Below are 72,089 nucleotides of genomic sequence, written 5' to 3' on the forward strand. Positions count from 1 at the left end.
TGTACCTACATACTAACTTTTTATGTTTCATGCACAAGGATCCTAGATTCCTCTGTACTGCAGCACTTTGCAATTGCTCTCCATTTAAATTATAATTTGCTTTTCTATTTTTTCTGCCAAACTTCACATTTTCCCACATAATACTCCATCTGCTAAATTTTTGCCCACTCACTTAGCCTGTCTATATCCCTTTGCAGATTTTTTGTGTCCTCCTCACAATTTGCTTTCCCACCCATCTTTGTATCATCAGCAAACTTGATTACATTACACTCGGTCCCTTCATCCAAGTCATTAATATAGATTGTAAATAGTTGAGGACCCAGCACTAATCCCTGCGGCACCCCACTAGTTACCGTTTGCCAACCGGAAAATGACCCATTTATCCCGACTCTCTGTTTTCTGTTAGCTAGCCAATTCTCTATCCATGGCTAATATATTACCCCCAACCCCGTGAACTTTTATCTTGTGCAGTAACCTTTTATGTGGCACCTTATTGAATGCCTTCTGGAAATCCAAATACACCACATCCACTGGTTCCTCCTTATTCTCCCTGCTTGTTACATCCTCAAAGACCTCCAACAAATTTGTCAAACATGTTTTCCCTTTCATAAAACCATGCTGACTCTGCTTGATTGAATTATGCTTTTCCAAATATCCTGCTACTGCTTCCTTAATAATGGACTCTAGCATTTTCCCAACCACTGATGTTAGGCTAACTGGTCTATAGTTTCCTGCTTTCTGTCTGCCTCCTTTTTTAAATAGGGGTGTTACATTTGCGGTTTTCCAATCCGCTGGGACCTCCCCAGAATCCAGGGAATTTTGGTAGATTAAAACCAATGCATCCACTATCTCTGCAGCCACATCTTTTAAGACCCTAGGATGTAAGCCATCAGGTCCATGGGACATGTCCTCCTTTAGTCCTGTGATTTTACCAAGTACTACTTCGTTAGGGATAGCGATTGTATTAAGTTCCTTCCTCCATATTGCCCCTTGATTATCCACTATTGGGATTTCAATACAAATTTCCCTGTTCCCCATTATTAATTCCCCAGTCTCATCCTCTAGGGGACCAACATTTATTTTAGCCACTCTTTTCCTTTTTATATACCTGTAGAAACTCTTACTATCTGTTTTTATATTTCGTGCTAGTTTACTTTCACAATCTATCTTCCCGCTCTGTTCAAGAAAACCTTGTAAAGCAAGCAAAAGTTCCTTCAAAACGAAAGAACAATATCGTGTCAAATGAAAATCGTTCCAAATAAAAAGCTGAAATCAGCAAAGTCAATCCCGACAAAGATAGAGCTTGAAGGCTTCGCTCAGCAAAATTGTCGTCTTTCATCTTGTCCTTTTAAAGACACTGTTTCGATGTTCTATTAAATGTTGTGAGGGGAAATTTAACAAGCGGCAGACTGTGTGTAAATGTTGCCCAGGGACACCTGTTTTTCCTTCTGTGGGGGAGTTTGATGGCGGATTTCTCCAGTATCATTAACTGTTGAAGCCCCAGGAGCTGAGAAACTTTCCCTGGAATGTGTGGCCCTCGCTATCTGTGCCTGAATCACTTTCTGTAGCTGCACCGCGAGTGGCTTATCCCTAATATCCATCACTGTGTTTGCAGTGAACTGCTGTCAGGGCATGAATTGAGGAACAAAGGAAAAATCGCAGTTGTATAGGTCGGGGAGATGTTAACAAAGAAAATTCAAACTGCACAAAACGGTGAAATAAAGCGAAGAATCTCCAATCACGATCTGTAGTTATTATAATTTCTTTGCATTGATTCAACAAAATTCAATTCAGTCAAATGATGTATTTATAACGGCACACATGTGAAAGCGACACTACATTTACAAACTGCAGGCTTGCTTTTTTATTTCATTACTTTAAACACCAGATTATGCACACAGTTGTAACAACAACAACTTGTATTTATATAGCGCCTTTAATGTAGTAAAACATCTCAAGGCGCTTCACAGCACTGTTATAAGACAAAGCAAATACATTTGACACCGAGCCACATAAGAAAAAATTACAACAGCTGACCAAAAGCTTGGTCAAAGAGGTCGGTTTTAAGGAGTGCCTTAAAGGAGGAAAGAGGTGGAGAGGTTTAGGCAGGGAGTTCCAGAGCTTGGGGCCCAGGCAACAGAAGGCCCGGCCACCGATGGTGGAGCGATTATAATCGGGGATACTCAAGAGGGCAGAATTAGAGGAGCGCAAACATCTCAGGGGGTTGTGGGGCTGGAGGAGATTACAGAGATAGGGAAGGGCGAGGCCAACAAAGATGAGAATTTTGAAATCGAAGGCGTTGCTTGATGGGAGCCAATGTAGGTGAGCGAGCACAGGGGGTGATGTGTGAGCAGGACTCGGTGTGAGTTAGGACACGGGGCAGCGAGCACAGGGGGTGATGGGTGAGCGGGACTTGGCGTGAGTTAGGACATGGGGCAGCGAGCACAGGGGGTGATGTATGAGTGGAACTCGGTGTGAGTTAGGACACGGGCAGCGAGCACAGGGGGTGATGGGTGAGCTGGACTTGTTGCGAGTTAGGACACGGGGCACAGGGGATGATGGGTGAGCGGGGCTCGGTGCAAGTTAGGACATGGTCACCTCTAGCTTACGTAGGGTAGAATGTGGGAGGCCGGCCAGGAGTGCTTTGGAATTGTCAAGTCTAGAGGTAACAAAGGCACGGATGAGGATTTCAGCAGCAGATGAACTGAGGCAAGGGCAGAGACGGGCGATGTTATGGAGGTGGAAATAGGCGGTTTTAGTCATACCGCGTTATGTGGCCGGAAGCTCATTTCGGGGTGAAATATTACACCAAGTAATGCAAGTTCAGTCTTTATTGAGACCTCATGCAATCCACAATCGGTATGGGCTCTGTGAGACATTACACTTCATGAATCCAGTATAAACTGTTAAACAGCGGTGCACTCACATCTCTTATACCAAATATCTTTGATCATGGCATTGCATGCATATCACCAATAAGTCACAGTACATCAAATGCCAACAGAATAACAGTATGAACTAAACCAACATGCACTTCTATAAACACAAGTGACCTGATTGCCCGAATAAACTCTTCCCATTAGTACCATAAACACAAGTGACCTGATTGCCAACCTGATAGGCATGCAGGCCAGTTTTCTGCTCTGTGGAGATACATTTAAGAACGTAAGAAACGGGAGCAGGAGTCGACCTTATGGCCCCTCGAGCCTGCTCCGCCATTTAATGAGATCTTAGACCTCAACTCCATTTTCCCGCCTGATCTCTATATCCCTTGTTTCCCCGAGAGTCCAAAAATCTATCGATCTCAGCCTTGAACATACTCAGAGACTCAGCATCCACAGCTCTCTGGGGCAGAGAATTCCAAAGATTCACCACCCTCTGAGTGAACAAATTCCTCCTCATCTCAGTCCTAAATGGCCGACCCCTTATCCTGAGACTGTGACCCCTGGTTCTAGACTCTCCAGCCCGGGGGAAACATCCTCCCTGCATCTACCCTGTCAATCCCCCTCAGGATTTTGTATGTTTCAATGAGACTAAACTCCAGAGATTATAGGCCCATTCTACACAATTTCTCCTCATAGGACAATCCCTCATCCCAGGAATCAGTCTGGTGAACTTTCGTTGCACTGCCTCCAAGGCAAGTATATCCTTCCTTAGATAAGGAGACCAAATCTATGCACTGTACTCCAGGTGTGGTCTCACGAAGACCCTGTATAATCCTTACTCTTATACTCCAAACTCCTTGCAATAAAGGCCAACATGCCATTTGCCTCCCTTATTGCTTGCTGTACCTGTTCTGTGTTTCTTGCATGAGGGCACCCATTTGATTTGTTTTAAATCTCATGCTAAGCAGAAAGCTGATTTAACTCATCGATTGGCTCAGCGTTGTACGAGGATTCACGGCGCAAACCGTGAGTTTCAGCAACTGAGATGAGGAGAAATTTCTTCTCTCAGAGGGTCATGAATCTGTGGAATTCGCTGCCTCAGAGAGCTGTGGAAGCTGGGATATTGAATAAATTTAAGACAGAAATAGACAGTTTCTTAATCGATAAGGGAATAAAGGGTTATGGGGAGCAGGCGGGGAAATGGAGTTGAGTCCATGATAGGATCAGCCATGATCGTATTAAATGGCGGAGCAGGCTCGAGGGGCCGTATGGCCGACTCCTGCTCCTATTTCTTATGTTCTTATGTTCTTAGTCCGAGGCTGGTAGCACTGCGAGTGAGGCCTTTGGGGGGGGGAAACAAAACAAAAACATTCACAAAACATTCAAAAAAAACTTACCCAATAAATCGCTGCAAAATAATTTTAAAATAAAAACTTGAACTGACCTTTTTTGAAGGTTTTCACACTTCTCGCTGCTGGCAGGGCTGCACCAACAGGTTTGACTTGTCGCTATTCTGGGTGCAGCGTACGGGCCGGGAGAGAGACAAAAGTGTGACATAAACGCAATCGGCGTCATTGCCCGTTGGCGCTCCTCTCCCCGGTGGTACGTTCCATCGCCGCCGCAAACAGGTGCCCGAGGATCCCGCCGACCAGGTTTTCCTCGCGGAGGGTCAAATCGTGGCATAAACCCAGGTACAAGGTCGGCTAAAATCTAGCCGATTGTGTGCTGAACCCACAGAATGCCCAGAGAGAACTATCCAGATAATGTGAACCTTCGTTCCCACATTACACAAACCCTAATATTCGAAAAATTGAAAAATGACTTGACGAGTAAAAAATCTATTTCATTATTATTTTTATTTATTGGCACAACAGAGTCTGGAACTTTCTATATATTAAGTCCTTCAAAAAAATAGTTCCTGTAACAATCAACAACATTTCGAGTATAGATTTATATAGTTTCTGCACTGAGCAGGTTGCAGTGCAGGAGAATGTAATTGTTAAGGCCTCCACCGCCCCCAGCACAAAGGGGACGGTCATGTCCCACAATGGAGGTGGGCACTAGGCCCATTTTACCTGCCGATCAGGAAGCACGATGTACATATGACCCCGATGGCCAGTGTCAGCGTGTCCTGGGCTGAGCATGTCCCACACACACGCCACCCAGGAACAGCTGCCAGTCCTGGCCACGAGGAGCCCACGGGTCAGCTTGTGGTTGTTTTTGTAGGGCTGAGGGGAGGAAAAACAGATCTATTACTTTCCCTCCAACACTGTCCCAATGATGCTCATCGTGATCTCAAGGAATAGCATCTCATCTTTCAATGAGGCATTTTACAGCCTTCCAGACTCAACACTGAGTTCAACAATTTCAGACCATAGACCTCTGCCCTCCATTTCTTCGGGCGGCAGCTGTTGCTGATTCTGCCATTCCCATTTACACCCCCTCTAGCCCCATCTTTTGTTTCTGTACCTGTCCCATTACCATCTCCTTTTGCCTCGCACCATCATCCCTTTGTCTCTCTAATCTCTCCTGCCTCCCACCCTATCACAGACCTCCCCTTTTGTTCTTCTCCCCCCTCTCCCCTTCCCCTGCCCCCACACCTGGTTAAAACTTGTTCCATCTCCAACTTTTTCCAGTTCTATTGAAAGTTCATTGACCTGAAACGTTAATCCTGTTTCTCTCTCCACAGATGCTGCCTGACCCATTGAGTATTTCCAGCATTTTCTGTTTTTTTATTCGTCTCAATTCCCATTCTCAAACTTGGAATTAACTTTTGTTCGGCTGCTTCACATTATTTATTAACTTTAAAAACAAGTAGTGTTTGTGGCATGAGAAAAGCCTGTCTCGGCAAAAAGCTTTGAAACTTGTTTTTCGTAACGTCAATGATGTTCTTATGTTAACTAGCTGAACGTGCATTTATTTTTACGAAGGAGGAAATCTTGCATAAACCCATTCAAAGTGTAAACTCGCTATTCCTATCGACAAAGGAACACATTTAATGTTCCAAGAATAAACCATGCAAAGGTTAATTGGAAGTTGTTTAGTGGAGGCAAATAACAGGAGCACTGTACAGGTCTTCCATCTCTGTCTGATCGGGAACACTGGGATGGTGATGTTGCATCAACCTGGGCCATTTGTATTGGACGCCTGCACAGGACATGGTTCGAGCAGAGGTGCTGGTGAGAAGGAGAGACGTGGATTTAAACCACAGACAGCTCCTGTGCAGTGACAGATATATTATGCAGGAAGAAGTAGACTAACATAAAATATAATTAAATTAAATTAAAAACCTTGCCCACTAAGGTAAGTTTATTGTTAACCCTAATTACAAAACTTTTTTTTTAAATCGGAAACATTTTTTTTTCCTAAAGCATTTATTAACTTTAATTTCAATTAATTTTAATTATGTGAGGTGTGTTTTTTATTTTTTATTATGTTTAGTGTTATGTATGCATGCCAATGATGTAATGATGTACTGTAACACGAGACCTGAATGTACTTTCACTCTGTATATACCATACCTGTACACCAGAGGGTGCTGCTGCTGGAGACCCAAGGGTCACCTGTACACTGCAGGTAACCCAGTATAAAAGGGAGCTCACCTCTTGGTGTCCTCACTCTCGGAGCTGCAATAAAGGACTACAGTCTGTACAGTTCAAGTGCCATACTTCTGCCTCGTGGAGTCATTAACAGAGTGCCTACATACACACTATTTAGTGTGTTTGTTTTTTTTTCCCATTAATAGTAATGAGAATTCATAGACACCCTTGTGCAATGTCAGCACCAGTGCAGTGCCTGCATCGTCACCCAATACAATAAATATCTGATTACTGTTTCAAAAGACATAGGGACAGATATATTACGCAGGAAAAAGTAGAGTAACATAATCTTAGACCCGGATAGTTCTGGCTGGATCACTAGGCTTGCACAGTAATGGTTAAATTACAAACCTGACTGCACTTCAAAAGTACTTCCTCGTCTGTAAAGTTTTGGGACATTCTGAGGTCATCAAAGATGCTACAGCAATGCAAGATTTTTAATTTTTTTTAAAATCCGTCTGAAGCATGAATCCACTGATGGTGGAACACATTTTGACAAAATGGCACATTCTTCTTTCTTTCATTGTTTTATAGAAATTTAGAAATGTATTTACAGCGCAGAAGGAGGCCATTTCGCGCCAGCCGAGGTCAGCTGCCCTGAAGGTTACATATAAATCTATAAACAATGAACAATTGCGGAAAGGTAAAACACCCGGTCCAACCAGTCCGCCCCATACAACTGCGATACCCCTTGCACCGAAACATTCTACACTCCACCCCAACCGCAGCCAGGTGGGAAGTGCCTCATTATCAGTAAATCAGTAAATGAATCATTTTACCATTGACCATACAAAACACAACGGGGAGTCTGAAAAAATATTATCCCGAGAACAGCAAGTGATCATCATCATCATCATAGGCGGTCCCTCGAAACGAGGATGACTTGCTTCCACGCCAAAAAAAAAGGATGAGTTCACAGGTGTTTCAATGAAGAACCCAAACTGCATCCTGAAGGATGGAAGATGCCAGTGGGTGGATTTTTTTAACGTGGGGTGACCGTTGCACACCAGTCACCACACGGGCTTGACAGAGCGAGGTCCTGGTCCAGTGGCAAGGATTACCCAAGACGACTGGAGAGCAGCTCTGCTGCACGGACCTAGTGCACACACATATCACAGTGTGGGCTGGCCCGTGCTGCCCCTGGGCCCCTGGCCCCGGATCACATCCCTCCAGTCTCTCCCCGCTCCTGCTGCCTCCGCCCACGCTCCAATCACCGACTTGGACCTTGCTGATATCACTCTTTGTTGCCGTCGTCCTCCTACACCAGCTCGCGCTGGACCTTATAGTGGCATAACTCTACGCTGCTCCCTGCTCCTTATGCAGGTACAGCAAGTAATCAAGAAAGCAAGTGATAATTCTCTGTGCTCAACCTGACAACGTTCATACGGAAAAAGCGATGGAGATTATGTAAGTACATAGAAAAGGAGAGTCCCCTGTATTTACTGCTCCCCGGGGGTTGGTACCATTGTCTGCATGGCCCTGACTCGGGCAAGTTTAAACAATGTTCACTCACTAACTTGGGTCAATGTACAGTATAATGCTCCCTCAGTATTGCCCCTCCAACAGTGCAGCGCTCCCTCAGTACGGCCCCTCCGCCAGTACAACACTCCCTCAGTACTGCCCCTCCAACAGTGCAACGCTCCCTCAGTACTGCCCCTCCAACAGTGCAATGCTCCCTCAGTACTGCCCCTCCAACAGTGCAACCCTCCCTCAGTACTGCCCCTCCGACAATGCGGTGCTCCCTCAGTACCGCCCCTCCAACAGTGCGGCGCTCCCTCAGTACCGCCCCTCCAACAGTGCAACGCTCCCTCAGTACTGCCCCTCCGACAGTGCAGTGCTCCCTCAGTACTGCCTCTCCAACAGTGCAGTGCTCCCTCAGTACCGCCCCTCCAACAGTGCAGTGCTCCCTCAGTACTGCCCCTCCAACAGTGCGGCGCTCCCTCAGTACTGCCCCTCCAACAGTGCGGCGCTCCCTCAGTACCGCCCCTCCAACAGTGCAACGCTCCCTCAGTACTGCCCCTCCGACAGTGCAGTGCTCCCTCAGTACTGCCCCTCCGACAGTGCAGCGCTCCCTCAGTACTGCCCCTCCAACAGTGCAGCGCTCCCTCAGTACTGCCCCTCCAACAGTGCAGCACTCTCTCAGTACTGCCCCTCCAACAGTGCAGTGCTCCCTCAGTACTGCCCCTCCAACAGTGCAACGCTCCCTCAGTACTGCCCCTCCAACAGTGCAGTGCTCCCTCAGTACTGCCCCTCCAACAGTGCAGCGCTCCCTCAGTACTGCCCCTCCAACAGTGCAGCGCTCCCTCAGTACTGCCCCTCCAACAGTGCAGTGCTCCCTCAGTACTGCCCCTCCAACAGTGCAGCGCTCCCTCAGTACTGCCCCTCCAACAGTGCAGCGCTCCCTCAGTACTGCCCCTCCAACAGTGCAGCACTCCCTCAGTACTGCACTGGAGTGTTAACCTGGATTTTTATGCTCAAGTCTCTGGAGTGGGATTGTGAACCCAGAACCTTCTGACTCCAAGGCAAGAGTGCTGCCCACTGAGCCACGGCAGAAAGGCGATTATATATGGTGTGAATATAGCTTAGGTAGCAATCTGCCTGAAAGAGTTTAAATGAAAACTTTATTTCACTTCTTCCCCTCCACAAAAAAACACAGCCTGGAAGCTGCACCATCTGTGACGGTTATCCTGGGGCAAAGATACACGATTTAACTTGTGTAATGAGTGTAACACATGGTGGAATTTCCATTCATGCATATAATATATCACACTCATATCATTCATGAATCATTCATGGCTCTGCATTTTGCAAATCTCTCCACACCTATAGCACAGCCACAAATGATGATGCACCTGTATACAATGCATGTCGCAGAAACTGCTCTGAACTCCAGCGTCTCACAGGTTGCCGACGGGCTGTTGTACTGAAAGTGGCAGTGCCAAGCATGCCTGAGGAGCTCTGTGATAGGCAGCACTTCATTAGGAAGCTAATAGTTACCTCATTGAAAGTCAGCCAATTGCTTCCCAAGTGTCCTACTTTAGATTGTCAAGTATGAAGCAACTCCAGGCAGTTTGCTGAAATGAATTTGGTTCAAGCGAATGACTTTGATTGCTGGACTTCCAGATGACACATCAGTGAGGGTTCTGACAAAGGCCATCAGCCTGAAGCATTATCCTGACCTTCCTCTCTCCACAATTACAACATTACAACAGCGACTACCCTTTTAAAAAGTACTTCATTGGCTGTAAAACACCTTGGGACGTCTGGTGGTCGTGAAAGGCACTGTAGAAATGCAAACGTTTAATTTCTTTCAAAACAAATGTATCGGAAATCAACGCAGTCCTGAATTTCTCTAAGAATGAGGAGTTTCTGAGACTGAGGGATCGTGACTCTGCACATTTTGTTCAGTTCTGTTTTGAAGCCATTTTTCTTTCTTTGATGCTCCGTGACCTGCTGAGCATTTTTATTTGCAGCATCAATGAAGCTGGCGAAACAGCCAGGATATCATATGAACTTCATGGGCTTGGACAAAATTCCTCTCTAAAATATCTTAACGGGGTTAACATTTGCATTAAATTAGCAGTGAGAAGAGTTTTAGGGCCTGAAATTGTCCCTTTGCACAGGGCCCATTAGCACTACGGGCCGGCGATAACAGAGCACTAATGAGTTAGCGCACGGGCCCTTTCCCTGTATCCATATATTGGATCACTCTTTGAAAGAGCCTGCGCAGACTCAATGGCCCGAATGGCTTCTCTCTGTGCCGTACTGTAATATTCTATGACATGAGTACATTAGACATTCATATAATAACATTGGTGAGATCACACGTGCAGTATTGTGTACAGTTTTGGTCTCCTTACCTAGGGAAGGATATACTTGCCATAGAGGGAGTGCAACGAAGGTTCACCAGACTGATTCCTGGGATGGGGGGATTGTCCTATGAGGAGAGATTGAGTAGACTAGGCCTATATTCTCTAGAGTTTAGAAGAATTAGAGGTGATCTCATTGAAATATACAAATTATTACAGGGCTTGACAGGGTAGATGCAGGGAGGATATTTTCCCCAGGCTGGGGAGTCTAGAACCAGGGGTCACAGTCTCAGGATAAGGAGTTGGCCATTTAGGACTGAGATGAGGAAGAATTTCTTCACTCAGAGGGTGGTGAATCTTTGGCATTCTCTTCCCAGAGGGCTCAGTCGTTGTGTATATTCAACACTGAGATCGATAGATCTTTGGATATTAAGGGAATCAAGGGATATGGGGATAGTGCAGGAAAGTGGAGTTGAGGTCAAAGATCAGCCATGATCTTATTGAATGGCGGAGCAGGCTCGAGGGGCCGAATGGCCGACTCCTGCTCTTATTTCTTATGTTGTAAGGAGGGTAAATGTTGGGGTAGATGACCAGCCATGACCTACTTAAATTGCAGGGCAGGCTCGAGGGGCTGAAGAACCTCCTCCTATTGAGATATTCCTATTGCTGACTGTAATTTCTATGCTGTGTCTTAGGAAGAGGTGTCTGCTCCTTGCTGCTGTCCCTGGTGCTGAAGCTCGAGGAACCAGCCATGTGACCGTGGGTTTTCTGACAACCATGCATTTACAGGCAGGTGGAAATAAAATACTAAATGGTGAAAGCTGAACTCCTTATTCGTATAATGCTGGAAAATAGATTGCATGGGGGAGTTAACAGCAACTTTCAATTACAGTGCGTCAATGGAGATACTGATACTGGGAAGAAAATGTAGCTTTGTTATGCCACTGAAGGTTTTTGATTTTCTGGCACATTAAATCTGAAGTGCCCCATAAAAGAAGTTATATTTTGACAGTATCTCTTCGAATTTCTCCAGGTCAGATCAAAACCTCTAATGTGTGAAGATTTTAACAATTGTATGCTCTTCCAGTGGACATCCAGCACTGCAAAATGATGTTACTCGAGTATGTAAACATGACTAAAGGAATCATATCTCGCTCTCTCCTCCGTATTCCTTCAGCAGCAGTAAATCCACTCACCACAGGCTTTCACTCAAACGTGAATCAAGAGCACTGGAATATCTTCTTTTACCATTAACTTTAAATTATGGCTCAAACTGGAGCCTGCCATGGGAGCAACTGCGACTAGTTTGATCATGTTTATAAGTGGAACACTACGCGGTGTGAATCCAAGTTACACCTCCACACACATCTGCTGATGCCAGTATTTCTGGTGGGATCTCCATTTACAGATTCGATCAAGAAGTCATGACCGAATGGCCGACCGATACTTCTGGTGCCTGTGCGTTAACACAGATTTACTCTTTTATGAATGATTACCATTATGCGGCTTTTTAGATCCTGCATCGCCTGGGCGTTCTCATCAAACCAGTCCTGGTGTTACCTGGTTGAGTGACCGAGCGTCTCTTAAATAGCTTCACCGAGGCATACGAAAGCATGGGCCTTACGCTAAACATCCGTAAGACAAAGGTCCTCCACCAACCTGACCCCGCCTCACAGCACTGCCCCCCACCCCCCACCCCCGTTCATCAAAATCCATGGCGCAGCCTTGGACAACGTGAACCATTTTCCATACCTCGGGAGCCTACTATCAGCAAGGGCACACATCGGCGACGAGGTCCAATATCGCCTTCAGTGTTCCAGCACAGCCTTCGGTCGCATGAGGAAGAGAGCGTTCGAGGATCAAGCCTTCAAATCTGGCACCAAGCTCATGGGCTACAGAGCAGTAGTGATACCCGCCCTCCTGTATGGCTCAAAGTTGTGAATTATATACAGCAGACATCTCAAAGCGCTGGAAAAATACCACCAGTGCTGCCTCCGCAAGATCCTGCAAACCCTCTGGGAGGACAGACACACCAACGTCAGTGTTCTCGATCAGGCCAACATCCGCAGAATCGAAGCACTGACCATGATGATGATGATGATGACACTCGACCAGCTCCGTTGGGCGGGTCACATTGTTCGCATGCTGGACACGAGACTCCCAAAGCAAGCGCTCTACTCGGAACTCTACCTGGTTATTGACCTCTCTGCTGAGGGAGGGTGAGTGCTTAGTTTAGGTACAGTACAGCCATGTCATTTCTTTTTGTGGGCACCCATTAAATGTTCCCTACCGTGGCACCCTTCTTCAAACCAGAGAACTTTTTCTCCTTTACTCCCATGATCTAGTGTGGAGGCAACATTCTCACGATTAGCCGTCCCATGCTGTGCTTTCTATACACTGCTTCATAGGAATATAGGAACAGGAGGAGGCCATTCCGCCCCTCAAGCCTGTTCCGCCATTCAACCAGACATTGGCTGATCTGTATCCTAACTCCATCTGCCCACCTTGGTTCTGTAACCCTTAATACCCTTGCCTCAAAAAAACCCATCAATCTCAGTTTTGACATTTTTAACTGACTCCCCAGCCTCAACAGCTTTTTGGGGAAGAGTTCCAGATTCCCACTACCTTTTGTGTGAAGACGTGTTTCCTGACATCACCCCTGAACAGCCTGGCTCTAATTTAAAGGTTTATCCCCTCCCCACCCCACCCCCTCCACCAGAGGGAATCGTTTCTCTCAATCTAACCGATCGAATCCTTTAGTCACCTCGATTAGATCACCCTTTAATCTTCTGCACTCCAGGGAATACAAGCATAGTCTGTGCACCGATCTTACGCCAAAAAAACAAACAGGCTGTTTGACTGTGATGGTAACACAGGAGAGCTTACTTTTTATTATTCATTCATGGAATGTGGGTGCTGCTGGAACGGCCAGTATTTATTGCTGTAATGTACTCACTGTGAGTATGCTCACAGGTTTGTACAGCTGTTGAGCTCCTGATCTTTGGGCACCTTGTGTGGAGGGGAGCGGGCAGGTCCGAGGGCCTCCTCGTGGGACTGCTCCTGGGCATGGCCAAGGGGGCCATCAGCCGGTCCAGGCAGCGGGCGGTCGAGGGGGTCATTCAGCCTGACTGCCTGCCTCTCTTCCGCGGTTACATCCGAGCCAGGGTGTCCCTGGAGATGGAGCACGCAGTGTCTACCGGTACGCTCACGGCCTTCCGCGAGAGGTGGGCACCGGAGAGACTGGAGTGCATAGAAACATAGAAACATAGAAACATAGAAAATAGGTGCAGGAGTAGGCCATTCGGCCCTTCTAGCCTGCACCGCCATTCAATGAGTTCATGGCTGAACATGCAACTTCAGTACCCCATTCCTGCTTTCTCGCCATACCCCTTGATGACCCTAGAAGTGAGGACTTCATCTAACTCCTTTTTGAATATATTTAGTGAATTGGCCTCAACAACTTTCTGTGGTAGAGAATTCCACAGGTTCACCACTCTCTGGGTGAAGAAGTTTCTCCTCATCTCGGTCCTAAATGGCTTACCCCTTATCCTTAGACTGTGACCCCTGGTTCTGGACATCCGCAACATTGGGAACATTCTTCCTGCATCTAACCTGTCTAAACCCATCAGAATTTTAAATGTTTCTATGAGGTCCCCTCTCATTCTTCTGAACTCCAGTGAATACAAGCCCAGTTGATCCAGTCTTTCTTGATAGGTCAGTCCTGCCATCCCGGGAATCAGTCTGGTGAACCTTCGCTGCAAGCCCTCAATAGCAAGAATGTCCTTCCTCAGGTTAGGAGACCAAAACTGTACACAATACTCCAGGTGTGGCCTCACCAAGGCCCTGTACAACTGTAGCAACACCTCCCTGCCCCTGTACTCAAATCCCCTTGCTATGAAGGCCAACATGCCATTTGCTTTCTTAACCGCCTGCTGTACCTGCATGCCAACATTCAATGACTGATGTACCATGACACCTAGGTCTTGTTGCACTTCCCCTTTTCCTAATCTGTCACCATTCAGATAATAGTCTGTCTCTCTGTTTTTACCACCAAAGTGGATAACCTCACATTTATCCACATTATACTTCATCTGCCATGCATTTGCCCACTCACCTAACCTATCCAAGTCGCTCTGCAGCCTCATAGCATCCTCCTCGCAGCTCACACTGCCACCCAACTTAGTGTCATCCGCAAATTTGGAGATACTACATTTAATCCCCTCGTCTAAATCATTAATGTACAGTGTAAACAGCTGGGGCCCCAGCACAGAACCTTGCCTGCCATTCTGAAAAGTACCAATTTACTCCTACTCTTTGCTTCCTGTCTGACAACCAGTTCTCAATCCATGTCAGCACACTACCCCCAATCCCATGTGCTTTAACTTTGCACATTAATCTCTTGTGTGGGACCTTGTCGAAAGCCTTCTGAAAGTCCAAATATACCACATCAACTGGTTCTCCCTTGTCCACTCTACTGGAAACATCCTCAAAAAATTCCAGAAGATTTGTCAAGCATGATTTCCCTTTCACAAATCCATGCTGACTTGGACCTATCATGTCACCTATTTGCAAATGTGTTGCGATGATATCCTTAATAATTGATTCCATCGATGTCAGGCTGACCGGTCTATAATTCCCTGTTTTCTCTCTTCCTCCTTTTTTAAAAAGTGGGGTTACATTGGCTACCCTCCACTTGATAGGAACTGATCCAGAGTCAATGGAATGTTGGAAAATGACTGTCAATGCATCCGCTATTTCCAAGGCCACCTCCTTAAGTACTCTGGGGTGCAGTCCATCAGGCCCTGGGGATTTATCGGCCTTTCAATCCCATCAATTTCCCCAACACAATTTCCCGACTAATAAGGATTTCCCTCAGTTCCTCCTCCTTACTAGACCCTCTGACCCCTTTTATATCCGGAAGGTTGTTTGTGTCCTCCTTAGTGAATACCGAACCAAAGTACTTGTTCAATTGGTCCGCCATTTCTTTGTTCCCAGTTATGACTTCCCCTGATTCTGACTGCAGGGGACCTACGTTTGTCTTTACTAACCTTTTTCTCTTTACATATCTATAGAAACTTTTGCAATTCGTCTTAATGTTCCCTGCAAGCTTCTTCTCGTACTCCATTTTCCCTGCCCTAATCAAACCCTTTGTCCTCCTCTGCTGAGTTCTAAATTTCTCCCAGTCCCCGGGTTCACTGCTATTTCTGGCCAATTTGTATGCCACTTCCTTGGCTTTAATACTATCCCTGATTTCCCTTGATAGCCACGGTTGAGCCACCTTCCCTTTTTTATTTTTAAGCCAGACAGGAATGTACAATTGTTGTAGTTCATCCATGCGGTCTCTAAATGTCTGCCATTGCCCATCCACAGTCAACCCCTTCGCCAATCTATCCTAGCCAATTCACGCCTCATACCTTCAAAGTTACCCTTCTTTAAGTTCTGGACCATGGTCTCTGAATTAACTGTTTCATTCTCCATCCTAATGCAGAATTCCACCATATTATGGTCACTCTTCCCCAAGGGGCCTCGCACAACGAGATTGCTAATTAATCCTCTCTCATTACACAACACCCAGTCTAAGATGGCCTCCCCCCTAGTTGGTTCCTCGACATATTGGTCTAGAAAACCATCCCTTATGCACTCCAGGAAATCCTCCTCCATTGCCTAATCTATGTACATATTAAAGTAACCCATTATAACTGCTGCACCCTTATTGCATGCATGCCTAATTTCCTGTTTGATGCCCTCCCCAACATCACTACTACTGTTTGGAGGTCTGTACACAACTCCCACTAACGTTTTTTGCCCTTTGGTGTTCTGCAGCTCTACCCATATAGATTCCACATCATCCAAGCTAATGTCCTTCCTAACTATTGCATTAATCTCCTCTTTAACCAGCAATGCTACCCCACCTCCTTTTCCTTTTATTCTATCCTTCCTGAATGTTGAATACCCCTGGATGTTGAGTTCCCAGCCCTGATCATCCTGGAGCCACGTCTCTGTAATCCCAATCACATCATATCTGTTAACATCTATTTGCACAGTTAATTCATCCACCTTATTACGGATACTCCTTGCATTAAGACACAAAGCCTTCAGGCTTGTTTTTTTAACACCCTTTGTCCTTTTAGAATTTTGCTGTACAGTGGCCCTTTTTGTTCTTTGCCTTGGGTTTCTCTGCCCTCCACTTTTCCTCATCTCCTTTCTGTCTTTTGTTGTTGTCTCCTTATTGTTTCCCTCTGTCTCCCTGCATTGGTTCCCATCCCCCTGCCATATTAGTTTAAATCCTCCCCAACAGCACTAGCAAACATTCCCCCTCGGATATTGGTTCCGGTCCTGCCCAGGTGCAGACCGTCCGGTTTGTACTGGTCCCACCTCCCCCAGAACCGGTTCCAATGCCCCAGGAATTTGAATCCCTCCCTGCTGCACCACTGCTCAAGCCACGTATTCATCTGCACTATCCTGCGATTCCTACTCTGACTATCACGTGGTACTGGTAGCAATCCCAAGATTACTATTTTTGAGGTCCTACTTTTTAATTTAGCTCCTAGCTCCTTAAATTCGTTTCGTAGGACCTCATCCCTTTTTTTACCTATGTCGTTGGTACCAATGTGCACCACGACAACTGGCTGTTCTCCCTCCCTTTTTAGAATGTCTTGCACCCGCTCTGAGACATCCTTGACCCTTGCACCAGGGAGGCAACATACCATCCTGGAGTCTCAGTTGCGGCCGCAGAAACGCCTATCAATTCCCCTTACAATTGAATCCCCTATCACTATCGCTCTCCCACTCTTTTTTCTGCCCTCCTGTGCAGCAGAGCCAGCCATGGTGCCATGAACTTGGCTGCTGCTGCCCTCCCCTGATGAGTCATCCCCCTCAACAGTACTCAAAGCAGTGTATCTGTTTTGCAGGGGGATGACCACAGGGGACCCCTGCATTACCTTCCTTGCACTGCTCTTCCTGCTGGTCTTCCATTCCCTATCTGGCTGTGGACCCTTTACCTGCTGTAAGACCAACTCGCTACACGTGCTACTCACGTCATTCTCAGCATCGTGGATGCTCCAAAGTGAATCCACCCTCAGCTCCAACTCCGCAACGCAGTCCGTCAGGAGCTGGAGGTGGATACACTTTCTGCACACGTAGTCGTCAGGAACACTGGAGTCATCCCTGAGTTCCCACATGGTACAGGAGGAGCATAACACGTGACCGAGCTCTCCTGCCAAGACTTAACCCTTAGATCGGCAACAACAATGCATCATCAACCCCGGCAACCAAATTTTAATTTGAACCATTTTTGTTAAAAAGTACATTTATTTAATTTGTCAAGTTTTAGTTCCCCTTTAATAAGGGGGCAGTTTATCTTTTGTTTTCCAAAATAGTTGTAGAGCTGTTGCATTGTGAGTGGCTTAGCCAGTCACGTGATGTTTACAAGATTCAATAAAACCCCAGCCAGTTGGGTTCGGGGGGATCCACGATGGGGCAGGTGGTTGTGAGCCTGGTGGATGAACTGGTAATGTGTATTGTAATTATTAAACCTTTGCTAATAACCAACTAGTTCTTAATAGCAATGTGTTGCTATGAATTCTTAAGCAAAGAACCCATGAAGCAAATAGATTACAATTGCCCGTCCCAAATTGCTCTGGAGAGGTTTGGGCCATTCCTGTCCGCACTCCGTGTCCACACACACAAGCAGTTTCCAGCAGGGACACCGAGACCCACGTTAGTGCCATGCTCGTTAACCCTGAATTAAGCCAGCTCAGGCAGACCCGGGACTCAGCTCGTCAGGTAAGAGTCAGCATATTGCCTCATTCCCTGAGCCACTGACAGACTTCAATAACATTCCTTGAATCAGTCACAACTCTGCCAGAATCAGAAAGCATTACAGCACTGGAGCAAACCCAGCAAGTGTACCATTGTATTAATAAAGTCTTTTGCATGTAGCAGAATGTTTTTCCGTGCAGGCCAGAAATGCTAATCCTTAACAGGATTGCATCCACTCACTAACAACTGGCTATGTTGGGGCATTTTTTGCGAGTGTGTGGACAATAACTGAAACAATTATATAACGTTAGCTACAGTTTATTGATGAGAAGCAATAGCCAGCATATATTTATAAGATAATTGTTAGGTTTAGCCGCAAGAAGAAAAATCAGTACGTTGATTAAAATAATTCCTGGGTAATAAGAACATAAGAATTAGGAGCAGGAGTCTGCCATTCGGCCCCTTGAGCCTGCTCCGCCATTCAATAAGATCACGGCTGATCTTCGACCTCAAGTCCACTTTCCCACCCGATCCACATATCCCTCGATTTCCTTAATATCCAAAAATCTATCGATCTCAGCCTTGAATATACTCAACGACTGAGCCTCCACAGTCCTCTGGGGCAGAGAATTCCAAAGATTCACTACCCTCTGAGTGAAGAAATTCCTCCTCATCTCAGTCCTAAATGGCCGACCCCTTATCCTGAGACTGTGACCCCTGGTTCTAGACTCCCCAGCCCGGGGGAAACATCCTCCCTGCATCTACCCTGTCAATCCCCCTCAGAATCTTATCTGTTTCAATGAGATCATCTCTCATTCTTCTAAACTCCAGAGAGTATCGGCCCAATCTGCTCATTCTATAACCATAGTTCATCGTAAATAATAGAAAACGACAATGCTTGTGACGAAGCAACATTTACGAATGGAGCAGTAACGAGATTTTGCTCTGCAGATGGTGTTCTCATGTTACTGTCATATAAAGAAAGGATGGCCTGGATCAGGGCAGAGAGGAGGAATCAAAGCAGAGTGGTGAACCTGTGGAATTCTCTACCACAGAAAATTGTTGAGGCCAATTCACTAAATATATTCAAAAAGGAGTTAGATGTAGTCCTTACTACTAGGGGGATCAAGGGGTATGGCAAAAAAGCAGGAATGGGGTACTGAAGTTGCATGTTCAGCCATGAACTCATTGAATGGCGGTGCAGGCTCGAAGGGCCGAATGGCCTACTCCTGCACCTATTTTCTATGTTTCTATGTTTCTATGTTTCTATGTTAAAGAAGCATTCTTTCACCTACCATCCGTTTTAAGGTACATGTTGGTGAACATTCATTGCCTTGATCGTTACAATCTGCAGTTATTGATTTAATGGTGGAATTTACTGGGCAAGGAATATGTACAGCCATGGCTGTTAGGATGCTAATGCACCATGTACATCATTTAATTATAATTTAAATACTGTACACAGGGCCCAATATTGCCAGCTCTTGCGATTTTGTTTGTGGTTTAGTGATGTCTTATTTTAAAGTGTGCAATTCACAGGGATGGAAGGAAACAATAATGTTCTCTGTGCCTGTGAATTGTGTGCAGTAATCTAATATTGTAACATCTCATAAATCGTTAACAAAATAGTGAGTCTTAGCAATGCTGGTCATCTGCAACATTGCAGATAGGAATAAAGTGAGGCACAACCTTTGTAGATTGTGTTTCATTTTGCTGCAAAATCAGCCGCACACAGACAGCACCAATCGCAGAGCAATCATAGAAGAAAGACTTGCATTTCTATAGCGCCTTTCATCACCACCAGACGTCTCAAAGCGCTTTACAACCAATGAAATACTTTTGGAGTGTAGTCACTTGTAATGCAGGAAACGCAGCAGCCAATTTGCGCACAGCAAGCTCCCACAAACAGCAATGTGATAATGACTAGATAATTTGTTTTTTGTTATGTTGACTGAGGGATAAATATTGGCCAAGACAGCAGGGATAATTCCCCTGCTCTTCTTTGAAATAGTGCCATGGGATCTTTTATGTCCACCTGAGAGAGCAGACGGGGCCTCGGTTTAACATCTTATCCAAAAGACGGCACCTCCGACAGTGCAGCGCTCCCTCAGCACTGCACTGGGAGTGTCAATCTAAATTTATGTGCTCAATCCCTGAACCCACGAACTTCTGATTCAGAAATAAAATTGCTACCAACTTGATCAAGTGGATATTTGAGAGAAAGAATAACAGCTACTGTAAAATGATGGCCCCAGTTCGAGGTACTGTAGGATACCCTATCTGTGTAAACATGTATATGTAGGATTTGGTTTAATCTCGTATGATTTAAGGCTTCTGCTTTATTTTTACTTTGTGGATGGCTTGTGGATTTGTACTATAGCTAGAAATAATGAAATGGCTTAAATTGTTCATTTCAAGGATGCTTAGGGTTTGGTGTGTCAGTGGATCATTTAGCTGATGTGTTGTTGAAATGCAGGATGTGAGAGTGTCTGACTAGGACTTTGTCAATACATTTTGGAACAATGGGCCCTAGAAGGTAAACACATTGGCCACTGGTGTTTTGACAGGAATTCCTTCATTTCTGGGGGGTCTTGTTTGCAATAACACTTGTCAGGACATAATGAATCATCAAGATCAGAGCGCGTGGCTAGAGACCTATAAAGCTCTTGAGCTGTCCATCATAATTTGTTGAGAGCGAGAGACGGGAACAAAAGGTTCGATGAAGGTTACGTCTCTACCCAGGGGGAAAATGGGGTAATTGTGTTTATTTCTCTGTATGATTACTGTGTCAAGATTTGGTTGAACACAATAAAAGGTTTAAATTGCAACCATATTTGGTCTCATTTGAAATGTTCTTACAGTAATGTTAAAGCTCCCAGGAAAGTACAGTCATAAGTAGAACAATGACACTGTTGTTATGTTTGGTGTTTAGTGTGTACCCATATATAACTGTTATTAATATTATTAACCATTTCAGTTGGATTACACTCTTGCCTCTGAGTCAGAAGGTTGCGGGTTCAAGTCCCACTCCGAGGACTTGAGCACATACATCTAGGCTGACACTCCAGTACAGTGCTAAGGGAGCACTGCACTATCGGAGGTGCCATCTTTCGGATGAGACGTTAAACCGAGGCCCTCTCTGCCCCCTCAGGTGGATGTAAAAGATCCCATTGCACTATTTAGAAGAGCAGGGGCATTTTCCCCGGTGTCCTGGGCCAATATTTATCCCTCAATTAACATAACAAAAAAAAAGATGATCTGGTCATTATCACATTGCTGTTTGTGGGAGCTTGCTGTGCGCAAATTACCTGCTGTGTTTCCCACATTCCAACGGTGACTACACTCCACAAATATTTCATTGGCTGTAAAGCGTTTTGAGATGTCTGGTGGCTGTGAAAGGCGCTATATAAATGTGAGTCTTTCTTTTTATATAACCAAGGATGGAATTGGTAGTCATCATCATTTCTTACTGCTCCTGTAGACACTCTGAACGCTTTTGTTGCCGTTCTCCCATGGTCACATACTGCTTGCCGTGATGAAATGTCTCTCCCAGCACTGTGTAAAACTGACCGCATTTTTCTAGTTATCTTAATTATTTGATGCACACCCACTAGCACATATAACACATTCTAATTTCAGTCCTAAAGCTTTCCAGTGCTTATTTGCTCTCATTTCTGATGTCTCTGGAGGATTCATTAGGACTCACAGCTCCAGGCTAACACAAAAAACATTATTAGTGCTTTTGGAGGAAGAATAATTTTCCTTTCATCAGCCTAATTGAGCCAGTTATTAAACCACAAGAGCATCTTTAATGAGTGGATCAGCACTTGTGCTGGTGTGTGGGCACGGGCAGGAAATCAAGAATAAATGTCATTAGATACAGTAACAGCAAAGTGTCTGGAGAAATTTTTAACAATCTACCCTCATTAATTTCTGTGCTTTTATGGAAGACAATCCTTAAGATACTCAACAAAACAAATTATAGGGAGAAAAAAAGAAAATAAATTATGACTATTTTAAAAAAAACAATCTGTAGAAAATGTTTCAGTAAATTCTCTCATTTTGAACCGGTACATAAACCTTTCCTAGTGCAGCCACACAGCAATGGTGTGTTAGTGTGTGGTGTATTCTGAGGTGTTCCTGAAGCGGATTTCACAACATATCTTTCAACAGAGACATGCTTGAAATCTGGATCGGCATGTCCATCAGTGTGGAGCTTCCATATCGTCCTCATGCACAAAATAACAGATAATAATTAAGCTTTCAGCTTTCTACCAAGTGGAGGAGACAGCCTGCACAAACACCAGAATGCTATCTGCTTATTCTGGTACCTCAGGGAGTTTGCACAACTCCCAGTGAACTGAACGAGGCTGGGCTTTCTGTGCTCTGCCCCTGACAGCACTGCACTCCTTCCTGCATTCTCTTTCTTCTGTCTGCCTTCTTTGTGCAGACAGCCACAATCAACATTTACTGAGCAGGCAGCACATCTTTCCTTGTCCTTCTTCATCCTCACTTTAGGCTCACTGTTTTTGATCAATTTTAATAGCAAACATTCCAACAGATCAATGCTGCAATTGCCTGGGCAGAATCTATGGGGGAAAAAAAATCACAATATAAAGAAGAGAACCTGATCACCACAAACAATGCTATCTGGCTAATTTATTTTCCAGTTTCTTTTCTTCACCACTTCTTTCTTAAAATTGCTGAATTATTCAGGGCAATAGCGACCTTCACCACACCCAAGTGACCGTTCTGTACGTGTGATCCCAGATAGCGAGGAGACACTCAACTCTTGGAGCTCGGAGGTAAAGCTGCCTCTTCTCAGGGCAGCCCCTCGGAGTCGAGGAAGACTTGCTTCCACACTAACACTGAGTTCTCAGGTGACTGAAGAGCCCGATGTGGGACCTACAGTCTCTGTCACAGGTGGGGCAGACGGTGGTTGGAGGGACGGGTGGGTGGGGGGCTTGGGTTGTCGTGCGCTCCGTCCGCTGTTTGCGCTTGGCTTCAGCTTGCTCCCGGCGAAGTGACTCGAGGTGTTTGGCGCCTTCCCGGATACTCTTCCTCCACTTTGAGCCCAGGGACTCCCAGGTGCCGGTGGGGATGTTGCACGTTTTCAAGGAGGCTTTGAGGGTGTTCTTGAAGCGTTTCCTCTGCCCACTTGGGGCTCGCTTGCCGTGTCGGAGCTTCGAGTAGAGCGCTTGCTTTGAGAGTCTAGTATCGGGCATGCGGACGATGTGGCCCGTCCAGCGGAGCTGATCGAGCGTGGGCAATGCTTCGATGCTGGGGATGTTGGCCTGGGCAAGGACGCTAATGTTAGTGCGCCTATCCTGCCAGGGGATTTGCAGGATCTTGAGGAGGCAGCGTTTGTGGTACTTCTCCAGTGCTTTGAGGTGCCTGCTGTACATAGTCCATATCTCTGAGCCATACAGGAGGGTGGGTACTGCGTGGGAAATGTGAAAGAGGAAAATCGGGCAGGGAGTATTGCAGGTGCGTAATGCAGCCCGCCTAATCTGTAGTCCATTTAAAATAATGCACAGAAAGTGAGGGTGTGCTGTGTAGTGCACGTGTAGTCCTTGCTGCTGATGTTTCACTGCATTCTGCCCAGGCAATGTTCCATGGCCCAGTGCTAAAGGACAAAATCTGACCTTGAATGCCAGCAGACTACTTATCCACGAGTTCATCACAACCGAGCCTTTCCACACTTGATGTCCACTCACATACTTTTCTACAGAAGTGGCAAGATAGCAGTCAGGAACAGGAGCCCTTGTTTTCTCCTTAACCCAGAGCCAATGAAGCCAATGACAGTGCTACACTGAGATGAAGAGGATGACTTATGAAGAAAGGTTGAGCAGGTTGGGCCTATACACATTGGAGTTTAGAAGAATGAGAGGTGATCTTATTGAAACATATAAGCTTCTGAGGGGGCTGGACAGGGTTGATGCAGAGAGGATGTTTCCCCTCGTAGGGGAATCTAGAACTAGGGGACATAGTTTCAGAATAAGGGGTCGCCCATTTAGAACTGAGATGAGGAGGAATTTCTTCTCTCAGAGGGTCGTGAATCTTTGGAATTCTCTGCCCCAGAGAACTTTGCAGGCTGGGTCATTGAATATATTTAAGGCGGAGATAGACAGATTTTTGAGCGATAAGGGAGTGAAGGGTTATGGGGAGCGGGCAGGGAAGTGGAGCTGAGCCCATGATCAGATCAGCCATGATCTTATTGAATGGCAGAGCAGGCTCGAGGGGCGAAATGGACTACTCCTGCTCCTATTTCTTATGTTCTTATGTTCTTATTACTGAGATCAGTGAACTTGGGATGGATTGTGAATCAAAACTGGGGCTCTTGTGGTCAAGAACCAGAATTATGGCCGCAATTTCGCCAATTAGGGTGGCCAAGGTCGGGAGTGAGGTGTCGGACCCCTCCTGGCTGCATCCAGCTCTCTCCAAGTGATTGGAGCTTGTTATGCCCACCCAGTGAGGTTCCCGACCAATTAAAAGGAAGACGATCTGATGACGTCATTTAATGATGCGTCATCAGCTGGTTTCCTTAAAGGGCCCATGCGCACGTTGATTTTGACAGTTGTGCTGTCAGTGCTCTGCAGCATTGAGGTGCTGTAACACTTGGGTGTTTTTGCCACTGTTGATGTAAAGTTTCTGTTAATGTGTTGTTAAACATAAAACTTAGTTTCAACACTTGGACAGATATGTGTACACCTATGGAAGTGGCTTTGTGAGTTGCGGTGAATGGTGAGACATAACGGTATCTCCCTCCACCACCTCACCATCCCGCAATGGTGATTGGTGTGAAAGGAATGGGTTGGACGTTGTAGGGATGCTTTATGGTGTTGGTGTGGGGTGGTGACAACCTGGCGCATCATGTGACAGTCAGGGTGTACAGCATCAGCATCCCTGGCCTCCCGGGCAGCAATATGGTCGGGTGCTGATGCCCTGTGTCCTGTGCAGCATCAGATGATTGCGCAGAAGGTTGGTATTGTTGGTGCTGCTGGTGTGCCTGGTGCTGCTGGTATTGGGGTTGATCGTGATGGGATTCTGAGGACTAAGGTGAGATAGTTTTCAAGGGCACCGATGCTGATGGAATAGATGACAGGTGAGGTTGAGATGACAGAAGCGATCTGTCAATGGTGAGAGAGGTTATTCCAAGGACAGTAGATAGAGAGTTCACAGCAAACACTTCCAACCTGCATAAAGTTTCCAAATCCTGAAGGCTCCAGCTTCTGAGATTGGAAAGTGAACAGCTGTGAAATAGTAACTTTTATACCACTTTTGCAGCTGTCGACTATTCAGAAAAATAGAGTCATTGAAAACTCGACCGACTGACATGATCCTCGAATGCCGTGAACCTCGTCAAAAAGCTGGAAGACTGGTAAGTAGGTGGTAAAATGGTCTTTAATTGGCTTTTAATTATCTCTTAATGATGTAAATTGCCTCCCCCGCTATTTGGTGTTGGGTCTGTCAGCGCTGACAGATCCGGCACATGGGAGACTCACGTGGAGGCCGGTTTACAGTGGGCTCCCGACCCATGACCCGCCTCCGATCCCGTCCTCTCAGCGCCTGTAAGATTCCGGCCTATGAGTTTAGCACAACTACATTGGATATACAGAGGATTACTTGGGATATATGGCACAGAAACAGGCCATTCGGCCCAACCAGTCCATGCCGACGTTTATGCTCCACTCGAGCCTCCTCCCGTCTTTCCCCATCTAAATCTATCAGCATAACCCTCTATTCCCTTCTCCCCCATTGGCTTGTCCAGCCTCCCCTTAAATACATCGATACTATTCGCCTCAACCCCTCCCTGTGGCAGCGAGTTCCACATTCTCACCGCTCTCTGGGTAAAGAAGTTTCTCCTGAATTCCCCATTGGATTTCTTGGTGACGATCTTATATTGATGGTCTCTAGTTATGCTCTTCCCCGCAAGTGGAAACATTCTCTCTGTATCCACTCTATCAAAACCTTTCATCATTTTAAAGACCTCTATTAGGTCACCCCTCAGCCTTCTCTTTTCAAGAGAAAAGAGACCCAGCCTGTTCATCCTTTCCTGATATGTATACCCTCGCATTTCTGGTATCATCCACAAAAAGGGCCACTGAATATAAAGGGGCTGCAGGAGGGGTCAAAACTAGAAATCATGGTTTAAAAACTAGGATTAAAACACTCTACCTAAACGCACGCAGCATTCGAAATAAAGTAAATGAGTTGGCGGCACAAATCATTACAAATGGGTATGATTTGGTGGCCATTACAGAAACATGGTTGCAGGGTGGCCAAGACTGGGAATTAAACATACAGGGGTATCTGACGATTCAGAAAGATAGACAAGAAGGGAAAGGAGGTGGGGTAGCTCTGTTAATGAAGGATGATATCAGGGCAGTTGTGAGAGACGATATTGGCTCTAATGAACAAAATGTTGAATCATTGTGGGTGGAGATTAGAGATAGTAAGGGGAAAAAGTCACTGGTGGGCGTAGTTTATAGGCCCCCAAATAATAACTTCACGGTGGGGCGGGCAATAATCAAGGGAATAATGGAGGCATGTGAAAAAGGAACGGCAGTAGTCATGGGGGATTTTAACCTACATATCGATTGGTCAACTCAAATTGCACAGGTTAGCCTGGAGGAGGAATTCATAGAATGCATACGGAATTGTTTCTTAGAACAGTATGTTACAGAACCTACAAGGGAGCAAGCTATCTTAGATCTGGTCCTGTGTAATGAGACAGGAAAAATAAATGATCTCCTAGTAAAACATCTTCTCGGAATGAGTGATCACAGTATGGTTGAATTTGTAATACAGATTGAGGGTGAGGAAGTTGTGTCAGAAACGAGTGTACTATGCTTAAACAAAGGGGACTACAGTGGGATGAGGGCAGAGTTGGCTAAAGTAGACTGGAAACACAGACTAAACGGTGGCACAATTGAGGAACAGTGGAGGACTTTTAAGGAGCTCTTTCATAGTGCGCAACAAAAATATATTCCAGTGAAAAAGAAGGGTGGGAAGAGAAGGGATAACCAGCCGTGGATAACCAAGGAAATAAAGGAGAGTATCAAATCAAAGACCAATGCGTATAAGGTGGCCAAGGTTAGTGGGAAACTAGAAGATTGGGAAAATTTTAAACAACAGCAAAGAATGACTAAAAAAGCAATAAAGAAAGGAAAGATAGATTACGAAAGTAAACTTGCGCAAAACATAAAAACAGATAATAAAAGCTTTTACAGATATATAAAACGGAAAAGAGTGACTAAAGTAACTGTTGGTCCCTTAGAAGATGAGAAGGGGGATTTCATAATGGGAAATATGGAAATGGCTGAGACCATAAACAATTATTTTGCTTCGGTCTTCACAGTGCAAGACACAAAAACCATGCCAAAAATTGCTGGTCACAGGAATGTGGGAAGGGAGGACCTTGAGACAAAATTCTATCACTAGGGGGGGGTAGTGCTGGACAGGCTAATGGGACTCAAGGTAGACAAGTCCCCTGGTCCTGATGAAATGCATCCCAGGGTATTAAAAGAGATGGCAGAAGTTATAACAGATGCATTCGTTATAATCTACCAAAATTCTCTGGACTCTGGGGAGGTACCAGCGGATTGGAAAGCAGCTAATGTAACGCCTCTGTTTAAAAAAGGGGGCAGACAAAAGGCAGGTAACTATAGGCCGGTTAGTTTAACATCTGTAGTGGGGAAATGCTTGAAACTATCATTAAGGAAGAAATAGCGGGACATCTAGATAGGAATAGTGCAATCAAGCAGACGCAGCATGGATTCATGAAGGGGAAATCATGTTTAACTAATTTACTGGAATTCCTTGAGGATATAACGAGCATGGTGGATAGAGGTGTACCGATGGATGTGGTGTATTTAGATTTCCAAAAGGCATTCGATAAGGTGCCACACAAAAGGTTACTGCAGAAGATAGAGGTACGCGGAATCAGAGGAAATGTATTAGCATGGATAGAGAATTGGCTGGCGAACAGAAAGCGGAGAGTCGGGATAAATGGGTCCTTTTTGGGTTGGAAATCAGTGGTTAGTGGTGTGCCACAGGGATCAGTGCTGGAACCACAACTGTTTACAATATACATAGATGACCTGGAAGAGGGGACAGAGTGCAGTGTAACAAAATTTGCAGATGACACAAAGATTAGTGGGAAAGCGGGTTGTGTAGAGGACACAGAGAGGCTGCAAAGAGATTTGGATAGGTTAAGCGAATGGGCTAAGGTTTGGCAGATGGAATACAATGTCGGAAAGTGTGAGGTCATCCACCTTGGGAAAAAAAACAGTAAAAGGGAATATTATTTGAATGGGGAGAAATTACAACATGCTGCGGTGCAGAGGGACCTGGGGGTCCTTATGCATGAATCCCAAAAAGTTAGTTTGCAGGTGCAGCAGGTAATCAGGAAGGCGAATGGAATGTTGGCCTTCATTGCGAGAGGGATGGAGTACAAAAGCAGGGAGGTCCTGCTGCAACTGTATAGGGTATTGGTAAGGCCGCACCTGGAGTACTGCGTGCAGTTTTGATCACCTTACTTAAGGAAGGATATACTGGCTTTGGAAGGGGTACAGAGACGATTCACTAGGCTGATTCCGGAGATGAGGGGGTTACCTTATGATGATAGATTGAGTAGACTGGGTCTTTACTCGTTGGAGTTCAGAAGGATGAGGGGTGATCTTATAGAAACATTTAAAATAATGAAAGGGATAGACAAGATAGAGGCGGAGAGGTTGTTTCCACTGGTCGGGGAGACTAGAACTAGGGGGCACAGCCTCAAAATACGGGGGAGCCAATTTAAAACCGAGTTGAGAAGGAATTTCTTCTTCCAGAGGGTTGTGAATCTGTGGAATTCTCTGCCCAAGGAAGCAGTTGAGGCTAGCTCATTGAATGTATTCAAGTCACAGATAGATAGATTTTCAACCAATAAGGGAATTAAGGGTTACGGGGAGCGGGCGGGTAAGTGGAGCTGAGTCCACGGCCAGATCAGCCATGATCTTATTGAATGTCGGAGCAGGCTCGAGGGGCTACATGGCCTACTCCTGTTCCTAATTCTTATGTTCTTATGTTCTTGTAAATCTTCTCTCCAGTGCCTCGATATTCTTTTTATAATATGGTGACCAGAACTGTACGCAGTACTCTAAGTGCGGTATAACCAAGGTTTGATACAGGTTTAGCATAACTTCCCTACTTTTCAATTCTATACCTCTAGAAATAAACCCTAGTGCTTGGTTTTCTTTTTTTATGGCCTTGCTAACCTGTGTCGCAAAGTTTAGTGATTTGTGTATTTGTATCCGAGATCCCTTTGTTCCTCTACCCCACCCAGACTCACACCCTCCAAGTAATAAGTGACCTTCCTATTCTTCCTACAAAATGTAATGCCTCACATTTATCTGTGTTGAATTTCATTTGCCAATTATTTACCCATTCTGCAAGTTTATTAATGTCCCCCTGTAATTTGTTGCAGTCCTCCTCAGTATTGACTATCCCCCAATTTAGTGTCATCCGCAAACTTCGAAAAACTGAATGCGAACTCAGTCAAAGTTAAACAAACTCATCATTCTTGTTCTGATCCATGCTGCTAAGAAATGAACGTCTTCAAAGGAATAATTTGCCGGTAGATTGCTTCAGTTATTATCTATCCATAAATAATGAATTGTGGTCCATTGCAGCTTGAGGTCGTTATGAGCGAAAATGTGGAACGGGATTGCGTACGTTCCACTGAGCTTTGAAGTGATGGGCGGACCTTTCTCCAGAAGCACTGACTGTTTGTCTGACAACTATGCATTGGCATATGTGCATGCATAATTCTTCATTTTTATTTCCATTTTAAGTATCAAGTGGCAAATTGCATTTTCACCAGATTATTATTTGTACACTAAAAGTCACAACTGAATCACAGATAACTTTTCTTGCAGTAATAAAAAAAGGCACAAATCTCCCTTGGATTGCTGCCTGTATTAGCATTACCAGCACCACATGACTTTATCCTCTATTTAAACGTCGTTTCCCATTGAGTACAAATACCAAGTAATCTCCCTTACCCTTGTGTCTGATTGCCTTCTCATCTCAATACCAGCTGTGGGATTGCATAAGCCTCCATTCAAAGAACAATTCTTTAAGCTTTGTGATTCCACTATTGAACTTGTTAACATTTAAATGTATTCCACTGCAAATCCATTCGAAGTTTCACTAGGCTGGCAGAGCTAAATTAATATAAATCTAATTAATCAGTCTTTCCTTTCCTTCATTATCTACTGCAGACATGTTCCATTTTGGTTCACATATGTAACAACAACAACGTGTATTTATATAGCACCTTTAATGCAGTGAAACGTCCCCAGGCGCTTCACAGGAGTATTATGAGATAAAAATTTGACACCGAGCCACATAAGTAGAAATTAGGGCAGGTCAAAGAGGTAGGTTTTAAACAGCGTCTTGAAGGAGGAAAGAGAGGTAGAGAGGTGGAGAGGTTTAGGGAGGGAGTTCCAGAGCTTGGGGTCCAGGCCACAGAAGGCACGACCAACAATGGTGGAGCGATTATAATCAGGGATGCTCAGGAGGGCAGAATTAGAGGAGCGCAGACATCTCGGGGGGGGCAGGGTGTGGGGCTGGAGGAGATTACAGAGATAGGGAGGGGCGAGGCCATGGAGGGATTTGAAAACAGGGATGAGAATTTTGAAATCGAGGCGTTGCTTAACCGGGAGCCAATGTAGGTCAGCGAGCACAGCGGGTGATGGGTGAGCGGGACTTGGTGCGAGTTAGGACACAGGGCAGTGAGCACAGGGGGTGATGGGTTAGCGGGTCTTGGTGTGAGTTAGGACACGGGGCAGCGAGCACAGGGGGTGATGGGTGAGCGGGGCTTGGTGTGAGTTAGGACACGGGGCAGCGAGCACAGGGGGTGATGGGTGAACGGGTCTTGGTGTGAGTTAGGACAAGGGCAGCCGAATTTTGGATCGCCTCTAGTTTTACATAGTGTAGAATGTGGGAGGCCAGCCAGGAGTGCGTTGGAATAATCAAGTCTAGAGGTAACAAAGGCATGGATGAGGGCTTCAGCAGCGGATGAGCTGAGGCAAGGGTGGAGACATAAGTAATATGTAAGTAGAAGAAATAAAATCTGAGGGATCCATTTTGTTTGTGCAAGTGCCTGTTGCTGCCTGTGTGAATATATGGCCATGGGAGGGGATTGATCTCCATGATCTCGCACATTGGAGCCACCGCTTCCCTATCCTTTCCTGCCAGCCACATGCAAATAGCAGGGCGGGGGTGGGGCACGGGGGAAGGAGTGGGTCCCTGTCACATCTTCCTCTTTCTGTCTGAATTGTGATTGGCTCCCTGGAGCGACAGTGGTGGTGGACCTCACGAAGTGCCGGTAACAAAGTGCTGGCTGTGGCTCAGTGGGCAGCACTCTCTCTCGCTTCTGAGTCAGAAGGTTGTGGGTTCAAGTCCCACTCCAGGGACTTGAGCACAAAAATCTAGGCTGACACTCCAGTGCAGTGCTGAGGGAGTGCTGCACTGTCGGAGGTGCCGTTTTTCGGATGAAATGCTAAACCGAGGCCCTGTCTGCTCTCTCAGGTGGATGTAAAAGATCCCATGGCACTATGTTGAAGGTGTCCTGGTCAATATTTATTCCTCAATCAACATCACAAAAAACAGATTATCTGCTCATTATCACATTGCTGTGTGTGGGAGCTTGCTGTGCGCAAATTGGCTGCCGCGTTTCTCACATTACAACAGTGACTACACTCTAAAAGTACTTCATTGGCTGTAAAGCACTTTGAGATGTTCAGTGGTCGTGAAAGGCACTATATAAATGCAAGTCTTTGTTTCTTTAACTGCTGTGTGGCTCCCACATTGCGAGGGGGCCTGGTGGCAGCCCCCTCTCCCTCCATTCCACCCCTTCGACCTACCCGCCAATGATCTGAGACCATCAGAGGGACATGGATTCTAATCTTCGGGGCACTCCTGCCTCCTGTAAGGTCCCTCGACCGACCTTGTGACACGGCGGTAGAATCCTCACAACCCCACTCCTGGGATGCTCTTCCTCTGCGCGGGTGAGGACCCTGGTGAGTGCGGGCACCTCGCTGGGCGCTGTGTGAAGATAATGAGCCCCCGCCCAGGCAAATGGTACTGGACTGGATACAGAGGGGAAAGCAGAAGGCCCACCTCACCCAAACTTTCCCTCCCCATAGTTAAAATATGAACTGCTCCGTGAGTTAACCAGAACTGTTGTGTGTCATTACACACAGGGCTTTGGTACCACAAGTGGACCTACCATGGTATTGTGCTCAGTGAATTGGGGGATATGCTTGTTTGGACCAAGGCACACAGCGTATAAACTCATCTTCGGCTCCTCGAGCCTGCTCCGCCATTCAATAAGATCATGGAAAATCTTCTACCTCAACTCCACTTTCCCGCCCAATCCCCATATCCCTTGATTCCCCTAGAGTCCAAAAATCTATCGATCTCAGCCTTGACTATACTGAACGACTGAGCCTCCACAGCCCTCTGGGGCAGAGAGTTCCAGGGATTCACCACCCTCTGAGTGAAGAGATCTCAGTGCGAAAAGTCCAACCCCTTATTCTGTGACCCTTGGTTCTAGACTCCCCAGCCAGGGGGAAACATCCTCCTTGTATCTACCCTGCCAAGCCCTGCAAGAATTTTACATGTTTCAATGAGATCACCTCTCATTCTTCTAAACACGAGAGACTATAGGCCCATTCTACACTCTCTCTTCTCATAGGACAATCCCCCCATCCCAGGAATCAGTCGAGTGAACCTTCGTTGCACTCCCTCGAAGGTAAGTATATCCTTCCTTAGGTAAGGAGACCAAAACTGTGCACACTACTCCAGGTGCGGTCTCACCAGGGCCCTGTACAGTTGCAGAGGGACAGATTTGCTGGTGGGTGAATGCACAAAATCAGGAGATTGAATAAAGGAACTCTGGTCTCTGGTCACACAGACACTTTCATACAGATTTCAATAGCTATTTATTATATTTCCATTATCTGATAGATATTAAAATTGCTTTGTGCAGTAATTCTGAAATCTTCTCAATATTTTACAGTAATATAACTGATTTCTTCAAGAAATTATTACATTGAGTAATGAGTATAATTATCCCTAACAGCCACTAACAAAAGCATCTATCACCAATTAAGCTAAACAGCAGGAGTCCTCAGAGTGCTCGAACATTCTAAAGTATAAACTATGCTTAACATTCCTTCACTAAATGCCATCGCTCTTAAGACCTTGGAAGCTTATTCAATTTTGTTGAATGCACGTATTACATTAACTTGTACTTCTTGCAATGTAGTATACTGTATTGGCTGCTCATGGTGTGGTCTCCTCTACATTGGGGAGACCAAGTGTAGATTGGGTGACTGCTTTGTGGAACACCTCCATTCAGTCCGTAAGTGTGACCCCGAGCTTCCGGTCACCTGTCACTTTAATTCCCCGCTCCCACCCCCACTCTGACCTCTCCGTCCTCGGTCTCCTACTGTTCCAAAGAAGCTCAACACAAGCTCGAGGAACAGCACCTCATCTTTTGTTTAGGCACTTTACAGCCTTCTGGACCCAACATCGAGTTCAACAATTTCAGACCATAACCTCTGGCCATCTTTGGCTCCCCTCCCTCCCCCGATCTTATGTTTTTTTCTCTCTGTCTCCAATAGCAGCTGGTCATTACTCTGCCATTTACACCTGATCTAGACTAACCCTTTTCTAACCTCTATCATTACCATTTCAATTCGGCCCATCATCCCTTTTGTCTCTCTAATCTCTCCCGCCTTCCACCCCATCACAGACCTTCCCTTTTGTTCATTCTTCCCCTCCCCCTCTCAGTGCTACTTAAGAATCTGCTCTTTTCGAACATTCACCAGTTCTGACGAAGGGTCATGGACCTGAAACTTTAACTCTGTTTCTCTCCACAGATGCTGCCAGACCCGCTGAGATTTCCAGCATTCTCTGTTTTTATTTAAGGTTCCAGCATCCGCAGTGTTTTGCTTTTGTGTTACATTTCTTTATCGGCCAGTTGGGATTGAGAGGCTGAAATACAAACAGAAATTGCTTGAAACTCTCAGCGGGTCAGTGAGCCTCTGTGGAGAGAGAAACAGAGTTAATGTTTCGGGTCGATGACCTTCCTTCAGAACTGGAAACAGTTCGAGATGTAACAGGTTTTAAGTGAGTGCCGGGGCGGGGAAAGTGGGGAGGGGAGCGGAGAACAAACAGGAAGGTCTGTGATAGGGTGGGAGGCAGGGATGATTTCAATAACCAAAACGGATGATGGCGCACAGTGAAAGGAGATGGTAATGAGACAAGTGAAGAAACGGGTGAAAGAGGCTTTTGTGAATGGGCCCTGAAATTCCAATTGTGTGGTTGTGTGTAAACCCAATGGATCTATCGGGCGGAATTTGAAAGAAAGACTTGAATTTCAATAGCGCCTTTCACAACTACCGGACGTCCTAAAGCGCTTTACGACCAATGAAATACTTTTGCTGTGTAGTCACTGTTGTAATGTGGGAAACAAGCAGCCAACTTGCGCACAGCAAGCTCCCACACACAGCAATGTGACAATGCCCAGATAAGCAGTTTTTTTGTTATGTTGTTTGAGGGATAAATATTGGCCAGGACACCAGGAATAACTCCCTTGCTCATCTTCAAAATAGTGCCATGGGATCTTTTACATCCACCTGAGAGAGCAGACAGGGCCTCGGTTTAACATCTCATCCAAAAGTTGGCACCTCCGACAGTGCAGCAGTCCCTCAGCACTGCACTGGGAGCACCAGCCTAGATTTTTGTGCTCAAGTCCCTGGAGTGGGACTTGAACCCACAACCTTCTGACTCACAGGCGAGAGAGAGAGTGCTGCCCACTGAGGCATGACTGAAACTTGATCATTTGAGACTTAGAAAGAATGTGCCAGTTTTACATCCGAATTAAGCTACAAATGCGGGAGGGTGTAAGATATCGCCCCCCCCCCCCAATACCCCTCCCCCCCACCTCCACCAGCTATGATGCAACAGTACAAATAATAATGACATAATTAATTAATTGGTTATGCCCGAGGATCCAGCATCGAATGAATGCCACGAGAAACAAGGCTCACTGGAGCAGCAGCTGAGGGAGGCTGACACTGGCATCTTGTGCAGTGAGAGGCTTGTACCTTGGCTTTACATTGGCCTCCCGGCAATTTCGTATGGTTGCATGTTTCCTGAAGCGCGGAGCTTCGTGTGGAAGGCTCCCCCGAGAAAGCTTCCTGTTTTGGGAATTAGTCTAAAATGAAAAGGAAACGACAGAATGTCTTTCCCTCGGGGGATTCTCCCAATAATGATTTATTTATTGGAAGAAGCAGAGAAGGGAGAGCTGCAGGCAACGCGGGAAGCCAGTCTCATAAGGCAGCACGGCAGGAGATCCGGGCTCGCCAAGCACCGCGTGGTGTACCCCCAGTAGATCATTCCTCAATATATCCCTGGAGTTACGTGTCAGAAGGAGTCTGTGTTTGTGGGATGATTGCAGACGCTACCACTCACCTCAGCATGCTCTGCACTGTAGAGAGGCCCTCTCTGGTCATGCTGTAAAGGATGGTGTTAAACAGTGCTATCATCGCTGCACTTACATAAGAACAAAAGAAATAGGAGCAGGAGTAGATTATTTGGCCCCCTCAAGCCTGCTCCGCCATTTAATACAATCATGGCTGATCCGATCATGGACTCAGCTCCACTTCCCTGCCCGCTCCCCATAACCCCTTATCCCCTTATCATTTAAGAAACTGTTTATCTCTGTCTTAAATTTATACAATGACCCAGATTCCACAGCTCTCTGAGGCAGCGAATTCCACAGATTTACAACCCTCAGAGAAGAAATTCCTCCTCATCTCCATTTTAAATGGGCGGCCTCTTATTCTAAGATTATGCCCCCTAGTTCTAGTCTCCCCTATCAGTGGAAACATCCTCTCTGCATCCATCTTGTCAAGCCCCCTCATAATCTTACACGTTTCGATAAGATCACCTCTCATTCTTCTGAATTCCAATGAGTAGAGGCCCAACCTACTCAACCTTTCCTCATAAGTCAACCCCCTCATCTCCGGAATCAACCGAGTGAACCTTCTCTGTACTGCCTCCAAAGCAAGTATATCCTTTCTTAAATATGGAAACCAAAACTGTATGCAGTATTCCAGGTGTGGCCTCACCAATACCCTGTATAACTGTAGCAAGAGTTCCCTGCTTTTATACTCCATCCCCTTTACAATAAAGGCCACGATTCCATTGGCCTTCCTGATCACTTGCTGTATCTGAATACTATCCTTTTGTCTTTCATGTACAAGTACCCCCAGGTCCTGCTGTACTGCAGCACTTTGCAATCTTTCTCCATTTAAATAATAACTTGCTCTTTGATTTTTTTCTGCCAAAGTGCATGACCTCACATTTTTCAACATTATACTCCATCTACCAAATTTTTGCCCACTCACTTAGCCTGCCTATGTCCTTTTGCAGATTTTTTGTGTCCTCCTCACACATTGCTTTTCCTCCCATCTTTGTATCGTCTTTGGAGAAGCTTGGGAGTGCCTTGATCCCTATTGCCTTACTCACGGTTTTTCTCTTTGGAGTATGTTCTCCAAAGCGGGTTGCAATGAAGGTTAAAGAGTCCCACTTACCCTTTGTGGGTTCATAGGTCACCCCGCTGGATGCCAAGCCAGTATTTAGAGCCAGCACTCCGGGCTCCGTTCGCTGGGCTGTGTGGAGGGGGACCCAAACCCATCTCTACCACTGAGCCAGCGGCCATCGGGCACCAGTACCCCTGTTGGACGCCAACTTAGAGACCATGGGGGCAAAATTGCCCCTTTCTATAGCCCCATTAGCACCTCCGGGAGGTGATAACGGGCCATAAGACACTTTTCGCCCGGGGCAGTGGGCGCTACTGCCTCCCGAGAAATTGCCCGGAGGTTTGCGGAGACACTGCCATAGCAGCGCCGCACCCCGTGGTTAGCGCTCTGGGCCAATACCTTAATGCCCCACAGGGGAAGTTACCCCGCGGGGCACGAGGCTGGCGTGAGCGGATGTCAACGCCAGCTTGTCCCTGCCCCAGAAGGTTACTGTTTCCAATCGTGACGCAGGGCAATTTCCATATTCTGTGCCCCCATGTTCTTGTCTCCACTCGCCAAGGATGGCTGCAGCAGAGCTGAAACCCTCCACCTCCTGACTCAGAGGTGGGAGAGTAGTAGACAGGGCTCATTGACAAAATAAAGGATAACGGTTGCAAAGCCAGTTCAGTTATTTCACAGTAAAGCATATACAGCCACATTGCAATGATTATAAATTCACAGTTGAGGTTGTTGTAAATTGGTGTGATTAATTTAGGGTTGGATACCTTAGATAGCTGACAAGTTAACAACAACAACTTGTATTTATATAGCACCATTAACGTAGTGAGACGTCCCAAGGCGCTTCACAGGAGTATTATGTGATAACAATTTGACACCGATCCGCATAAGGAGAAATTAGCACAGGTGATGCTTGGTCAAAGAGGGAGGTTTTAAGGAGCATCTTGAAGGAGGAGAGAGGGGTGGAGAGGTTTAGGGAGGGAGTTCCAGAGCTTGGGGCCCAGGCAACAGAAGACACGGCCACCGATGGTGGAGCGATTATAATCAGGGATGCTCAAAAGGGCAGAATTAGAGGAGCGCAGACATAAGAACATAAGAACATAAGAATTAGGAACAGGAGTAGGCCAACTAGCCCCTCGAGCCTGCTCCGCCATTCAACAAGATCATGGCTGATCTGGCCGTGGACTCCAGCCCCACATCTCGGGGGGTTGTGGGGCTGGAGGACATTATAGAGATAGGGAGGGGCGAGGGCCATGGAGGGATTTGAAAACAACGATGAGAATTTTAAAATCGAGGCGTTGCATAACTGGAAGCCAATGTAGGTCAGCGAGCACAGGGGCGATGTGTGAGCTGGACTTGGTGCGAGTTAGGACATGGTGCAGCTGAGTTTTGGATCACCTCTAGTTTACGTAGGGTAGAATGTGGGAGGCCAGTCAGGAGTGCGTTGGAAAAGTTGATTCTAGAGGTAACAAAGGGCATGGATGAGAGCTTCATAAGCGGATGAGCTGAGGCAGGGGCGGAGACGGGCGATGATAACTGGATATGATAGCCAGTCTATTGAATAGATTAAAGTCTCTGAGCTAGAAATTTGCCTTGGGCGTTGGTGCAAACAGGCGGGATCGATTCAGTCACCTGTTACACACAGCGCCTGATATTTAGTTCCATTGCAGTCAACATCAACCCAAATCACCGCGCCCACATCGAGCCGGCCAATCCAATTCTACTCGCTTAGCGCAACCGCCTGAGATGAATTTCTTGACCTAAATGCTGGCAGTTAGAAATGTTTCCCCAACTTTAATGACCTTGTCCTTGTCAGCTGGGGCAGATGAACTGATCGCTTCACTTTATTGTCGGAGGGCAGTGTTACCCTATAGTGGTGGTGTCCATTCCTCTTGGATCCTCTGCTCCGGGATAAGTTCACCTTCTGTACAGGTAGCTGTATCCAGACTGGCTGGCATTTATCTTACCTCCCTCGATGTCAGGAAGCTTATATATCTGAGTGACACGCTTATATCTGGCTGGTAGAGCTGTACCATTTTAACTTCAGTAACTTTCTCTCTCGCTCTCTCTGAGATACATTTCCAATTTTACAGAGACAACCCTCTACAAATACTAAACAAAGTTCTTTCCCTTAACACAGACTGTGTTGCATACACTCACTGATCTCTATACTGCTCTGTATATTCATGGCACCAGTTGCTAAATAGATCAGCATATGTCAATCACTCTATTTGAACCAGTTTGAATTTGGCACTAAACCCTTTCATTCACAAAATGAACCTGCACCGTGGGCTATTCTTTCTTAAAATAAAAGCAGGTGCAAAGAAGTCTTTCGTCTACTTTCAGATACTTTAATCCAATGAACAACATTTTAAAACTTTACGTATCGTTTCTCGGGCACAAAACTAATGGGCTGTATTTTCTCAGCACTAATCATCAAACTATGGTGTTAACTATCTTTGTTAAGACCTGCATTCATCAAATATTACCATAAAGTCTCAATTATATTTGTAGGTAAATTACTGAGGTGAGAACGATTACTGCTTCACAGTTTACTAGTCTTAATTAAACTTCTGCTAGATTCCATGTTCGGTGAGAAGATTATTATGTCAGTCTTCAAATTAATCTGTTCAGTTTATGGGCCTTGAAATTTTTCAGTCCCGAGCACGAAAGATTAACAAATATTCTTTCATCGTCGTGTGTATAAAAAAAACCAAAAAGAACAAATTTAAATTGTCAGTTTTTGAAGGCGGATTTTTAGGAATAAAGTTCGGGTTGAATGGCTAAGGCACACGGAAATTAAGATGCACAGGTCACTGAATGTGGTTTGACTGCTCACAAACATATAAAACAATTAATTCACGAACAGAGAAATAACCACTGATCCATAACAATGAGATACTTCAGATTTTAACAAAAATATGTCGGGCATGCAATCTCAGGAATGACTATGGATTGGCACTGAACTGAAATCATCACATGTCCAGCTGCTGTAAATCCTGCCAAACCTGGAAGTTTGCAGATTGGATGAAGTTTTGAAAAGGGGCGTTCTCTGCCATGAGCAGGGAGCAAACTCCACACTGTCACACGTTACTTTAGTGCGAGCTATGAGGTGATTTTTTGCAACATTGGGCTTGATGCAAACTGAGGCTAGGTGTTTGAGAAACATTCAAGGACAGTCAGCATGGATTTGTTAAGGGAAGGTCGTGTCTGACTAACCTGATTGAATTTTCCGAGGAGGTAACCAGGAGGGTCGATGAGGGCAGTGTGTACGATGTAGTGTATATGGATTTTAGCAAAGCTTTAGATAAGATCCCACATGGCATACTGATCATGAAAGTAAAAGCCCATGGGATCCAGGGCAAAGTGGCAAGTTGGATCCAAAATTGGCTCAGAGGCAGGAAGCAAAGGTTGATGGGTGTTTTTGTGACTATAAGGCTGTATCCAGTGGGGTTCTGCAGGGCACAGTACTGGGTCCCTTGCTTTTTGTGATATACATCAATGATCTAGACTTGAATATAGGGGTATGATTAAGAAGTTTGCAGATGATACTAAAATTGGTTGTGTGGTTGATAATGAAGAGGAAAGCTGTAGTCTGCAAGAAGATATCAATCAACTGGTCAGCTGGGCAGAACAGTGGCAAATGGAATTTAATCTGGAGAAGTGTGAGGTAATGCATTTTGGAAGGACTAACAAGGAAAGGGAATACACATTAAATGGTAGGACACTGAGAAGTGTGGAGGAACAAAGGGACCTTGGAGTTCATGTCCACAGATCCCTGAAAGTAGCAGGCCAGGTGGATAAGGTGGTTAAGAAGGCATACGGAATGCTTGCCTTTATTAGGCAAGGCATAGAATATAAGAGCAGGGAGGTTATGCTTGAACTGTATAAAACACTGGTTAGGCCACAGCTGGAGTACTGAGTGCAGTTCTGGTCACCGTATACAGGAAGGACGTGATTGCACTGGAGAGGGTACAGAGGAGATTTACGAGGATGTTGCTGGGGGTGGAGAATCTAAGCTATGAGGACAAATTGGATAGGCTGTTTTTTTTTTCTTGGAACAGAGAAGGCTGAGGGGAGACCTCATTCAGATGTATAAATTTATGAAGGGCCTGGATATAGTGGATAGCAAGGGCCTATTTCCCTTAGCAGAGGGGTCAACAACCAGGGGGCCATAAATTTAAAGTAATTGGTAGAAGGTTTAGAGGGAATTTGAGGGGACATTTTTTCACCCAGAAATTGGTGGGGGTCTGGAACTCACTGCCTGAAAGGGTGGTAGAGGCAGAAGCTCTCAATCACATTTAAAAAGTACCTGGATATGCACCTGAAGTGTCGCAACCTACAGGGCTACGGACCGAGAGCTGGAAAGTGGGATTAGGCTGGGTAGCTCTTTGTCGGCCGGCACGGACACGATGGGCCGAATGGCCTCCTTCTGTGCCGTAAATTTCTATGATTCTATGATTCTGTGAAAAAGAGGTTGACACACACTTCTGGAATAACATGCACCGTTAAAGTAAAATTATACGAACAATGACGGACAGGTAAAGCCCCACTGGTCCATCCAGCCCATCCCACACAATCGTGCCACCTTGTGTATCACATCATATACACCACCCCACCCAAATCATGAGATATCCTGGGAAAGGTAAAAAAATTGATAAAAATCCGGGCCAATTTTGAGGGGGAAAATCTGGGAAATTCCTGTCCGACCCACCTAACCGATCAAAACTAGTCAAGGAGATCAATCTGGCCCTGAATTCCCTGCAGTGCCTACCCTTCTGTAAGAGGTGATCTCCGCCCCAGCCAGAAACAGGTCCAGCTCTCTCTGGAAGGAATTCAGCGAATCAGCGTCCTCTGCAAGACATGGCAACTTGTTCCAGAGGCCCAATGCTCTCTGGGGGGAAATGACCTCTAAATAGTCCATATGCATTAGCATTTCAAAGCTGTTCTGTGCATGAGTAAAGTTGTGTGGAATTGCACCAAGCTCCTATGCATATGCAAAGTCTTACACAGTTTCATTTTCCTGTACATATATAAGTTTTTGTCTATGGTTAAAGTCCTCTGTTAAAGGCAGGCCTACAGGTCAACCCTGAAACACCAAAGATGAAAATATAGGCCCTTAAAAGACTCGCCCTTGCAGCTTTCTGTAAAATATAATATTGTTTATGTATGACATATTTAGAATGTTGTATAAACTGGATCCCCAAGGAAAAAGATGTATAAGCATTGAATTTTTACTGTCTTGACAGTCTTCTGAATGTCAGTGGGCTGATGTGTCATGTAAGGTGATTAAATAGCAGGAAGACTAACTCCACAGATAGTAACAAATTCATAATTTAAGAAAACCATTTAGCTAACTATCTGATATCCATTAATACGCTGTGATTAAAACTTTTTATGCTTAACCTGTATCGAACCTTGGTCAGACCACACTTAGAGCACTGCGTACAGTTCTGGTTGCCACATTAGAAAAAGGATAGCGAGGCACTGGAGAGGGTGCAGAGAATATTTACACGGGCCGATACCAGTGTATACATATCAGGATGAACAGATGGGTCTCGTTTCGCTTGAAAAAAGGTTGAGGGTGACCTAAGATAGGTCTTTAAAAGATTTAGAGTGGATACAGAGAGAGGGGTCGAAACTCACCCCCGCCCCAAGCAGGTCACACCTTCCGCTCCTGATGTGTTTTATCCGCCGCGTTGGGTGAGGCGGCCCCTTTGGCGAAATTCGGCGCTTTGTCGTTTTTTGTGAAGCGTGCTGGATGTCAGTCATAATGGGGGCGTGAGTCGGGCGGTGAGCACACTCGAGGGGCGGAGTGGGAGTGGACAGAGTCTCCGCCGCTGTCAGTCAGCCGCGGAGCGGTGATGATGTCATTACGCGCGTGTGCGTCACCACGTCTCTCCCCTTCACTTAAAGGGGAAGGCCGCTGCGAACTCTGCGATTCTTTATCTTCGGTCCACTGGGCCCACCAGGGAGTGTTTCAGCCAGGCCTGTGGCCTGGCACCCAAGAGGGCATGCCAGGCTGCCTGTTGGTGGCCCGGCCAAACCCGGGGGCAGAAGTGTCCGGCCGATCGGGAAGTCGGCCGGCAAAAAAATTAAAGTGGCTGCCACGGCAGTGCACCTTCATCTTTAATGGCCACCGCGCAGCCAAGTCCCACACACAGAAGACAAGTTGCTCCGACAGAAAACGCTGTCGGGGCACCGCTGGACGGATGAAAGATTTTTAAAGCACTTAGGACGGTCGGCAGTGGCGGGGTGGAGCGAGGTGAATTTCTCTGCCGGCGGCCATTGGATCGGGAGTCAGCGGCTGATCGACTCCACCACCTGGCCATCGCTTTCCGGCGGGAAGTGGCCTTTTTGTGGAGCTGAATTTCAGCCCCAGAGTGTTTCCACTTGTAGAGGCCATCAATCTAAGATAGCCACCAAGAAACCCAATAGGGAATTCAAGAGAAACTTCTTTACCCGGAGAGCGGTGAGAATGTGGAACTCGCTGCCACAGGGAGGGGTTGAGGCGAATAGTATCGATGCATTTAAGGGGAGGCTGGACAAGCCAATGGGGGAGAAGGGAATAGAGGGTTATGCTGATAGATTTAGATGAGGAAAGACGGGAGGAGGCTCGAGTGGGGCATAAACGCCGGCATGGACTGGTTGGGCCGAATGGCCTGTTTCTGTGCCATATATCCCGTGTAATCCTATATAAGAACATAAATATCAACAATGAAAGTATCTATCAAGAATTTGTGTCACATTGAATGCGTACTCAAATCTGGCGACTTTTATGCTTCAGCTGCCCTAAGAACTCTGCTGTCAGTGATAAATTGGACTTCTGGTGATGCATTTGCTTTTACATTGCAAGGAAAGCAACTGTTAGTAACATGGTGTAAGCATAAGTTCCAAGCTACTGCCCTTGAATAATTGCTCAGGAGCTTGTGGGTAGCTTCAGCTTAATATACAATCTAACCCGGCAGGGATAGATATTCTATTGAAACAATTGTATACCATAGATCTCCAGTGCAGAGCTCCCCACAGTCCTATCAAGTGAGGAAATATTGTTAGCAGCTTTAACTTCCATGCACTATGAATCTAAATAACTGTGTCATCTTAAACTACTCGTCAATTAGCACACAGTCACAAGTATTTTTCTTGGGCACAGTAAGACTGTGCAGTGTGAAGTTGGGATGGCCCAGTTGTCTGCCAGTGCTGGATTCAGGCTCGGAAATCGAAAATCCCAGTTGGGTTCAGACGGCCTGCGATGGGTAAGGTCGCGTCATCGGATGTGAGAAGGGAACAGAAGGCGACAGGAACTGGCCAGTACTTGCAGACTGTTGTTGGAAAGAAAACAACTCACATTTATACACCTTTCATGATTTCTCGAAGCACTTCACAGCCAATAAAGTCACTTTTGAAGCATAGTCCCTGCTGCAGTGCAGATAAACATAGCAGCCAGTTTATGTATAGCAAGATCCCACAAATGCCAATGAGATGAATGATAAACTGTTTTGGCCGTGTTAGTTGAGGGATAATTGTTGACCAACAGAAGCCCCCAGGCTTCTTTGAAAAATGCCATGGGACCTTTTAAATTTCCTGAGAGGATAGCCAGGATTTTGATTTAACTTTTCATCTGAAAGATGTCACCTCTAACAGTGCTGCAGCCCCTCAGTACTGCACTGAAGTATCAGCACTGAGCCATGTCGGACACTTGCCCTGGTGGGAAAGTGTTGAGGTCGAAGATCAGCCGTGATCTCATTGAATGGCAGAGCAGGCTCGAGGGGCCATATGGCCGACTCCTGCTCCTAATTCTTATGTTCTTATATTCTTATGTATGATATGTTGGCATTTATTACAAGAGGATTTGAGTAAAAAATGTAAAGATGTCTTACTGCAATTATATAGGGCCCTGGTGAGACCGCACCTGGAGTATTGTGTACAATTTTGGTCTCCTTACTTAAGGAAGGATATAGTTGCCACAGAGGGAGTGCAATGAAGATTCACCAGACTGATATAAAAGCAAAATACTGTGGATGCTGGAACCTGAAATAAAAACAGAAAATGCTGGAAATCTCAGCGGGTCAGGCAGCATCTGTGGAGAGAGAAACAGAGTTAACGTTTCGGGTCGATGACCCTTCGTCAGAACTGGTGAATGTTCGAAAAGAGCAGATTCTTAAGGAGCACTCAAAGGGGGAGAGGAGGAAAGAACAAAAGGGAAGGTCAGTGATAGGGTGGAAGACAGGAGAGATTAGGGAGACAAAAGGGATGATGGGCCGAATTGAGATGGTAATGATAGAGGTTAGAAAAAGGTTAGTCTAGATAGGGTGTGAGTGACAGAGTAATGACCAGCTGCCATTGGAGACATCGATGGAGGGGGGTGGGGGAGCCAACAATAGGCAGCGGTTACGATCTGAAATTGTTGAACTCGATATTGAGTCCAGAAGGCTGTAAAATGCTTATAGAAAGATGAGGTGCTGTTCCTCGAGCATCCACAGAAGCTGCCTGACCCGTTGAGATTTCCAGCATTTTTTGTTCAGCAGACTGATTCCTGGGATAGGAGATTGTCCTATGAGGAGAGATTGAGTAGACTAGGCCGATATTCTCAAGAGTTTTGAAGAATGAAAGCTGATTTCATTGAAACATATAAGATTCTGAGGGGGATTGACAGGGTAGATGCAGGGAGGATGTTTCCCCCGGGCTGGGGAGTCTAGAACCAGGGGTCACAATCTCAGGATAAGGGGTCGGCCATTTAGGACTGAGATGAGGAGAAATTTCTTCACTCAGAGGGGAGTGAATCTTTAGAATTCTTTGCCCCAGAGGGCTGTGGAGGCTCAGTCATTGAGTATATTCAAGGCTGAGATCGATAGATCTTTGGATATTAAGGGAATCAAGGGATATGGGAGTTGAGGTCAAAGATCAGCCTTGATCTTATTGAATGGCGGAGCAGGCTCGAGGGGTTGAGTGGCCAACTCCTGCTCCTAATTCTTATGTTCTGGACACAAGGCAATACAATGCTGATATATAGCAGAATACTGCAGATGCTGGAAATCTGAAATAAGGACAGAAAATGCTGGAAATACTCAGCGGGACAAGCTGCATCCATGGGAGAGAGAAACAGAGTTAACGTTTCAGGTCGATAACCAAATGGTCCTAAGATAAATTTATTTTGACAGTTTAAGTAGCTCCCAGAGGACCTATGTCCACAGTACCAAACATCCCTCGAATGTCTCCCAAAGTTAGCTGTTTGACAAAATGGATAAAAGTTGGTGAATAACGATGTGTCAGATGTATACTGAGGGATATTGCCATAGTGATGGAGATGTACTATAGCTGGCTTGTGACATATCCAACATTGTAATATTTAACCCAATTAAAATCTTTATTGCAACTCCTGAAAGGACTTCCCAAAACCAACCTAGCATCTAATCACGTTACTGAACCCTGCTTAGTTTGTGGCATTGATACATTTTCTTGTCCCTATACTACATCCAGGTAATTACAGAGACTACTGGGAAACACAGTGGAAGCAACATGCTATAGACAGGGCTAAGTGATCCTACAATCAATGGATCTGATCAAAGTTCTGCAGTCCTGCCACATCTAGTCATCAATGGTGGTGGACCATTAAACAACTAATGGGAGGAGGAGGCTCCATGAATATTCCCATCTTCAATGATGGCGGAGCCCAGCATGTGAGTGCAAGAAACAAAAGTGCCAAGTGGATGATCCATATCGCCCTCCTCCTTCAGCCAATTCGATTCACTCGACATGATATCAAGAAATGGCTGAGTGTGCTGGATACAGCAAAGGCTATGGGACCTGACAATATCCCGGCTGTCTGTCGAGCTGAAGACCTTTGCTCTAGAACAAGCAGCGCCTCTCGCCAAGCTATTCCAGTACAGCTACAATACTGGCATCTGTCCGACAATGTGGAAAACTGTCGAGTTATATCCTGTCACAAAAAGCAGGACAAATCCAATCCATCCAATTGCCGCCTCATCAGTCTACTCTCAATCATCAGCAAAGTGATGGGAGGTTTCATTGACAGTGCTATCAAGCGTCACTTACTCACTAATATCCTGCTCACCGATGCTCAGTTTTGGTTCCGCCAGGACCACTCGGCTCCAGACCCAATTACTGCCTTGGTCCAAACATGGACAAAAGAGCTGAATTTCAGAGGTGAGGTGACAGTGACTACCCTTGACATCAAGGCAACATTTGACCAAGTGGCATCAAGGAGCCCTAGTAAACCTGAAGTCAATGGGAATCAGTGGGAAAACTCTCCATTGGCTGGAGTCAGACCTAGCACAAAGGAAATGGTTGCGGGAGTTGGAGGTCAATCATCACAGCCCCAGGACATCGCTGCAGGAGTTCCTTGGGGCAGTGTCCTAGGCCCAACCATCTTCAGCCGCTTCATCAATGACCTTCCCTCCATCATAAGGTTAGAAGTGGGGATATCCGCTGATGATTGCACAGTGATCAGTTCCATTCGCAATTCTTCAGATAATGAAGCAGTCCGTGCCCACATGCAGCAAGACCTGGACAACATTCAGGCTTGGGCTGATAACATCCTGGGGCTCACCATTGATCAGAAACTTAACTGGACCAGCCACATAAATACCATGGTGACAAGAGCAGGTCAGAGGCTGGGTATTCTGTGGTGAGTGTCTCACCTCCTGACTCCCCAAAGTCTTTCCACCATCTACAAAGCACAAGTCAGGAGTGTGATGGAACACTCTCCACTTGCCCGGATGAGTCCAACTCCAACAACACTCAAGAAGCTTGACACCATCCAGGACAAAGCAGCCGGCTTGATCGGCACTTCATTCACCACCTTAAACATTCACTCCCTCCACCACTGGCGCACCGTGGCTGCAGTGTGTACCATCTACAAGATGCACTGCAGCAACTCGCCAAGGCTTCTTCGGCAGCACCTCCCAAACCCGTGACCTCTACCCACTAGAAAGACAAGGGCAGCAGGCGCATGGGAACACCACCACCTCCACGTTTCCCTCCCAGTTACACACCATCCTGACTTGGAACTATATCGCCATTCGTTCATCGTCGCTGGATTAAAATCCTAGAACTCCCTCCCTAACAGCACTGTGGGAGCACCTTCACCACACGGACTGCAGCGGTTCAAGAAGGCGGCTCACCACCACCTTCTCAAGGGGCAATTAGGGATGGGCAATAAATTCCGGCCTTGCCAGTGATGCCCACATCCCAGGAACGAATTTAAAAAATCAGTTCCCAATGTGCACTCTGTGACACCTTTATCCTCTTTCTTTCATTCTTGTTTAAAATCTTTTTGCATAGTAAGGGAATTGAAGCCATTGGACTTGTGGATTCCAGGCTTATAAAAAGATTTAAATTATCACTGGGAGCAAAATGGAAAAGTGTTTAATGTCCCAGAGTGTCAGTTGTTACCGAGATGAACACAAAGAATTGGCGCTATAATGTTAAAGTTTTCTGAAGGTGCAAAATTCCATCTCGCCAACATTACTGTGGGAGAAAATATCATTTGTGAATAAGTTTGCTCATTCCATAACTTTTAGTGTGGCACTAGTGATACTGAAGCCCCAGTATAGACACTCCAACTGTCAGGCACTGCTATCACATTTTGTGGCTAAACCACCTTCTAAACTCACTCTGCCTTACACTGTTCAGACCACATGTTTAATTTAGAAGAAAAAATAAATGACAGCAACCCTTCGGTGAAAATCCAAAAAGGATTTTTGCAGATGGCAAATGACTGGGGCCAGCAGAATGAGCCTCAGTCTCAGTAAATCCACCTCTGCAAATCTGATGGCCGGGATTTGTGGTACGCTCATTGCTCAGTGCAAGGCCTGTATTAAAGGCTTGGGCCAAACTGGCTCCTGACCCACAGCACATTTCAATTTGAGGCTAATGTTGCCACAGATGTGGTACTGGCAGCAAGCTTTCAATTATAGCCAGAATATTTCGACAAAATATTTCTATGTTGAAATGTGGGAGAGAGGGTCCTTATTCCAAAGAAATGATGGATATCGAGATATCATGGAACGGGCCACTCATCGTACCAGTGCTAGCTTTTCCACTGCAGCTATTTGCCTGCTTGTTCTCCGTGTCTGTTTAATATTATTCCAAACCCAACTCCATTTTAACTGATGTTGCAGTCACTGCTGCAATGTCCAGCGCTAACCCTCAGCTTGAAAAACTCCCCATTCCTTTTTTCTCTTGATCATCAGTGGTCTGTGGCCCAGGTTACCGGCTAAGCAAACAACACAAACAATCTTTCACCATTCATTCTCAAAATATTACATCATTTTAACAATTTCTACTGGACCGCCCCTCCCCACCCCACCCCTAACCTTCTCCGTCCCAGTGAAAAAAGCACATTTTTTAAGCTTCAATGCATTATATAAATTTTTTATTCAGGGTATCATTCAATGAATCTTTGCTGTGCTATTTCCATGACTTTAATATCATTCCTATAATGGCTGCCCAGAGCTGCCGGCAATACTTTAGGTGGGCAAAGGAAACGTTTCAAGGGCACCCTCGAAGCCTCCCTGATAAAGTGCAACATCCCCACCGATACCTGGGAGTCCCTGGCCAAAGACTACCCTAAGTGAAAATGGTTCATTTTCTGGTTTGCAATCAGTAACTAATGGGGTGCCGCAGGGATCAGTGCTGGGACCCCAACTATTTACAATCTATATTCATGACTTGGAAGAAGGGGCTGAGTGTAATGTAGCCAAGTTTGCTGATGGTACAAAGATGGGAGGAAAAGCAATGTGTGAGAAGGACACAAAAAATCTGCAATAGATAGGCTAAGTGAGTGGGCAAAAATTTGACAGATGGAGTATAATGTTGGAAAGTGTGACGTCATGCACTTTGGTAGAAAAAAATCAAAGAGCAAGTTATTATTTAAATGGAGAAAGATTGCAAAGTTCTGCAGTACAGCGGGACCTGGGGGTACTTGTGCATGAAACACAAAAGGTTAGTATGCAGGTACAGCAAGTGATCAGGAAGGCCAATGGAATCTTGGCCTTTATTGCAAAGGGGATGGAGTATAAAAGCAGGGAAGTCTTGCTACAGTTGTACAGGGTATTGGTGAGGCCACACCTGGAAGACTGCGTGCAGTTTTGGTTTCCATATTTACGAAAGGATATACTTGCTTTGGAGACAGTTCAGAGAAGGTTCACTAGGTTGATTCCGGAGATGAGGAGGTTGACTTATGAGGAAAGGTTGAGTAGGTTGGGCCTCTACTCATTGGAATTCAGAAGAATGAGAGGTGATCTTATCGAAACGTATAAGATTATGAGGAGGCTTGACAAGGTGGATGCAGGGAGGATGTTTCCACTGATGGAGGAGACTAGAACTAGGGGGCATGATCTTAGAATAAGGGGTTGCCTATTTAAAACAGAGCGTGCGGGGAAGTGGAGCTGAGTCCATGATCAGATCAGCCATGATCTTATTGAGTGGCGGAGCAGGCTCGAGGGGCCGTATGGCCTACTCCTGTTCCTATTTCTTATGTTCTTATGTTCTTATGTTAAGAACATCCGGGAGGGCGCTGAGCACCTCGAGTCTCGTCGCCAAGAACATGCAGAAAGCAAGCACAGGCAGCGGAAGGAGTGTGCAGCAAACCTGTCCCACCCACCCTTTCCTTCAATGACACTCTGTCCCACCTGTGACAGAGACTGTGATTTCCATATTGGACTGTTCAGTCACCTGAGAACTCACTTTTAGAGTGGAAGCAAGTCTTCCTCGATTTCGAGTGACTGCCTACGATGATGATGAGCTGTGGCCTAACTGATAACTTGCACAAATTCACTTGACTTCCTTACTTTTATATATTTTTCTTATCCGTTCCTGGGTTGTCGGTGTCGCTGGCAAGGCCGACATTTATTGCCATCCCCAATTGCCCCTTGAGAAGGTGGTGGTGAGCCGCCTTCTTGAACCGCTACAGTCCGTGTGGTGAAGGTGCTCCCACAGTGCTGTTAGGGAGGGAGTTCCAGGATTGTGACCCAGTGACGATGAAGGAACGGCCGATATATTTCCCAGTCAGGATGGTGTGTGACTGGGAGGGGAACGTGGAGGTGGTGGTGTTCCCATGCGCCTGCTGCCCTTGTCCTTCTAGGTGGTAGAGGTCGCGGGTTTGGGAGGTGCTGCCATAGAGGCCTTGGCGAGTTCAATACCATTATCCATAAACCACAGAATCCAAGTTACCTTTTTACATAAAGACAGAGAAGGCTTAGAACTGCATAGACAGGTGCCCTTCTGTGTCTCCACGCACAGACAGCCCAACTCAGGGGTTTTGTTGGTATAAAATTTTTAAGAATGACTTGGCTTCTAGAGCCATGTCCCATACAGCGGGGAAGTCCAACTTGTTTGAGCTAGGCACTGCATACAAAGCAACAACTTGTAGTTATAAAGCACCTTTAACAAAGCGCTTCACAGGAGTATTATAAGACAATAAAATTGACACCGAGCCACATAAAGAGAAATTATGGCAGATGACCAAAGACTTGGCTAAAGAGGTAGGGTTTAAGGAGCGTCTTAAAGGAGGGAAGAGAGGTGAAGATGTAGAGAGGTTTAGGCAGGGAGTTCCAGAGCTTGGGGCCCAGGCAACAAAAGGCACGGCCACCGATGGTGGAGCGATTATAATCAGGGATGCTCAGGAGGGCAGAATTAGAGTAGTGCAGATATCTCGGGGGGGTTGTGGGGCTGGAGGAGATTACAGAGATAGGGAGGGGCGAGGGCCATGGAAGGATTTGTAAACAAGGATGAGAATTTTGAAATCGAGGCATTGCTTAACCGGGAGCCAATGTAGGTCAGCGAGCACAAGGGTGATGGGTGAGCGGGACTTGGTGCGAGTTAGGACACAGGGCAGCCGAGTTTTGATGACCTCAAGTTTACATGGGAGGTCAGCCAGGAGTGCTTTGGAACAGTCAAGTCTAAAGGTAATAAAGGCATGGATGACGCTTATATACAAATGATTTATATAAATGGAAAACGAACAAGATTCCAGCACAGATCCCTGGCACACATCACTGTCCAGATCCCACCAATGTAAACAATAACAGTTACCTTACCTTTTGCTCTGTTCCTGAACCATTTTTCTATCCATGAGGCTGCAGTTCCTTCAATACCAATTGCCTTAATTTTCCGAGCAAGCATCTAATCAAATGTCTTCTGAGAATCCCTGTATAAAAACATTCCCTTTATCTATTAACTCGGATTTCTTCAAAAAACTCAATTAGTCAAGCACGACCTGGGATTTACAAATTCACATTGACTGCTCCCGATAAGTCAGGGCTCTCTGTGTTCACTCAGTTATTTCCATGTTCTGAACTCTAGAGGTTTACACAGACCAAGATAAGAATGACTGGCTTATAATTTTCAACCTTATCCTTTTTCCCTTTCTTGAACAAGCCGTGGGTGTAACATCTGTCACTTTCCAGATGTGGTTTTCAAAGGTTTCGTAAAATGATGGTTAGTGGTTTCACTATCCCTTCAACCTCCTTCAATATTTTGGGATATATACAATCTGGGCCTGGTGACATTTCTACCTGAAGACCCACTGAACTTTTTTTAATACAGTGTCCTTTGGTAATGTATCTTCAGTAGTATTGTTCCACTAGACTTAACTATTCCAATGCACACCTGGCTATTCCACAATGTAAGGATTCGGCAAAAACATCGACAGCAAAAAGCATAAACTTTTGGACTTTAAGTTTTGGACATTGCTTTTAGCATTTTCTGTCACTGCAGAAAAGCAGACAGCATGACTTGGGACAGGTCCAAACATGTTCCACAGGAATACACACCACGTGGGCAGGAATGGGCCGATGGCTGAATGCAGGAAAGCATCGCAGGAAGGAACGTAATGGAGGACCTTTTGTCATGTAATGGGAACCCATCAAGAAGATTGGTCGGTTCTCAAGACACAAAGGAAGCTTTTTGGCCACCCAGACTTTTGGAGCCTTATCCCAGGAACAGGCCAGTTGACAAAGACACCGACCGAAAAGGTGTTTAATTTTGCTTTTTAGTTGTACTGCCTCAGGCGAAGGACTAACTTTTGGTGCGAGAAGAAGCATCTTTGCAGGTATGAGAAGCAGTTTTGGCTGCCATCTCTCTCTCTCTCTCTCTCTCCTCTTCTATGCTTGCTTGCTTCGTTCAACGCACTCAAAGACCGAGCATTCCGACTGGGATGGAGAGAAGAAACCATCTGTGAGCAAAGAGAGCCTTGCTCATCAGGAGAAGCCACGAGTAAGCCAGAGGGGTAACTGGTGAGCATTATCCCAGCCCACGCATACTTTAAGACCACCATATAGTGTGAAGGGGTGTCGTGTGTCCCAACCAAGCCTTAGGGGTTTAGTGGGGAGATTTCTGCACGGATCGCAGGCGTATGCACGTTCTGTTGGACAGATTCGGTGGTGCGCTATCGAACCAAGCAGGGGTGTTTTAGTCATGGGTACTTCGCGATAGGAGCCTGTTCAGTTGGGCCAGTGTTGTGTGTTGTACAGTGTTTGTTTGTTTTACACCACCAGGGTGTGTTTTATTGGGTACAGGTGTGTGCTCTAACTTGAATAAAAGCATTGTGACAGTTGAGACCGAAAGATCTGGCTATAACTGTGTATTTCTGTTCACTACTATAATTCCCAGGGCTAGAATTGTTGTAAGTGGGGGGGTGATTCGAAACCACCACGGGCAAAACCACTTACAACAACTTCCTCAGACACTCCAACAGTTCCACTTTCATCTTCCTCTGTAAGAACTGAGCCAAAACATTTGTTAATTATCTGCATCATTTCCTCACTGTTGTGTACAAGATGGCCTTCTTCATCTCCATATAGACCTGTCCCATCTGTGATTATTCTTTTGTTTGTTATGTGATGTACGAGACACTGATATTTCCTGTGTGTTGGCATTTCGCCAAAGCTTCTTCGGCGGCACCTCCCAAACCCGCGACCTCTACCACCTAGAAGGTCAAGTGCAGCAGGCGCATGGGAACACCACCACCTCCACGTTCCCCTCCGAGTCACACACCATCCTGACTGGGAAATATATTGGCTGTTCCTTCATCGTCGTTCTTTCACACTCCACCTTGACCTTTGGCTTTTCTTCCATGTTTCTCAGACATTTTTTTTATTCGTTCCTGGGATGTGGGCGTCGCTGGCAAGGCCGGCATTTATTGCCCATCCCTAATTGCCCCTTGAGAAGGTGGTGGTGAGCCCCCTTCTTGAACCGCTGCAGTCCGTGTGGTGAAGGTGCTCCCACAGTGCTGTTAGGGAGGGAGTTCCAGGATTGTGACCCAGCGACGATGAAGGAACGGCCGATATATTTCCAAGTCAGGATGGTGTGTGACTGGGAGGGGAACGTGGAGGTGGTGGTGTTCCCATGCGCCTGCTGCCCTTGTCCTTCTAGGTGGTAGAGGTCGCGGGTTTGGGAGGTGCTGCCGAAGAAGCCTTGGCGAGTTGCTGCATTATCTTTCTTTATTTATCATGTATCCCTTTCCTAAGCCTTATTTTTGCTCTTACCACTCTTACCTCTCGATTTATTCACTGATTCTTTGGGGTCGAAATTCAGATGCACAGAAAGCTGGTACACCTATGAGTTTTGGAGTGCTACTCACCACTGGAACCCCTGGTACGGTAAGTAGATCCATTTTCAGGATGGAACGCAGCGATCTCTGGCCTGAACCTCTGAAACGTGATGGGATGGGGAGATGCACCTTCCATGGATTCGCAGCCTCATCATCAGAAGAAGTCAAATGGATTTGCCAATGAAAAAAGGGGCCGAAATTCAGGGTCTCAAAGAGACCCGTTACTGCCTGTTTGCGGCGGCCATTCCTGAAACTCGATCAGCCTTCACTTGGGGGTCAACAGGTAAACCCGAGCAAAATTCAGGTCGGGGATTTTTCGGCCTGGACTCCATCTCACCAGAGTAATTGCACAGCCAATGTGGAGCAATAATAAAATACTCACCAGCGATTTTCAGCTCAACGGGTAGATCCCCCGCCGTGCAGTATCCCCGGCAGGTTTTCTGTCGGTGCACCATCTCCGCACTGAGTGCGGCCCGGCAGCATGGCAGCCCTTAAAGGGGAGGGCCCACTGCCCCAGTAGCAATGGAAACATTGATGCCGCCGACTTGCCAATCGGCCGGCAAAATACTGGTCTGTGGGTTCGGCCGGGACGCCAATGGTCAGCCTGGCACCCCTTTTTTGGTGCCAGGCTGCAGCCCTGGCCGAAACCCTCCCTGGTGGCCCAGTGGCCAAAGTTAAAAAATGATCCAATCTCTCCCCTTTAACGGAGGGGCGAGAGCGTGGTGACGCACATGTGCAGTGATGTCACCATGACTCCACTGCTGATTGACAGCGGTGGATGGCCCAACCGACCCATTTTCAGCCCCTCAGCCTGGCTTTCAGTCTAAAGTCCGCCCCCATTATGATCCATTTCCTGTAGGACTTTGAAAAAAGTCCTGAAAATAGATCTACTTACCGTACCGTAAAGGTGCAGTTAGGGTGCCTACCTGCCCTCTGAGCTAGAAATCCTACACAAGCAGCTGCTTCAGGGAGGCTTTACTGAATTGGCAAACTGGGCAGCACAAAAGTCCACTAACGGCACTGTGTGTTCAGAACATTTTGGTGAGTATACCATTGGATTTAACATTGCCCAACTAGTTTCTAAGTGTGACACTGTGGATAAAGTTTATGGGTGGTAAGTCCCACAGAAGCAGATGCAGTGCGCACACGAATGTGATTTGCGGGCGATAGGAACACAACAGGTGAATTTTAGTAAGTGTATCTAAAGGTGGATAATATTGGCCAATGGACCTTCTGATGAGTTGTCGGATCTTTTCCAAGAGCAGAGTGGATTAATATTTGCAGCAAACTCAGAGCAAACCTTTTCTTATCTATTTTTGCAAAAACTGTCGACATTCTAAAATGCAAAGAAAAGACACACAATCCCTTTCTGGCTCTCTTTTAAATCGCCTTTCTTTGAACATTCAGCAGCGATGCGTGTTTTATGCAGATTGGTAAAAATGAATTAGAATAGACAATAGCAGAGAATTTCTCAGTGAGGAATTAGACTCGCCGCTCAGTAGACCCCAGTTACCCTTCAACAACACCGGTGCATTGCCCTCTCTAACCAGCACTGAGTTACTGACTGTAATTGTACACCACAAGTAAATCATTTTAAATCAAAAATAAATGGAGATCCTACTGCTGCTTTTCCAGGAAACAGATTTTTTTAAAGCTTTGCCCTCGCTATATTCTGATGTAAGGTCACTGCCCGGTGAATATTCTGCTGCTGTGCACAAACTGATGTCAAAGCAATTTGTAGATATTCGTCTCGAGGATAATATTGTGGCCTGTAATCATCAGGTTTATCCTTCATGATAACAAGAGACCAGTGTCATTGCCGGGAATATTGAAAGCTGTGTAATAGCGAACCATCAAACGCAGCAGATTTGTGTTCCTGTGATTGTTACGATAAGCTGTAAAAGTATCCACTCTGAGTGATTTGTTGCTATCAGGCCAGCGAGGTAATAATACCATAAAATATCATCATTTCATTTATTTCTCCCCGACTCTCCCACTCTATCACTACATCAGGAACGAGCAATGTGCGAGCCCTGGGATATCGGTGGTTCTGCACTCACCCCCGCCCGCTGTAAGTGGACACACAGCCTTCTAAATGGTCCCCGAGCAGGAAGTTAAACTAGCAATCAGCGGTTAGATGCAATTAATAAAATGTACTGCCTCAGTGAGCAGGAATGAGAGACTGAATTCTCGCTTACAATGTAATCTTTGCTGGCGATGGCAGGACAGTTAAAGGGCACTTCTGCAGGGATTGCGGTCCTCCTCTGGTCCAGGGTGGCAATTTACAGCCAATACTTTAAAGATGGATCCTCCTGAAGCTTGCAAGTTAATAAAACAAAGTTCAATTTTATCAGAACATGGGTTATGTTAAAATATTACACATTAATAAAAAAATATATATATATTGTCATTCTTATTACAGAAGATATTATTCGGGTGTTACATCGAATCCACAACACAGAGATAGGCCAGTCAGGCCAACTGGGCTGTGCCGGCGTAATGCTACAACACGAGCCTCGTCCCACACACTTGTGCTGAACAGAACGACTGTGGTATCCCAAGTATATTGCAGAGACCGTACTTTGTTGTTTTTAAAGTTACTGGGCTGGATTCTCCGGTCCTTGGCGCTCGGGGTCTTGCCCGCAGCGATGTGAAAAGCCACGGCGGTGAGGTCTCCAGTGCTCCGCCACGATCCTCCGCTCCGTTTTGTGGCGGCGCAGAGCAGCACCGCCGGGGAGAGCCGGGCCGGGTGTGTAACGCCTCTGGTCGCGGCACCGTCCGAGCCCGACCCGTCCGCCTGGAATTGCGCCTCGCACTGACCCCTGGGAAACCGGCACGGTGCGCCCTGCCGGGGGCGGTGAGGACCGTAAAGTGCGTTAACGGTCAGTGCGAGGGTTGGTGCTTTTAATATATTCCACGATTTGTGGTGTGGTGGTGTGGGGAATGTTTGTGTGGGTATTATTTAAGGGTTCCCCCCTCCTCCCCCTAAGGCCGCTCTTGGAGCGCTCACCGCCTGGATCTTTAGTTGGCGAGTTTCCCATTTTTGCGCCTCAAATGTTGTACAACGCCTCCCGTCATGCTGCGCCCCTGACACAGGGCCCAGATGCCCAAACTTCCTTACCAAAGCGCAAACTATTCCCGGCCGGTAACTTTTCCATCCTGCCTCTATTTTCACATCGAAAACAGAAAAGCCTAAAATCGAGTCCACTATGTTACTAGTTATTAGCTCCAACAACACTCAAGAAGCTCGACACCATCCAGGACAAAGCAGCCGCTTGATTGGACCTCCATCCACCACCTTCAACACTCACTCCCTCCACCACCGGCGCACCGTGGCTGCAGTGTGTACCATCTACAAGATGTACTGCAGCAACTCACCAAGGCTTCTTCAGCAGCACCTCCCAAGCCCGTGACCTCTACCACCTAGAAGGACAAGGGCAGCAGGCGCATGGGAACACCACCACCTCCACGTTCCCCTCCCAGTCACACACCATCCTGACTTGGAAATATATCGGCCGTTCCTTCATCGTCACTGGGTCACAATCCTGGAACTCCCTCCCTAACAGCACTGTGAGAGCACCTTCACCACACGGACTGCAGCGGTTCAAGAAGGCGGCTCACCACCACCTTCTCAAGAGGCAATTAGGGATGGACAATAAATGCCAGCCTTGCCAGCGATGCCCACATCCCAAGAACAAATTTTTAAAATCACATGAGGTAGTAGAAAATGCAAATACGCTGATGGATATATTGGTTTTAAGGTATAAGTGGAAACTTGTAATATTTATCGAAGCCTTGAAATAATTTTTTTAACTTCCGTCTTCAATGTCTTTATTCCTTTATGTCAGTTTTTCAAACTCGCTTCAATTTTGTTGCATGTTTACCTCCTGCGTGCTTCGGTTTCTGCAATGTTCTGTGGGCTGTGATGCTGTAATGCTGTGATGCTGTTGGTAGTGCTGCCATCAGTGTGTGCACACAGTGGGTGGCTCCCCTGTGCTTGTTCCAACAGAATGATCATTTCATTGCCGTAAGTATTGATTATGTACATATATTTCAATTTGTGTTGATTCAGAATATTGCATCAATCCAATTCAGTTCAGAGGTTTTCATCTGTCAGGAAATAAACACTCATGCAAATGCACCATGAAGAACTGGGGCAGTTTGACATTTTAAAATTTGGAATTCTTTGAGTTCAACGAATTGGATTTACACAACTATTTATGGCTCAGTTCACTGATGTAATTCGTTTACTACAAGGTCAGGCATGTCTTGGTGTCCTGAACTGGTATTACTACCACCAAGTACCCTGAGTGCATGCACTGACATTTTTCACAATGCAGAAAGTCTTTGTACAAACAGATCCTGGTGTGCTTACCAATTGGGGAGGTATTGCAGTTTTCACCAAGAATATGTAAGGCCCAAACGTTATATTTCCCACTCTCTCTTCTTTTCAAGTGTCTTTGAGGATATAACGAGCATGGTGATAGAGGTGTACCAATGGATGTGGTGTATTTAGATTTCCAAAAGGCATTCGATAAGGTGCCACACAAAAGGTTACTGCAGAAGATAAAGTTACGTGGAGTCAGAGAAAATGTATTTGCATGGATAGAGAATTGGCTGGCTAACAGAAAGCAGAGAGTCGGGATAAATGGGTCCTTTTCGGGTTGGAAATTGGTGGTTAGTGGTGTGCCACAGGGATCGGTGCTGATATCACAACTGTTTACAATATACATAGATGACCTGGAAGAGGGGACAGAGTGTAGTGTAGCAAAATTTGCAGATGACACAAAGATTAGTGGGAAAGCAGGTTGTGTAGAGGACACAGAGAGGCTGCAAAGAGATTTAGATAGGTTAAGCGAATGGGCTAAGGTTTGGCAGATGGAATACAATGTCGGAAAATGTGAGGTCATCCACCTTGGAAAAAAAACAGTGAAAGGGAATATCATTTGAATGGGGAGAAATTACAACATGCTGCAGTGCAGAGGGACCTGGGGGTCCTTATGCTTGAAGCTCTTTTTGGAAAATCCCCAAATGTTAGTTTGCAGGTGCAGCAGGTAATCAGGAATGTTGGCCTTCATTGCGGGAGGGATGGAGTACAAAAGTAGGGAGGTCCTTCTGCAACTGTATAGGGTATTGGTGAGGCCGCACCTGGAGTACTGCGTGCAGTTTTGGTCACCTTACTTAAGGAAGGATATACTAGCTTTGGAGGGGGTACAAAGTCGATTCACTAGGCTGATTCCGGAGATGAGAGGGTTACCTTATGATGACAGATTGAGTAGATTGGTCTTTACTCGTTGGAGTTCAGAAGGATGAGGGGTGATCTTATAGAAACATTTAAAATAATGAAAGGGATAGACAAGATAGAGACAGAGAGGTTGTTTCCACTGATCGGGGAGACTAGAACTAGGGGGCACAGCCTCAAAATACGGGGAAGCCAATTTAAAACTGAGTTGAGAAGGAATTTCTTCTCCCAGAGGGTTGTGAATCTGTGGAATTCTCTGCCCAAGGAAGCAGCTGAGGCTAGCTCATTGAATGTATTCAAATCACAGATAGATTTTTAACCAATAAGGGAATTAAGGGTTACGGGGAGCGGGCGGGTAAGTGGAGCTGAGTCCACGGCCAGATCAGCCGTGATCTTGTTGAATGGCGGAGCAGGCTCGAGGGGCTAGATGGCCTACTCCTGTTCCTAATTCTTATGTTCTTATGTTCTTATGTACGATGTCATTTTGATGAAGACACTCAAAGGTTGGCATTTTTGAAGTCACTCATCTGGCATCAGCTCAAATTTAGCCCACAGAGTGAAGACTAAGGGTGAGAAATTCAGTTGTTTAGCGCCACCACTAGCACCAGAGAGGGGCTCTAAGGGGCTGCTAAACACCTCCCGTCCAAGCGCCGCGCTGTGACAGCCTGCCGTGAATATCACTGGAATTTAGCAGCAGCGCTTTCATTGAGCGCTGCACACCCTGGCACTGCCCACTTGGTGACGTGACGTGATTGTGACATGATTGTGATGTGACATGATGTGATTGTGACGTGATGTGATTGTGACGTGATGTGACGTGACATGATGTGATTGTGACGTGATGTGATTGTGACGTGATGTGACGTGACGTGATTGTGACGCGACATTACGTGATTGTAAGATGACGTGATGTGACGTGACGTGATTGTGACGCGACATTACGTGATTGTAAGATGACGTGATGTGATGTGATGTGCACCACATCAAGAGTGTGCAATGCCCCCTTTGTGCCGCGTTTCCGCAATTGACTGTTTTCGCCCGCCGTGGTGCTGCTCCCGACAAGGGAAAGGAGATGGTGCACAGAGGATCCCAGAGCAATATCGCAGGGAATGAAGAGGTAAGTGCTGAGAGCCAAATTTTGTAATAATTACTTACCTCTCCTACCTGTGGAAGGCTGTTGGCAGCCTCAATTCCATTTTTTTGCAGGTTTCAATTATTAAGGATGTCATAGCAGCACATTTGGAAAGAGGTGACATGATAGGTCCAAGTCAGCATGGATTTGTGAAAGGGAAATCATGCTTGACAAATCTTCTGGAATTTTTTGAGGATGTTTCCAGTAAAGTGGACAAGGGAGAACCAGTTGATGTGGTATATTTGGACTTTCAGAAGGCTTTCGACAAGGTCCCACACAAGAGATTAATGTGCAAAGTTAAAGCACATGGGATTGGGGGTAGTGTGCTGACATGGATTGAGAACTGGTTGTCAGACAGGAAGCAAAGAGTAGGAGTAAATGGGTACTTTTCAGAATGGCAGGCAGTGACTAGTGGGGTACTGCAAGGTTCTGTGCTGGGGCCCCAGCTGTTTGCATTGTACATTAATGATTTGGACGAGGGGATTAAATGTAGTATCTCCAAATTTGCGGATGACACTAAGATGGGTGGCAGTGTGAGCTGCAAGGAGGATGCTATGAGGCTGCAGAGTGACTTGGATAGGTTAGGTGAGTGGGCAAATGCATGGCAGATGAAGTATAATGTGGATAAATGTGAGGTTATCCACTTTGGTGGTAAAAACAGAGAGACAGACTATTATCTGAATGGTGACAGATTAGGAAAAGGGGAGGTGCAACGAGACCTGGGTGTCATGGTACATCAGTCATTGAATGTTGGCATGCAGGTACAGCAGGCGGTTAAGAAAGCAAATGGCATGTTGGCCTTCATAGCGAGGGGATTTGAGTACAGGGGCAGAGAGGTGTTGCTACAGTTGTACAGGGCCTTGGTGAGGCCACACCTGGTGTATTGTGTACAGTTCTGGTCTCCTAACTTGAGGAAGGACATTCTTGCTATTGAGGGAGTGCAGCGAAGGTTCACCAGACTGATTCCCGGGATGACGGGACTGACATATCAAGAAAGACTGGATCAACTGGGCTTGTATTCACTGGAGTTCAGAAGAATGAGAGGGGATCTCATAGAAACGTTTAAAATTCTGAAGGGTTTAGACAGGTTTGATGCAAGAATGTTCCCAATGTTGGGGAAGTCCAGAACCAGGGGTCACAGTCTAAGGATAAGGGGTAAGCCATTTAGGACCGAGATGAGGAGAAACTTCTTCACCCAGAGAGTGGTGAACCTGTGGAATTCTCTACCACAGAAAGTTGTTGAGGCCAATTCACTAAATATTTTCAAATATGAGTTAGATGTAGTCCTTACTACTAGGGGGATCAAGGGTTATGGCGAGAAAGCAGGAATGGGGTACTGAGGTTGCATGTTCAGCCATGAACTCATTGAATGGTGGTGCAGGCTCGAAGGGCTGAATGGCCTACTCCTGCACCTATTTTCTATGTTTCTATGTTTCTATGTTTCACATGGTCAACCTCACCTCCTCTTTAGGCGCTGAGATGCCGGGATCCTCACGCCTCAAGTTGCGAAGTGCTCCTGCACTAACGCTTCCCTTCGCACTCCACCCTCCTCTCGGGGCGATACAATGGAATATCCCACTTTGAGGCGGTAGACATTGCTTGATGCTAAAGGTAGCGCCCCAGCGACATCACCGCCCCAAAGCGGGCGGTACCGAATTTCTAGTCCTAACGTTACTTTTGGCACATTTTATTCTCCACTGGTGACAGTCAACCTGGTCCCAGACCTCTGCAGTATCACTGGCAGGTGTATGAGAATTCCCTGGAGTAACGGTCTTTATATATTCGACACGGCTGATACTTTGGCATGTTCTACCTGTTTAGCAGGTGGCGGCTGACATTTGTGGAGGAGACAGACACATTTATCTGTAAAATGCCATTTCCTGGATTACATCGGTTTGTGATGTTCGACCAGTCAGCCCTCTGCCGTCACCAACACAGCGTGTACTGACCGCGGTTATTGCGATGTTTTGCTTTGCTGAGTATACACGTTCTCAGTTTTGAGTGTACACGTACAGGACTTGACACTTGGACTCAGAAGAGCTCCACAATAACACATCTGATTAACGTGCAGTTTTTTTAATTTGGTTTCTGTTTGTATATGTGTCCACAGAGATTATACACATTTCTGTTTCTATACTTCGTTATTAGCAGAATCTGTCAAACTGTGCAAAGTAATTAAAATCCAAAACTGCTCATTATTCACTCCGATTGCATCGCTGACGATATAATGCTCAATGACACAATCGCTCCGCAGAACATTGCAAGCTTTTAAAATACTGTTTTTCATGCCGTGAGTTACAAAAGGATCTTGTATTCTAAATATCAATTGCGGAAAAGCAACAACGGCAACTGGAAGAGGAAAGATAAGGCAACTGGAGACATGAGTCCATGATACAACCTCTCCCCACATGTCCTGGGTTACTGCACAAGATAAAAGTTCATGGGGTTGGGAGTAATACATTAGCATGGATAGAGGATTGGCTAACTAACAGAAAACAGAGAGTAGGGATAAATGGTTCATTGGCAATCAGTAACTAGTGGGGGTGCCGCAAGGATCAGTGCTGGGACCCCAACTATTTACAATCTATATAAACGACTTGGAAGAAGGGACTGAGTGTAATGTATCCAAGTTTGCTGACGCTACAAAAATGGGAGGAAAAGCAATGTGTGAGGAGGACACACAGAATCTGCAAAAGGACATAGACAGGTTAAGTGAGTGGGCAAAAATTTGGCAGATGGAGTATAATGTTGGAAAGTGTCAGGTCATGTACTTTGGCAGAAAAAATCAAAGAGCAGGTTATTATTTAAATGGAGAAAGATTGCAAAGTGCCGCAGTACAGCGGGACCTGGGGGTATGGGTGCATGAAACACAAAAGTTTAGTATGCAGGTACAGCAAGTGATCAGGAAGGCCAATGGTATCTTGGCCTTTATCGCAAAGGGGATGGAGTATAAAAGGAGGGAAGTCTTGCTACAGTTGTACAGGGTATTGGTGAGGCCACACCTGGAATACTGCATGCAGTTTGGGTTTCCATATTTACGAAAGGATATACTTGCTTTGGAGCAGTTCAGAAAAGGTTCACAAGGTTGATTCTGGAGATGAGGAGGCTGACATGAGGAAAGGTTGAGTAGGTTGGGCCTCAACTCATGGGAATTCAGAAGAATGAGAGGTGATCTTATCGAAACGTATAAGATTATGAGGGGGCTTGACAATGTGGATGCAGAGAGGATGTTTCCACTGATGGGGAGACTAGAACTAGGGGACAAAATCTTTGAATAGGGGTCCGCCCATTTAAAACTGAGATGAGGAGAAATTTCTTCTCTCAGAGAGTTGTAAATCTGTGGAATTCACAGGTTGAAAGAGCTGTGGAGGCTGGGACATTGAATGATTTTAAGACAGAAATAGACAGTTTCTTAAACGATAATGGAATAAGGGGTTATGGGGAGTGGGCAGGGAAGTGGACCTGAGTCCATGATCGGATCAGCCATGATCTTATTAAATGGCGGAGCAGGCTCGAGGGGCCGTAAGGCCTACTCCTGCTCCTATTTCTTACGTTCTTATATTCTTACGTCCTCCACGCTATCACTAACTTTGATGCATTTACCCTTGATAAATATTGAGCTGCGTGGGTTGCTGCACAAACCGCTTGTCAGCAGCAAGACCTGCACAAGAACATAGGAAATAGGAGCAGGAGTCGGTCATTCGGCCCCTCGAGGCTGCTCCGCCATTCAATGAGATCATGGCTGATCATCGACCTCAACTCCACTTTCCCGCTCGATCTCCATATCCCTCGATGCCCTTAATATCCAAAAATCTACCAATCTCTGTCTCAAATATACTCAAAGACTGAGCCTCCACAGCCCTCTGGGGCAGAGAATTCCAAAGATTTACCACCCTCTGAGTGAAGAAATTCCTCCTCATCTCAGTCCTAAATGGCCGACCCCTTATCCTGAGACTGTGACCCCTGGTTCTAGACTCTCCAGCCGGGGAGGAAACAACCTCTCAGCATCTACCCTGTAAGGCTGTGTTACTAGAGGAGCTGAAAACTTACTAAATCAATCAGCCTGACAGACAGCAATGTTCTAGACCCGATAGCGGTCTAAAGGTTAATTGAAAGTCAGAGGAAATAAAATTCACACACACCAATGGTAATTTATTAATTGAAGATTGTGTTGAAAAGTGAAACACTTGACAATATTGTTAATTCAATTTGCTATTACATTTTAAAACGATCAAGATGACATCTCTCTGAACAGAGCCGAAGGATACAAAGCTTTTTCAAATGATCATTTACAGTTGAACACCAGATGATACATGTCCCGACCAACATGGTATTGAAATCGGTATCAGTACCCGACAGGTGATTAATCACACACAATGAGCATTTGGACAAATAATATTGGGCACCATAAAAGCAATTTAGTGTTTTATTCTTCATACAAATCATTTACTGGATATTGCCCTCGTGAATGTGGTGCTCCATCCTTTATGCAATGCCTAAACTAGGCGTGCGCTGGTGTTGGAGTGAACGGCACGCTGAACGCTTACATTAGCGCAGTTACTGAGGCAACTCATTGCGAATATCAAAGGCATGCAATTTAACACAATGTCACATTGGCTTCGTGTAATAATCAATCGGAAAGGAAATCGGTGTCGCAGATTTGGTACTTTGTCAAACGGAGATGGGATTGAGTGTCGCAACTGTTAAACAAACCGCTATATTGCTGGAAATGTCCAAGTGATGCACCGTATCATCAGTAACAGCTCAAGCATTAGGGAAGAAATAGCAACTGAAACATCGGCCTTAGTGAGGATGTTAAGCCAACATTTGGTAAAGCAGGCCAGGAACATGATTATTGTATCATTACAAAACCATGCCCTTTTTAAACCAGTCAAATTCCAGTCCTTTTATTTAAAATGTGTGTAAAAGGCTCAACAGAAGAACGTTATAAACCTGGGAATGGCTGTAGATTAGTGCCTGAGTGGTGATACCCTCGAGAATACTCGCTCACCATGTAACCACTCGTGTGGTGCATTTCCCTGTTATGTGCAAGTTCCCCCACAAGACAAGTTTGCCAGGGGAGCATCCGGCGCTATTCAGCGGCTACGCGACAGGAACAGCCCTTGAAACCGTTGCAGCTGTGCCCGCGATTCATGGTGCATGGTGACAAGGAGCAGGCCATGTTGCTGGGCGAGGAGCAGACACCCACTGCCCACGGAGCAGCAGGATGCACCCCTCCAGTGCCGTGCCTCGCAGCTCTGGTCCCAGAGTTATAAGGGGAGACGACCGTTGGAGCGGGCTCACCGACAGGAGCCTCTGGAACCCAGGCTCCACAAACAGTGTGGGACATTCCCCCGATTGCACCTGTGCACCCATCACACAGCAGCACACAGCATGCAGCGCATCACGGAGCCGCGCATCACACAGTGGCGCATCTCAGAGCGGTGCATCACAGAGCAGGCCACACCTGGAGCACTGCGGCCAGTTTTGGTCTCCTTATTTAAGGAAGGATATACTTGCAATGGAGGCAATTCAAAGAAGGTTCACGAGGTTGATCCCTGAGCTGAGGGGGTTGTCATATGAGGAAAGGTTGAACAGGTTGGGCCTATACTCATAAGAATATTAGAAATAGGAGCAGGAGTAGGCCATAAGGCTCCTCGAGCCTGCTCCACCAATAAGAACACGGTTGATCCGATCATGCACTCAGCTCCACTTCACTGCCCGCTCCCCATAACCCCTTATCGTTTAAGAAACTGTCTATTTCTGTCTTAAATTTATTCAATGCCCCAGCTTCCACAGCTCTCTGAGGCAGCGAATTCCACAGATTTACAACCCTCTGAGAGAAGAAATTTCTCCTCATCTCAGTCCTAAATGGGCGGCCCTTAATTCTAAGATCATGCCCCCTAGTTCTAGTCTCCCCCATCAGTGGAAACATCCTCTTTGCATCCACCTTGTTAAGCCCCCTCATTATCTTATACGTTTCGATAAGATCACCTCTCATTCTTCTGAATTTCAATGAATAGAGGCCCAACCTACTCAACCTTTCCTCATAAGTCAACCCCCTCATCCCCGGAATCAATGTAGTGAACCTTCTCTGAACTGCCTCCAAAGCAAGTATATCCTTTCATAAATATGGAAACTAAAACTGCACGCAGTATTCCAGGTGTGGCCTCACCAATACCCTGCAAAGCTGTAACAAGACTGCCCTGCTTTTATACTCCATCCCCTTTGCAATAAAGGCCAAGATTCCATTGGCCTTCCTGATCACTTGCTGTATCTGAATACTATCCTTTTGTCTTTCATGTACAAGTACCCCCAGGTCCTGCTGTACTGCAGCACTTTGCAATCTTTCTCCATTTAAATAATAACTTGCTCTTTGATTTATTTTCTGCCAAAGTGCATGACCTCACACTTTCCAACATTATACTTCATCTGCCAAATTCTTGCCCACTCACTTAGCCTGTCTATGTCCTCCTCCTGCAGCCTCTTTATGTCCACCTCACACATTACCCTTCCTCCTATCTTTGTGTCATCAGTAAACTTGGCTACATTACACTCAGTCCCGTCTTCCAAGTCGTCAATATAGATTGTAAATAGTTGGTGTCCCAGCACAGTTCCCTGTGGCACCCCACTCGTTACTGATTGCCAACCAGAGAATGAATCATTTATCCTGACTCTCTGTTTTCTGTTTGTCAGTCAATCCTCTATCCATGCTAATATATTACCCCCAACCCCATGAACTTTTATCTTGTGCAGTAACCTTTTGTGTGGCATTTTGTCAAATGCCTTCTGGAAGTCCAAATACACCACATCCACTGGTTCCCCTTTATCCACCCTGTTTATTACATCCTCAAAGAATTCCAGCAAATTTGTTAAATATGACTTCTCCTTCATAAATCCATGCTGACTCTGCGTGACCAAATTTTGCTTTTCCAAATGTTCTGTTACTGCTTCTTTAATATTGGACTCCAACATTTTTCCAACCACAGATGTTAGGCTAACTGGTCTATAGTTTCCTGCTTTTTGTCTGCCTCCTTTTTTAAATAAGGGTGTTACATTTGCAATTTTCCAATCTGCTGGGATCTCCCCAGAATTCAGGGAATTTTGGTAAATTACAACCAATGCATCCACTATCGCTGCCGCTACTTCTCTTACGATCCTAGGATGCAAGCCATCAGGTCCAGGGGATTTATCTGTCTTTAGTCCCATTATCTTACTGAGCACCGCCTCCTTAGTGATTGTGATTGTGTTGAGTTCCTCCCCCCCTATAGCCCCTTGACTATCCACTGTTGAGATATTGTTAGTGTCCTCTACTGTAAAGACTGATACAAAATATTTGTTTAGAGTTTCTGCCATCTCCATGTTCCCCATTACTAATTCCCCAGTCTTATCCTCTAAGGGACCAACATTTACTCTAGCCACTCTTCCTTTTGCTATCTGTTTTTATATTTTGTGCTAGTTTACTTTCATTGTCTATCTTCCCTTTCTTAATCATTTTTTAGTCATTCTTTGTTGGCTTTTAAAAGCTTCCCAATCTTCTGTCCTCCCACTAGTTTTGGTCACATTGTATGCCCTTGTTTTTAATCAGATACTGTCCTTTATATCTTTAATTAGCCACGGATGGCTTTCTTTCCTCTTGCACCCTTTCCTCCTTACTGGAATAAATTTTTCTTGAGAGTTGTGAAATATCTCTTTAAATGTACACCACTGTTCATCAACTGTCCTACACTTCAATCTGTTTTCCCAGTCCACTTTAGCCCTCATACCTTCATAGTCTCCCTTATTTAAGCTTAGTACGCTGGTTAGAGATCCAACTTTCTCACCCTCCATCTGAATTTGAAACTCAATTATGCTATGATCACTCATTCCAAGGGGATCCTTCTCATTGGAGTAGGGGGCTTGACAGGGTAGATGCTGAGAGGATGATTCCCCTCGTGGGGGAATCTAGAACTAGGGGGCATCATTTCAGAATAAGGGGTTGCCCATGTAAGGGTGGAGATGAGGAGGAATTTCTTCTCTCAGAGCGCCGGGAATCTTTGGAATTCTCTACCCCAGAGAGGGGATGGCTCTGTCATTGAATATATTCAAGGTGGAGATAGACAGATTTTTGAACAACAGGGGAGTGAAGGGTTATAGGGAGCGGGCAGGGAAGTGGAGTTGGGGCCATGATCAGATCAGCCGTGATCTTATTTAATGACGGAGCAGTCTCGAGGTGCCTGTCAATCTGACCGGGAAATGAAATTAAAAAATGATAATGAGGTCCTACCGTTAAATTTTGACTGCATGTTATTTCGGGGATCCCGCTCCTCTCCCCCTCCCCCTGCCCCCCCGGCCCTCTCCCCCTGCCCCTTTCCCCCACCCCTCCTCCCCGCACTACCACCCCCGTCCCACAGACATGATCGCCCGCTCCTTCTCCATCTCCTTGTAAACATCAGGCCCAATATCTCAGAATGGATCACAATATAAAAGTAGCTGTCAAGCTGCCTGGTCTGTTCTCCTCAGTATTAGCCTGCAGCTACACGGTGTCGTTAGAAATTAGATTCCTTTGTTGGTAGTTTAATGTGTCATCGTTCTCTCCATCAAATATTGAGGTGGGAACTGAGAGCGAACTATCCCTAATATTGTTTAACACCTTTTGCATCAAAGCCCCAGTGAGAAAATAAAGAATTCCTGCAAATGAAGTGAATGAGACGGTGCATTCTCCCAACAGTTCCACTTGCCTACTCACCAGATGGCCGTAGGTTCTAGTTCCATTGTCCCACCAGCCACAGTTGGAATGATTTCCCACAATACAACAGTGACTACACTTCAAAAAGTACTTCATTGGCTGTAAAGCCCTTTGGTGATGTCCAGTGGTCGTGAAAGGCGCTATATAAATGCAAGTATTTATTTCTTTAGTCTTGGTTGAAGTAGTATCTCGAATGAGTAACATTGAGTGTTCTAATTGGGGATGGGAGGGGAGTACGAGAAGTAGTGATCACTGGATAGCACTGCTGGAGTGTATTATATAAATAAATAAATAAATTAGGAGCAGGAGTCAGCCATTCGGCCCCGCGAGCCTGCTCCGCCGTTCAATGGGATCATGGCTGATCTTTGACCTCAACTCCACTTTCCTGCACAATCCCCATATCCCTTGATTCCCTTAATATTCAAAAATCTATCGATCTTTGTCTTGAATATACTCAATGACTGAGCCTCCACAGCCTTCTGGGGCAAAGAATTCCAAAGATTCACCACCCTCTGAGTGAAGAAATTCCTCCTCATCTCCGATCTAAATGGCCAACCCCTTATCCTGAGACTGTGACCCGTGGTTCTAGACTCCTCAGCCAGGGGGAAACATCCTCCCTGCATCTACCCTGTCAAGGTCTGTAAGAATTTTATATGTTTTAATAAGATCATCTCTCATTCTTCTAAACTCTGGAGAGTCTAAGCATCTGATGGTGTTGTGAAGGTGTTGAGCGTACAGTTTAGTTGTCCCAAATCAAGGAACTGCTAAAATATGCGATAAGCCTTCATGGGAGAAAATATTTGGTAAGAACCCAAATATTTATATTTCAGGACATGAACACTCCAGTTGATAACATTCTCCGAGTCAGAAGACTGTGGGTCCAAATCCCACTCCAGAACTTGAGCACATCATTCAGATTGGCGTTTCATAGAAGTACTGAGGGAGCGCAGCATTGTCAAAGGTGTCATCTTTTAGATGAGATGCTAAAAACCACTTGAGTGATCTCACTGTGCTCAGAATTCTACCAGACACAACAACAGTCACCATACGTCAGAGTAAGTGATTGTATGTGAATTGTTTTGAGCTATTTCTGGGATGTGACGAGGCGCTGGGTAAGCATAACCCTCACTTTTCTATCCACAGTAACTATTTCTCTGAGCAGATCTGTGCCCAGCGATGCACCTTGGCAATGCAAGTGCTGTAACAGTGAATATATTTCACAGCTTCAAACGTTCTCCTGGCCAAGGGAAAGTTGTTTGGAAGACAATAGAATCTGCCTTTACAGTTCGAATGGGCCAAGAAAATAATAAATCTCAGTGTTTAATTTAAAGTTAACAATGCAACATTCCGAGAAGCTCATGGCACCATGCCAAGGGTAGAACGTCATCGCTTTGGTCTCAATCTGACAATTCCTCTCTCGTTTTGCAAGCTGTCAGGAAAAATCTCTTTTGATTCCACTGATTACATCTTACTGCAGAGCTTTTCCTAAATATTGTACTTCCACAGTGACCAGAACGTTTAAACCACCACACTCGGGGTACGGTAGCACAGTGGTTACGTTACCGGACTGTAATCCAGAGGCCAGGACTAATGATCCGGAGGCGTGAGTTCAACCCCCACCGCGGCAGCTGGGGAATTTAAATTCAGTTAATTAAATAAATCTGGAATAAAAAGCTAGTGTTAGTAATGGTGACCATAAAACTACCGGGTTGTTGTAAAAACCCAACTGGTTCACTGATGCCCTTCAGGGAAGGAAATCTGCTGCCCTTACCCGGTCTGGCTGATATGTGACTCCAGACCCACAGCACTGTGGTTGACTCTTAATGGCCCAGTGAGACACCCTGTTGTACCAAACTGCTGCAGGAAAAAAAAGACCTTGACCCCACGGATCAACGGTTCAAGAAGACAGTTTGCCACCACCTTCTCAAGGGCAATTAGGGACAGCTGAAATTTATCCTTCAATCAACATAACAAAAAACAGATTATCTGGTCATTATCACATTGCTGTTTGTGGGAGCTTGCTGTGTGCATGTTGGTTGCCACATTACAACAGTGACTACACTCCAAAAAGTACTTCACTGGCTGTAAAGCACTTTGAGTTGTCGGTGGCCATGAAAGACGCTATAGAAATGCAAGTCGTTCTTTTCAATAAATGCTGGCTACCCTTGCCAGCGACGCCCACATTACATGAATAAAAACAATTCTTTGTGTCTGTACTGATCAAACACAAACCCTTTTCTTTCTGTCTCAAACAAAACTTAAATAGATAACTTTGTTATTTAGCTTTGCAAAATCAGGCAGCAATGACTTGATGTGAGTCATTGCCTCGACTTGTGAAAAACAAGGCGAGTGATCATGGAGCGACATGACCAGGGCCCAGGAGAGGCGAGGGCCCAGGGGCAGCACGGGCCCAGCCCACACTGCGATATGTGAGCGCACTAGGTCCGTGCAGCAGAGCTGGTCTCCAGTTGTCTTGGTTAACCCTTGCCACTGGACCAAGACCTCGCTCTGTCAAGCCCGTGTGGTGGCTGGTGTGCAACGGCCACCCCATGTTAAAAAAATCCACCCACAGGCAACTTCCACCCTTCAACATGTAGTTCGGGATCTGGAATATTCGGTCGTTCACTGAAACATCTGTGAACTCATCCTTTTTTGGCGTGGAAGCAAGTCATCCTCGATACGAGGGACTGCCTATGATGATGAAAGTTTCACAGAGCTACAATACCAAGGTCCATAGCATAGCACCAGGAGTTTGA

Source organism: Pristiophorus japonicus, chromosome 13, assembly GCF_044704955.1.
Source record: "Pristiophorus japonicus isolate sPriJap1 chromosome 13, sPriJap1.hap1, whole genome shotgun sequence".
Classification (NCBI taxonomy): domain Eukaryota; kingdom Metazoa; phylum Chordata; class Chondrichthyes; family Pristiophoridae; genus Pristiophorus; species Pristiophorus japonicus.